This window comes from Muscardinus avellanarius (assembly GCF_963383645.1).
Source record: "Muscardinus avellanarius genome assembly, chromosome: 11".
NCBI classification, from domain to species: Eukaryota; Metazoa; Chordata; class Mammalia; order Rodentia; family Gliridae; genus Muscardinus; species Muscardinus avellanarius.
The window spans coordinates 5,738,921-5,808,858 of record NC_137797.1 but is presented as its reverse complement, the minus strand read 5'-3'; the positions used below and the strand labels follow the sequence as shown (position 1 = coordinate 5,808,858).

Sequence of the window (69,938 nt, the reverse complement as noted above, 5' to 3'; positions counted from 1 at the left end):
ATCGCGCTGGTTCGGAGCCAGCCTCACTGGCTTAAGAGACCCTGTTTCCAAATTGAAAAAATATAAAAAATAGGTCTGGGAGTATAGCCTGGAGGGAGAAGGGCTTCCAGGAACCCCAGTACTACCACCAAAAAAAAAAAAAAAAAGTTGTTCATCTCAAAATAAAGAATAAAGCCGGGCGTGGTGGCGCACGCTTGTAATCCCCGCGCTTGGGAGGCGGAGACAGGAGGATCACGCAGGTTCGAAGCCAGCCGCGCGCGCTGGCGTAGGAGACCCTGTTTCCAAATAAAAATGTAAAAATAGGTCTGGGAGTGTAGTCCGGAGATAGAAGGGCTTCCAGGAACCCCAGTACCACCAAAAAAATAAATAAATAAATAAAATCAAAATAAAGAATAAAAAATAGGGCTGGGGTGTAGCTCGGAAGTAGAATGCCCCTGGGTTCCACCCCCAGTACCGCAAAACATATAAATAAATAAATAAATAAATAAATAAATAAATAAATAATAAAAAGGGGAGGGAGGCTTAGGGGGCAGGGTGAGGTGGGGGGCACAGGGAAGCATGGGTTTGCTTACAGGAAGGCGCTCTGGGTGAGAAGCATGGAGAGAGTCAGGCATGGCGGCACCGCCTGTAATCCCAGACCATAGGAGGCTGAAAAAGAAGGATCGCAGACTTGAGGTCAGCTTCAGCAACTTAGTGAGACCTTGGGACTGGAGTCAGAGGGTGTAGCCCGGTGGTAGAATGCCCCTGGGTTCAATCCCCAATGCCAAAAAATAATAAAAATTAAAATAAGGGAGGAGAGAGGGATGGCAGGGCTAGCTGGAGTCAGCAGCCTGACCTCTGAGCGCGGACCTCCTTCTATGGGGTGGGGCCCCGTGTTCTGCCGTATGGGCTGGGCACAGTGGTACATGCCTGTAATCCCAGCATTTGGGAGGCTGAGGCAGGAGGATCACAAGTAGGAGGGCAGCCTCAGCAACTTAGTGAGAGCCTGTCTCAAAGTAAAAAGGGAAGCCGGGCGTGGTGGCGCGCGCTTGTAATCCCAGTATTCAGGAGGCTGAGACAGGAGGGTCATGATTCATGGACAGCCTCAGCTACTTAGTGAGGCCCTTTGCAACTCAGTGAGACCCTGTTTCAAAATAAAGAAGAAAAAATAGGACTGGGGGTGTAGCTCGGAGGTAGAATGCCCCTGGGTTCCATCTCTAGTGCTGCAAAAAAAAATTTTTTTTAAGTAAGAAGGCCTGGGTTCGGTCCCTAGTATTGAAAAGAGAAAAGAAAAGAAAAGAAAAGAAAAGAAAAGAAAAGAAAGAAAGGGAAACGAAGGAAGGGAAAGAAATACAGGAAACTGAAAGGCTGCTTCCTAAGCTCTGCAGCCTGGTGGAGAGCCGGGCTTGCTCAGATTACAGGGCTCGGGCCTCAGCTTCCTCACCGCGGCCGGCAGGGACACTCCCTGCTCTCGCCCGGTTCCCGTGGGCCTGGAGGGAGCTGTTGGCACAGTCCTCGGCCCCTGGCGGCACTCAGGAGACAGACCTTAGGACTTTCCTGGCTGTCATTGGCAGATGTGGGAGAGTTGAAAAGTAGAGGAGGAGCCAGGTGTGGCTCACGCCTGCAACCCCAGGAGGGTTGAGACAGGACCATCACAGGTTCAAGGCCAGCCTCAGCAACTTAGTGAGACCCTGTTCGAAATAGAAAAAAAAAAAAAAAAAAAAAAAAACCCTCAAAAGATCCGGAGGTAGAGTTTGGTGGTAGAATGCCCTTGGGTCCAACCCTTGGTACCACACACATAAAGGGGTTGGGGTGTAGCTTGGATGGTACAACAGCCCTGGGTTCATCCCCTATGACCACCAGCAGCTGCGCCACGACACAAACAGCAGGACAGGTGGAGAGGGGCTGATGGCGCTGGGAAGGTGACTGCAGGGCCGCAGGAGGATGGACCGTGGGCCCGGCTGGCGGCAGGCTCAGCGCGAGGGTGGTGGCTGTGCCTGGTAAGGGCAAGGAGGGCCTGGCCTCAGCAGAATGTATGGAACCAGGAGGCTCTCCACCCCTCGCGGACACCAGGAGGTATCGGATGCCAGCCGAGGGAGCAGGGGTGGCCCTGGTGACCCGTGGACGGGGTGAGCAGGTCTGCATGGGGGAAAGCTGTGGCCCTGCTGGGGACTTGATGGTCATGCCCATGCATGTCCAGCCGGAGGAGTCCAGGTAGCTTGGGAGGGCCACAGGTGGGAGGACGTGGATGGTGGCATCAGTCTGGCACCGAGAGCAGGAGGAAGCTATGGCTCCTTCTAGGCCACTCACAGAGTGCCCAGGGTGTCCCGACAGTGTCCAGCAGCCGTCCTGTGGGCACTGAAGACCGCAGAGCCTCAGAAGGGCCGCCAAGTCTCCCCCCTTCATTTGTTCCAGATCCCGAACGCCCTTGAGCGGCCCGCAGGGGTCCCAGCCCCCACCGCAGCCAGACTCCGCTACTCAGTAGGCTGCTAGGCTCCCGCGCCCCGAGGACCCGGACGCGCCCCGTGGATGGTCCGGGGGGGGCAGAGCTGAGTGGCCCGGTGGCCCCGCATCCAGCCTGCTCTCCGGAGGGGCAGCACCAGGAGACAGTGGGGCCGCCCCTAGGAACCCCTCCCCACGGTGCTGAGCCTTCTCATTTTTCTGCAGCCATCTCTGCATTGCTGCTTAATGAGCCCGCGCTGCGACCTCAGGACCCTGGCCGCTGTGCTGGGGAAGGGAAACCAGAGGCCGGAGGGTCTGGCCTTGGCCCAGGCGGCAGTCCAGTGTTTACAGAGAGCTGGTATTTAAGTGTCAGCTCGACTGGTTGGGAATGGTACCTGGAAGCCCAGCGCCGAGGCTGGGTCTGGGCCTCAACTAGCGAGGCCTGTTAATGGCTGGACCGCGCCTGGGCTGGCTGAGGTGCTGAGGGCCGACGGTGTCGGGCAGGGGCCTGGGAGCTGGGCGATGTCGTGCACTAGGAGGACAAGTGTGACCCCACCACCCCATGCAGGGGCCCTCAGGGAGGCAGGGAGGGCGCGGTGTCCCCAGGAAAGGCTCCTGGTGGCTCCTAGCGGCAACCCCTCATCCACCTTTCCCTGTGAGATCCGGGGAGGGCCAGCCTGCTCGTCAGCAGGTGTGCCTAAACCCAAGCCGTGTCCACAGTAACCAGTGCATCTCCACGGAGAGGGGTGTGTACACTGGATGTGTGGTCTTTATCAGAATAGAAATATGACTGTCAGGGTTACGTAGGACTTACTTTCTTCCTGCTTTAAGATGGCCTACTTCTTTTCAGTTATATCAACTTTTTTGATTCAAATCTTAAGAAAATATGGCTAAATGTTAAGATTTGTGCAGTCTGGGTGGCAGGCAAATGGGTGTTATCTATAGGTTTTTGTGTTTTACAGAATTTTCAACTCAAATTCTCCTTTTTGTATTTGGCAAAAAAAAACCCACTTTTTAAAACTTTCTCATGAGCATATATTGTATAATATTTTTGTGTATGTGGAACTGGGGATTAAACCCAGAGGCATTCTACCTCTGAGGCATATCCCCAACCCTATTTTTATTTCTTATTATTAAATAGGGTCTCATGAAGTTGTGGAGGGCTTCACTAAGTAGCTGAGGCTGTCCGAGAACCATGATCCTCTTGTCTCAGCCTCCCAAGTACTGAGATTAAAAGTGTGAGTCACAGTGCCCAGCTATATTGTATACTTTTAAAAACATATGTGCTAAGAGCCAGGTGTGGTAGGGCACGCTTGTAATTCCAGTACTTGGGAGGCTGAGACAGGAGGATGGCAGTTTCTGGGCCAGCCTCAGCAACCTAGTGAGGCCATCTGCAACTTAGACGCTTTCAAAATAAAAGGGGTAAGCTGGGCGTGGTGGCGCACACTCGTAATCCCAGCATTTGGGAGGCCGAGACCAGAAGATCATGGTTCAAGGACAGCCTCAGCTACTTAGTGAGGTCCTTTAGGGCTCAGTGAGACCCGGTTTCAATAAAAAATAGGGCTGGGGGTGTCGCTCAAAGGTAGAAAGTCCCTGAGTTCCATCCCCAGTACCAATAAATAAACAAATAAATAAATAAATAAATAAATAAATAAATAAATAAATGGATAACATAGAGCTGGGGGTGTAGCCTAGAGGTCTAGAGGTCGAACACCCCTGAGTTCCATGCCCTGTACCTTGAAAAAAGGCACTAAAATAAGGAAGGAGGACAATGCAATAATTCTTCAAGAAGTGACCGAGGCTGCCCGCCCGCTGCCCTGTGCCTCTAATGCAGCCTGGTGCTGCCTGGAAGCTTCTCTGCAGCCCATGAAAACGTTCTCCCCCTTCTCCCTCCCTATCAAATAAAGCCCTCCCATGAATGTCTGGTTGACTCAGGCAGTGGACTCCTCCGCTCTCAGGAATAATCAGTGTAGGGTATTCAGTGACAGGGAATGATGGTCGCTTTGGTACACAGCAAAAAAATGGTGCAGAGGGGCTTGGGGGCTTGAGGTATAGCTCCGTGGTGGAGCCCTTGCCTAGTATGCGCCAGCCAGGGTCTGAGGTCAGCCCTAGCACCTGAATGAATGAATGAATGAATGAGGTGCAGGCTATGAACCCCATTTTGTTTAAAAAGAAATATGTGAAGCCGGGCGTGGTGGCGCACGCTTGTAATCCCAGCATTCAGGAGGCTGAGACCGGAGGATCGTGGTTCGCGGACAGCCTCAGCTACTTAGTGAGGTCCTTTGCAACTCAGTGAGACCCTGTTTCCAAATAAAAAATAAAAATAGGGCAGGGGGTGTAGCTCGGAGGTCGAATGCCCCTGGGTTCCATCTCCAGACCTGCAAAAAAAAAAAAAAAAGAAAGAAAGAAAGAAAAATTGTGTGAGTAAGCTGGGCGTGGTGGTGCACTGTTGTAACTCGGTAGTTTAACTACCAAGTTAAAATGGTACTTTGGAGGCTAAGACAAGAGGATCGCAGAGTTGAGGCCAGCTTCAGTCATTTAGCAAGACCCTGTTTCAAAAAATAGAAAATAAAAATATGGCTGGGGATGTAACTTGAAGGTGGAATGCTTCTGGAGCCAATCCCCAGTACCAGAAAAAATAAAACAGTGTGTGGATATGTATGTGTATACGTGTATAGCTACAGAAAAAAAGCACTAACAGGTTAGCTGGGCGTGGTGCTGCACGCTTGTAATCCTAGCACTTGAAAGGCTGAGACCAGAGGATCCAGCCTCAGCTGCTTAGTGAGACCTTGTTTCTTTCTTTTTTTCTGTTTTCTTTTCATTTTTTTTAATGGTACTGGGGGTGGAACCCAGGGGCTTTCTACCTCTGGGCTATACTCCCAGACCTGTTTTATACTTTATTTGGAAACAGGGTCTCACTAAGTTGCTGAGAGCCTCACTAAGTAGCTGAGGCTGGCTTCGAACCCGTGCAATCCTCCTGTCTCAGCCTCCCAAGCACTAAAGGGTTAAATACAAATATTTTGGTGGTTATTTGTGGTAATATTCTGTTCGTTGGTTTATCTGATTTGGCTTATCTGTTTATCTGTCTTTCCAAATTTCTGTAATGAACAAGATGTATTTCAGCATCAGAAAATGATTTGTATTAAATGTGATTTTTGAGGTGCAGCCTGGTCTCTGCTCCCCTCCCGCGGGCCTCCCGGGCTCCCCGAGGCCCTGCCTGGCCGGTGGCTTCCTGCTGGAATCAGTAGTCTGCCTCTGGTCCCGGCCCTCGCTCAGCCCTGTCCCCTTCCTGGATGCCAGCACTCGGCCTGGTCTGCTGAGTGTGCGGCTGCGCCTCCAGTCCTCCAAGCCCTCGCTCACTCCCGGGACCCATCTCTGGCTCTGGTCTGGTGGGACCAGGCTCTCGGCCAGCACCCCTCACGCCGCTGCAGCCGGCCCCAGTCTGCCTCCTCTTAACCTCTCTGGACTCTGGCCTACTCTCCACTGGGACCTGGCGGGCTGGGCCGTTTCTGTCTGATCTGCTGCGACAGCTTCTCTCTGGTGTCCTGTGGCCATTCTGGGCCTTGGCCCCGTCTGCCCTGCAGTGCTTCCAGGGCTGATCTAAGGCCCAGACCCACCTCCGGCACCCAGTGTCAGCCTTCCCCAGCTGGCCCGGGCCTCCTGCCTCCCCTGTGCAGTTCCACAAGCAGCTCAGAAACATGTCCCACATGCTCCCCAGCATGGCCTCCTCCCTGGGAGGATGGGTATTTCCTCATGGTCTTTTTTTTTGGGGGGTGGGGGAATACTGGGATTGAACCCAAGGGCATTCTCCCCCTGAGCTACACCCCAGCCCTTTTTATTTTTTATTTGGAAAAAGAGTCTTGCTAAGTTGTTGAGGGTCTTGCTAAATTGCTGGCCTCTAACCAGTAATCCTCCCATCTCCGCCTCCCAAGTACTGGGGTTACAGGTGTGCACCACCACACCCGGCTCCCCATGCACTTTCATTCCCAGTCACTCCTTCATTCCTCTGGGGTTGCATAGGAAAGGGACAAACATGTAGTGAGCCCTGGGGAGCCCACACTGCGGGTTGGGGGAACTAATAAGTGGGCGGCTCCGTGGAAGGTGCTAGTCTCCCCTCCCAGGGCCAGTGAGATGGGTCTGATTTCATTACAGGAACCAGTGCAATGACTCAACTGCCTTCCTGCCAGTTGGACCAGACCAGCCCTTCATTAGCGCGCTAGCATCCTTGCAGATCTCACCAGGTGATTCTGTTAGTTAGGATGTGCCAGATTCTGCTGCATTAACTGAAACCTCCACAGGTCTATTTGTCGCGCTACATGCACATCAGACTTGGCTCTGGTTTAAGATGTCTTTGCTCCCAGACCCAGCTTGAAGGGACCTGCCACTTGGGGACCACTGATTCCATGGCAGAGAAAAAGAATTTGGCACTTAAAAGTTTTCCTCTGAGCCAGATGTGGAGGTGCAGACCTGTAATCCCAGTATTTGGGAGACAGGAGGATTACAGGTTCAAGGCCAGGCTCAGAAACTTAGTGAGGTCCTGTTTCTAGATAAAAAAATCAAATAAATAAAAAGGCTGGGGGTTTAGTTTAGAAATAGAATGACCCTGGGATCAATCCCTAGAACCCCATTACCCCTGAAAAAAAGGTTTTCTCTGGAAGTGACACATATCCCTTCTGCTTGAAATTTGATGACCAAAGCAAGCCACACAGGGAAGGGTTGGGGAGAGAATTGCAATCCTGATTTCGCCAGAAGATGAACCTAAGAAGTACTTGTGAACAGCACTGCTGAAGGCCACAAAAAGCCTCAGAAGCAAACAAAACCGCTAGGCGTTCCTTTGGTGCAGTAAACTCAGGAACTTCTTGGTTAAAACACGTGTATGGAGCCAGGTGTGGTGGCGCACGCTTGAAATCCCAGTACCTGGGAGGCTGAGACAGGAGGATCGCAGGTTCACAGCCAGCCTCAGCAACTTGTGAGGCCCTCTGCAACTTGTAAGACCCTGTTTCAAAATAAAGAAGAAAAAGCTGGGCTGGGGGTGTATCTCAGAGGTTGAATTCCCCTGGGTTCCATTCCCAGTACCATAAAACAAAACACAGCAAAACAGACATCCACGCTGCCGGACTTTTCAGGGCCTTTAATGTGCTCCTGCACTGTGAGGTGAGAGGCGGCGCGGGCGGGGGCCCTGCCTGTGACTGCTGCCCCCGTGCCCTCTGCCCTCCTGCACCCTGGGCACACAGAGGCTCCGTCGTTTGGCTCGTGGCTGGTCGCACGGCAGGCAGCCCCGTGGCTTATCTTGTAGAATAGGTAGACGTAAGGGGAGGGGGGCACGCAAAAGATAATTGTCTGGAGGAAGAAACAGCGTCTCTGCTTCCAGTGTGCCGGGCCCCATGCTTGGTCTCCCGAAACTCTTGGCCCCTACGCCATAGAAACCCCGATCTTTGCCACTGTACCGAAGAGAGAGCTGGCCAGAGCTTCAAAAACACGTCCAGCTCCTGCAACTTTTTATAACCTGCATGCAGTCTCCTAGACTATCTTTGCAAGTCTATCAATACCTTCACGCCCCGCCTGGGGGGTGTTTTTTTTTAATGAAAAAAAAGTTTTATGCTTTTATTGGTGTATTATAGTTTCACCTCATAGTGTGAATCCTGTTGACATCGGTGTCCGTGCACCCTGCCTGGTGTTTGGGGTGTGAGCTGGGGTTGGCAGGACCCGAAGCCTTGCTCTGGTCAGGGGCCGCAGCTGGGGCTTGTGGAAACGGCTGTGCAGTGGCGTGCAGGGCTGGGTGTGGCTCAGCGGTGGAGCCTTCCTAGCATGAGTGAGGCCCTGGGTTCCATCCCCAGCACCGCAAGAGGAAACAGGAGAGGGAGAAGGAAGAGATGGGGGGGCTGGCCACAGAGAACACTTGAGGTTCCTTCTTCACACAGACACCTGGTGGCTGCAGCCGGTGACATGTGCTAGTTCCCTCCAGTATTTTTAAAACTGCCCAAAGATGGAAGTGTGGTGTGGGTGCTCTGAGCCACCTCCTGCAGCACAGGGCATCACCCAGTGGTGGCTAGGGGCAGGGGCCTGTGCCAGGCTCACCTAGGACTGGGTCACATCTGACTTGCCGTCTCTGAGCCTCAGTTTCGTGCTTTACAAAAGCTGCCCACGGTTTGTGCCAAGCCCTCAGTGCAGAGCCTGGCACAGTCTGCAGGTGCAGCTAATTCTACCTGTAACTGCCTTCATCTTGCAAAAGAGGAAACCCTGATACAGAGAGGACACGCCTTGCCTACGGCCACACCGCTTGGCTGTGGGTCTGTCTGGGAAGCCGGCTCTCAGAGCTGCTGGATGGGAACTTGTCCTGTGTCTGTGATATTCTGGTAGTAAAGGGTTTAAAGCCCACAAATGCCAGGGCCTGCCTATGGATTCCGAAATTTAAAATTAAGTCAGATTAAATTAATCCAAAATCTTGCTGGGCATGGTGGTACATGAGGCTGAGGCAGGAGGATTATAAGTTCCAGGCAAACCTTGGCAATTTAGGGGGACTCTGTCTTAAAGTAAGAAATCAAAAGGTTGAGCTGGGCTTGGTGGCGCACGCTTGGAATCCCAGTACTTAGGAGGCTGAGACAGGAAGATCATGGTTCACTGACAGCCTCAGCTACTTAGTGAGGCCCTCTACAACTTAGACCTTGTTTTGAAATAAAGAATAAAAAATAGGGTGTAGCTCAGAGGTAGAATGCCCCTGGGTTCCATCCCCAAGCATGGTGACACAATACTGTAATCCCGGAGACAAGAGGATCACAGGTCAGAGGCCAACCTCAGTAACACAATGAGACTCTGTTTGAAAATAAAAAAATTAGCAGGGCCGGTGGCACACATATTTGTTATCTCAGTAGTTGAGACCGAGACAGGAGGATTGCAGGTTCACACCCAGCCTCAGCTACTTAGAGAGGCCTCTACGATTTAGTGAGACCTGTTTTTGTTTGTTTGTTTTTTGGTGGTACTGGGTATGGAACCCTTCTCCTCCGGGCTATACTTCCAGACCTATTTTTATATTTTATTTGGAAACAGGGTCTCTTAAGCCAGTGAGGTTGGCTTTGAACCTGTGTGATCCTCCTGTCTCCACCTCCCACCTACCACACTTGGCTTTATTTTCTTTTTTAAAGAAGCTGGGCATGGTGACACATGGCACATGCTTGTAATCTCAGTATTTGGGAAACTAAGACAGGAGGATCAAAGGTTCAAGGACAGCTTCATCTATTTATTGAGGCCCTCTGCAACTCAGTGAGACCCTGTTTCAAAATAAGGAATAAAAAATAGAGCTGGGGGTGTAGCTCAGAGGTAGAATGTCCCTGGATTACATTCCCAGTGCCAAAACACAAACAGAAAGAATAAAATAGGACTGGGAATGTAGCTCAGAAGTAGAATGCCCTGGGTTCAGTCCACAGTACTGCAATAAATACGTAAATAAAAGGGTTGGGGTGTACTTTAGAGATAGAATGCCCCTTGGTTCAGTAACCAGTCTGTGTCTTTCTGTCTGTCTGTCTGTCTGTCTCTCTCTCTCTCTCTCTCTCTCTCTCTCGCACACACATACACACACACACACACACACACACACACACACACACCACATTTTCAGGATGTAGCTCAGTGGTAATGTGACCCTGAGTTTACTTCCCAGTACAGAAAAAAAAAAGAACAAAAAAACAAAAATCTAAGTAGATTTTTAAAAATTCTTAGCAATTCTTGAGGGGTGAGGCCAGTGCTGGGGCCAGCGAGGCCGGGATCAGAGCCTGCCGTGAGGCAAGGCCAGTGCTGGGGCCTTCAAGGCCGGGATTAGAGCCTGCTGTGAGGCAAGGCCGGTGCTGGAGCCAGCGAGGCTGGGATCAGAGTCTGCCGGGTGACCAGGCTGGAGCCAGGGCCTTCAAGAGTGGGTTCAGAACTTACACTGCAGCATACACAGAGAAATATCACAGAAAATAAAAAGTCAGATGCTTTCCCTAATATGTAAAAACTAGGAAGAAATGGGTAATAGGAGGCGATCTAGTTGAAGAAAGGACCCTATGAAGGAGCAATTAATGTGACCAATCAGAGGGGACAGGATGGGGGAAGATGGGCTCTCTTTAAAGCACATGATGTACATAAATAAATATATCAAAGTCAATCACTAAATCAAGCATGGGATTGAGGGAGGGGGAGGGAATGGGATGGGGATTGGATAAAGGCTAATTGGATAATGTGTGCTTGGATATCCTTGTATTCCATTGAGATGTTTGACTACAGTGCACCAATAAAAATATATTAAAAAGTTCACCCTTAAAATAAATAAATAAATAAATAAATAAATAAGTAGGATTGGCAGTATAACTTGAAGATAGAATATACATCAATTTTGTCCTCAGCACCACAAAAAGTAAAATAAATATTTGTTGTAACTATAACATTTAAGGTTTCATTTATTTTATATATAGTCACCTGCTACAATTTGATTATGGTTGTGTGTATGATGTGATGTATGTTTTTAATAAATTTTTATATTTTGTCCAAAATGTAAAAAAAAATCTTAGCAATTCTCTTATTTTATGTGCACAACATGTAATGTTTGTACTGATGCTGAGGGCTCTTTTCCTCAATCCAACTAAAATTTGTTGAATAGAGAAATTAAAATTAATGGACAACATAGTGCAGCTTCAACAAGTGTTTAGCACAAAATCAGTAAGAAATAGAAAGGGAGAGAGAAAAGCAGCATGCCTGGGCACCCCGGAGAGACCGAGAAATGGAACTCTGCCCCCTCGACCCTCTCTGGCCCTCTGGCCTTTAAATACAGAATTTGAGACAGGCGTGGTGGTGCACGCTTGTAATCCCCGCGCTTGGGAGGCTGAGACAGGATCGCACAGGTTCGAAGCCAGCCTCAGCTACTTAGTGAGGCTTCCAGCAACTTAGACCCTGTTTCCAAAAAAAGTATAAAATAGGTCTGGGAGTATACGCCGGAGGTAGAAAGGCCCTTGGGTTCCACTCCCAGTACCACACACAAAAAAGAATAAATAAATACAGATTTTGTATTGGTATCTTCTTATCAGCATCACCCAGGCAATGGGCCAGTAACTTATTCCTTAGGCAGGTGGAGCCTCTTGGCCTCCAGACAGCGCACTGGTAAGTGCAGGCTCAGGATCTGCCTGGCACGTACCGCCATCGTATTGGGCTGTATCGGCTGCCCATCATCCATGGGTGCTTCGAAGCAGCACATGGAGTTTACCCTTCCAGATTCCAAAGAATAGGAGGGGAACAGAGGCACTGATTAGAGCCAGTGGCTGCGTGTGACTTCTAAGAGCGGGCCATAAGGCTTTTGCTATCTTTATGGCTCTGAAATGTGCCAGGCAGAGTCACTGTGATCTTAGGATTTGCAGTCATCTCTACCTATTTTTAGAGCTAAAGGCTTTACTATGGGGTTGGGGTGGGGGGGGAGAGAGAGAGAGAGAGAGAGAGAGAGAGAGAGAGAGAGAGAGAGCTCTGCATTGTATCAGCTGCCGTCCTTCCCTGCCCGAGCGTCTGCTCAGCACCCAGGTTCTGTCTGCTTTTTGCATTTTGGAAATTAATACCGGAGCAGTTTTCCAACACTGGCACAGAAGACTGCCGTTCAGAGAGCCTTGCTGGGGCAGAGGCGGCGCTCAGCCTCCCTTCACCCATTTCTGACCCGGTTCCTAAGACTAGTGTTTGTAATGACTCTGAAGAATGGTGAAGAGGAACATGGGGATAAGGAGGTTTTTTTGTTTGTTTTTAGCTTTTTACTTATTTATTTTAGTGAGTCCTCTAAGTCCTCTTCCTCCTCCTCCCTCTCACCCCCATCCTCCAGGGACTCACAACAACTGAGCTACATGCCCAGCCTTTTTATTTTTATTTTTTATTTTGAAACAGGGCCTTGCTAACTTGCTGAGGCCGGCCTCGAAACCGCAGTCCTCCTGCCTTCGCTTCCCAGGTGCTGGGGTTGCTGGCTTGCGCCTCCACGCCCAGCTTTAAATCAGTGGATCTTAAACCTACTGGGCCAAAGGTGAGCTGGTCCACTTCTGTAAAATCCAGGTGCCCAGGTCCTCCTTTCCAGGGATTCTGGGTCAGTAGATGCTGACTGAGGCCCAGGAATGTAGATTTCCCCTCCCTCCCTCCCTTTTCTCCCTTCAGTGTTCTGAAGGTTGAATCCAGGGGTATTCTACCATTGAGCTTACATCTCCAGCCCTTTGTGTTTTATTTTGAGACAGTGTCTCACTGAGTTGCGCAGGCTGGCCTTAAACCTGCAATCCTCCTGCCTCAGCCTCCTAGTATCTGAGGTTACAGGTGTATACTATGATGCTGCATTCCCTCTCAATTCCCTCCCTCCCTCTGTTCTTCCAGCCCTCTCAGGCTGGAGATAGAATCAGGCCCTTGTACATATTGGGCAAGCATTCCACCACTGAGCTGTGCTCTTAGTCCTGAAACATGGTGTGTGTGTGTGTGTGTGTGTGTGTGTGTGTGTGTGTGAGAGAGAGAGAGAGAGAGAGAGAGAGAGAGAAAGAGTTTTTCCTCCTCCTCCTCCTCCTCCTCCTCCTTTTTCTTCTTCCTCTTCCCCCCTCTCCTCCTCTTCTCCTTCTCCTCCTTCTCCTTCTTCTTCGGCTGTCCTCAAACCTGCCTTAGTACTGGGGTTACAGGTGTGCGCCACCATGCCCACCCAAAATGTGAATATTTATTTATTTATTTATTTATTTGGGGGTACTGGGGTTCCTGGAAACCCTTCTACCTCCAGGGTACACTCCCAGACACCTATTTTTTTATATTTTTATTTGGAAACAGGATCTCTTAAGCAGGGTGAGGCTGGCTTCAAACCTGCGCGATCCTCCTCTCTGCCTCCCAAGTGCAGGGATTACAAGCGTGCGCCACCACGCCCGGCGAAATGTACATTTTTAATAAATACCATGGAAGGCCTCAGGGACACACTGAGAAAAACCCTACTAGAGTGTAGCGATGCTGGTGATGGGGGCTGGGATGAGGTTGTGGCTCTCTTGGGCAGTGTGGTAGGTGTGGGCAGAGCCTTGAAGGCCATGTGGGTTCTCCCAGGCTGTATGGTTACTACAGAAGAACATGGAGGCAGGGGAAAAATGTGAGCAAAAGTCTGGGGCCCGGGCAGGGGTGCAGGGAATGTGCCATCTGGTTTCACTCCAATGTGATTGTGCCAGTATTGGGAAATGGCTTTGGTACTAATTTCAAAATGTATTGGAAAATAGCTTTGGTGCTGCGCTGGCATTCAGGCAGGGAGGGGAAGCAGCTGTTGCCCTGCACCAAAAGTAATTAGCAAGTACACAAAAGAGTTGTAGCCCAGGGCCTTCATATTTTATTTTATTTTATTTTATTTATTTATTTTTATCTTTTTTATTAATTTATTTTTTAAAAATTGGTGCATTGTAGTCATATATCAATCACATTGGAGTACAAGACTTGAGAGGATATACAAGCACACATCATCCAATTAGCCCTCCTCCAGCCCCCATCCCATTCCCTCCCCCTCCCTCCATCCCAAGCTTCTTTGGTGATTTACTTTGATACATTTGTTTATGTACCTCCTGCGTTTTAAAGAGGCTCCGTCCTCCACTATTACATACCCTCTGATTGGTCACATTAGTTGCTTCACTATAGGGCCCTTTCTATAGCTCAACCTCTTCCTGTTGCCCCTTTCCTCCTAGTTATTGCTGATTAAGAGAAGCGTCTGATTTATATTTTCTGCAATATTTCTCTGTGCATGCTGCGTTGCAAGTACCGATCCCACTCTTGATGGTCCCAGTAGTGGCCTGGCTACTCAGTGGACTGATCCAGACCTCGCTGGCTCAAGCAGCAGCCTTGCCTCATGGGAGGCCCCAGTTCTGGTCTCGCTGGCCCCTGCACCGGTCTAACCCCTAAGCTGGCTTTGGTCCCGGCCTTGGAGGCCGCAGGAGTGAACTTACCTCACGCCAGGCTCCGATGCTGGCCATTGGCCCCTGCACCGGCCTAACCCCTTGGCAGGATTCCAATCCCAGCCTCGGAGGCCCCAGCACCGTCCTAGCCTCACGGCAGGCTCCAATCCCGGCCTCGTTGGCCCCAGCACCGGCCTAACCCCTCGACAGGCTCTTATCCTGGCCTCGGAGGTCACAGTACTGGCCTTGCCTCATGGCAGGCTCCGATGCCGGCCTCACTGGCCCCAGCACCGGCCTAACCCCTCGGCAGGCTCTTATCCTGGCCTTGGAGGCCCCAGCACCGGCCTAGCCTCACGGCAGGCTCCAATGCCGGCCTTGTTGGCCCCAGCACCGGCCTAACCCCTCGGCAGGTTCCGTTTCCGGGTTAGGAGGCCCCAGCACTGGCCATGTCTCACGGCAGGCTCTGATGCTGGCCTCGCCTCACGGCAGGCTCCGATGCCGGCCTTGCTGGCCCCAGCACCGGTCTAGCCCTTCGGCAGGTTGTTATCCCGGCCTCGGAGGCCTCAGTACCGGCCTTGCCTCACGGCAGGCTCCGATGCCGGCCTCGCTGGCCCCAGCATCGGCCTCACCCCCCGGCAGGCTCCAATCCCGGCCTCGGAGGCCCCAGTACCGGCCTTGCCTCATGGCAGGCTCCGGTGCCGGCCTCGCTGGCCCCAGCACCGGCCTAACCCCTTGGCCGGCTCCGATACTGGCCTCGGAGGTCCCAGCACCGGCCATGCCTCACGGCAGGCTGCGATGCCGGCCTCACTGGCTCCAGCACTGGCCTAACCCCTCAGCAGGCTCTTATCCTGGCCTCGGAGGCCCCAGTATCGGCCTTGCCTCACGGCAGGCTCCGATGCCGGCCTCGCTGGCCCCACCACCGGCCTAACCCCTCGGCAGGCTCTTATCCTGGCCTTGGAGGCCCCAGTACCGGCCTTGCCTCACGGCAGGCTCCGATGCCGGCCTCACTGGCCCCAGCACCGGCCTAACCCCTCGGCAGGCTCTTATCCTGGCCTCGGAGGCCCCAGCACCGGCCTAGCCTCACGGCAGGCTCCAATGCCGGCCTTGTTGGCCCCAGCACCGGCCTAACCCCTCGGCAGGTTCCGTTTCCGGGTTAGGAGGCCCCAGCACTGGCCATGTCTCACGGCAGGCTCTGATGCTGGCCTCGCCTCACGGCAGGCTCCGATGCCGGCCTTGCTGGCCCCAGCACCGGTCTAGCCCTTCGGCAGGTTGTTATCCCGGCCTCGGAGGCCTCAGTACCGGCCTTGCCTCACGGCAGGCTCCGATGCCGGCCTCGCTGGCCCCAGCATCGGCCTCACCCCCCGGCAGGCTCCAATCCCGGCCTCGGAGGCCCCAGTACCGGCCTTGCCTCATGGCAGGCTCCGGTGCCGGCCTCGCTGGCCCCAGCACCGGCCTAACCCCTTGGCCGGCTCCGATACTGGCCTCGGAGGTCCCAGCACCGGCCATGCCTCACGGCAGGCTGCGATGCCGGCCTCACTGGCTCCAGCACTGGCCTAACCCCTCAGCAGGCTCTTATCCTGGCCTCGGAGGCCCCAGTATCGGCCTTGCCTCACGGCAGGCTCCGATGCCGGCCTCGCTGGCCCCACCACCGGCCTAACCCCTCGGCAGGCTCTTATCCTGGCCTTGGAGGCCCCAGTACCGGCCTTGCCTCACGGCAGGCTCTGGTGCTGGCCTCACTGGCCCCAGCACCGGCCTAACCCCTCGGCAGGCTCCGATCCCGGCCTCGGAGGCCCCAGCACTGGTCATGCCTCCCAGCAGGCTCCGATGCCGGCCTCGCTGGCCCCAGCACCGGCCTAACCCCTCGGCAGGCTCTTATCCTGGCCTCGAGGCCCCAGTACCAGCCTTGCCTCAAGGCAGGCTCCAATGCCGGCCTCACTGGCTCCAGCACCTGCCTAACCCCTCGGCAGGCTCCGATCCCGGCCTCGGAGGCCCCAGCACTGGTCATGCCTCATGGCAGGCTCCGATGCCGGCCTCGCTGGCCCCAGTACCGGCCTAACCCCTCGGCAGGCTCTTATCCTGGCCTCGGAGGCCCCAGTACCGGCCTTGCCTCACGGCAGACTCCGATGCTGGCCTCGCTGGCCCCAGCACCAGCCTAACCCCTCGGCAGGCTCTTATCCTGGCCTCGGAGGCCCCAGCACCGGCCTTGCCTTACGGCAGGCTCCAATGCCGGCCTCGCTGGCCCTAGCACCGGCCTAAACCCTCAGCAGGCTCTTATCCTGGCCTCGGAGGCCCCAGTACCGGCCTTGCCTCAAGGCAGGCTCCGATGCTGGCCTCGCTGGCCCCAGCACCAGCCTAACCCCTCGGCAGGCTCCGATCCCGGCCTTGGAGGCCCCAGCACTGGTCATGCCTCACGGCAGGCTCCGATGCCGGCCTCGCTAGGGCCTTCATATTTTAAAGACAGGTTTCCATAATAAATAACTTTTAGCAGATAGGCTAAAACTCCCCAAGAACATGGAAGGATGATACAGGCCTTCCTCAAAGGAGGCAGATACCATATGACCCCTGACTTTGTGAATCAAGCAACACATTTTGGCTCTTAACAAAGGCTTGGGCCTATACCTACAAGAAGCCTCTTGGTCAAGCAGGGTGTAAGATAAGCAAATCCTCTGATCATATCAAAACACTTGTACCAGAGAGAATGGCTGGATCCACACCTATGTCAGGCCAGGAAGACTATTGCCTAAGCAAGATGGAAGATAATAAATCTTTATAAAAACTGTTCTGTATCCAAAAACTTCAGTGCCTTATTTTCAAGGCACTCCACTCTCACTCTCTGATGTAGTGCTTTTTAATATTCTGTTCCTTCTTTCTACCTTTGTAATAATAAAAGTTGTGTAAGCTTGCAACATAGTTCTGGCCACTCTTTTCTAAAGTAGCTAAGAACAAGAACTCGCGGTTCCATCTCACACCGTCAGTTTTGGCGCCCAACCGTGGGGCTCCAGCGGCTCCGGTAGTTCTGGTGTGACACCGTGGATGATGACGGCGTACACTGTACTGAGCCAGGCTCTGCTTATGGAACTATGAATAAGCCTGGGGCTCTGATGTGCTCTGATTTGCGGGCAAAGGAAGGAACACAGGACACCTCTCTGCTCCTTAGTCCTCTCTCATCTCGCGAGCCTGTCTTTGGGGACAGGTAACTTCTGCTGGGAGCTGAGGCTGAGCGCCGCCTGTCTGCCCTGGCCTGGGGCAGGGCAGCCCTCGCCCAGGAAGCAAATACTCCTGAGCGCCTGCATGGGGCCAGGACCTGTGCTGGTGCCTGTGAGACCATCATCTTCACGTGGACACAGGGGACACTGCCTGGGGCTCCAATGTCCGGCCGGGCGCACGCGGCCAGAGGCTCTGCCCTCCGCAGCCTCGCAGGACCCTCAGCCGACCGCCCTCCGCGCGCCAGCACCGACGCAGGCGTCACTGAGCTCTCTGCGCTTGCGCGGTCTCCTGTCCGCAGGTTTTCCCGGCGTCCTATCAAACATCCGGTCACGGGCTCATAAGGACCAATGAGCGAGGGCGTGGGAGCCAAGGGGCGGGGACTGGGCGGGGCATCATGGCCGCGCCCAGGGGCGCCTCCGGGGGCGTTTGAGCGCTGCGCTGACCCGCCGCGCGGCCATCCCGGGCGCTCAGCGCGGACTCAGCCGGGCGAACCTCGGCGGGCCGGGGCAGCTCGGCGGGCGGCGGCCGGAGAGGGAGCCATGGGCACGGTGCACGCCCGGGTAAGCGCGGGGCTCGCTGGCGGGAGCCAGGGCGGGAGCCCGGAGTCCAGAGGAGGCTCGCGTCTCGCCCAAGGTCACCCCGTGTCGGCGGCCCAGGAAGCGCCGCCCGGAGCAGGCCGAGGCGACCCGCTTTGCGGGTCCAGGTCGGGCCGCACCTCGTTTTCTGAAGTAGAGGCGCGTCCCCGTCAGCCGAGCAGAGGAATCCAGCTTTACTGACGGATGGGCGGGGGAAAGGGAAATGGAGGCCCCGAACCGGGCCGTTTCAAAGTTACTTTAATTGTAAAGGTTAAGGCGGCGGGGGCTTCCTTGGAGTGTCAGTTAAAATGGACGATTTGGGGGGTTTGCCTTTTCCCCTCTCTCTTGATTTTTCTTAAATAAAAGAAGTTGAGTCTTGTTTTGGGGGCGTGGAACTTTAGGTCACTGTTTTGATTTCATCTGTTGGCATTGACCTCCAGGTGTTTCTTTTCTTTATTTGTACTGGGGATTGAACCCAGGGGCCTTCCACCTCTGAGCTACATCCCCAGCCCTACTTATTATTTATTTTGAAAAAGGGTCTCGCCAGGTTGCCGAGCCTGTCTTCAAACCTGCAACCCTCCTAAGTCAGCCTTCCAAGGGCCCCATCAGTTTTATTGAACAGTACTTACTTGGGTACTTGTAGAATACGAACTGCTTGCCAGACGGCTCTCCTTTCTTGTACTCTTAACTGGGAGCCAGAAGTGACTTATTTGTCCAAGGTCACACACACAGCCGCAGAATGTCGCCCTAAAACTTAGACTTCTGGAGTCCTAGCGCCACTTGTTTTCCCCCTCCAATACGGGTTGTTTCATTTGCTCTGAGCAGAAGTTTTCGTGATTCCCCATCAGCTTCCAGAAGAGATTTGGACATCCATTCAGCCTGGCTTCCTGAGTCAGCCTTAAGTGCCCTTTCACGTCTCTTCATTCATACCAAGCACCCTTGGGCATGGCGCCTTTGGGACTGTGCCGCCACAGTCATTTCTGCTGGCCCTCACTCTACACCCCGCTTTAGCTAGCGAAATATTCCCAACTTTAGAACCCGTTTCAAGTTGCTCTCTGTGCAAACTGCCTTTTTCTCTCCCCCTTTCTTGGCATGTTCTTTCTCTTGCCACCAAATTTTGTCTTGTTTTAGCTTTGTTCGCCTTGTGTAATCCCGCTGGATTCCAAGTCTTTAGATGATACTGTAGGACCTGCATCTTACTTAACTAGGCGTTCATTCATCTATTCCACTAATGCTTGTCGATGGTCCACTACGCACTGGGGACTGCTGTAGGTGCTAGAGATACAGCCCCCCGCCCCCCGAAAAAAAAAGAAAATCTCCGCTTTTACTCTTTTGTGTAAATCCTGCTCTGTTCACAAGTGTTTTGGCAAGAAAATGTTTTCAGTTCTTAAGTTTGCTCTTTCTGTCCAGCTGGCCAGTGTTTTTCTAGTGTTTTCATCAGGACTCATAAAAAAATGATATTTGCCACTTAGTATTTTCATGCTTTGTGAAACAGATGTTTTGTGAGACAATGTTTATCATTAATATCTGTTACACATTGCCATATTTTCTCTTTGACTCTTCTGTCTCACTTTAAAGATGCTGTTCATAACTCAGCAAATTTGTTTCACTGCTTTGCACGGTGCTGGCACATGGGGCTCATAAACAAAACTTGTTGACATGTTGGTAGACCGATATGTTTAATGTTAGAGACCAGATTCAGTACTTATTTAAATTTATTTTCCAGCTGGGCCTGGTGGCTCATGCCTGTAATCTCAGTGTTTAGGAGGCCAAGACAGGCGAATCACAGGATAAAGGCCAGCCTCTGCAACTCAGCAAGGCCCTTAGCAATTTAGCAAGATCCTGAACTCAGCAAGGCCCTTAGCAATTTAGCAAGACTGAGATGTAGCCTGGAGGTAGAACCCCTGGGTTCCATACCCATTACCCTCCCCTCCAAAAAAAAAACCCTAAATTTATTTACCAAATACTTATCCCATGCCTGTTCCAAACACTAGAATGTGAGTTCTGCAAGGGAGAAGACCTTGTAAGTGCTTGTCACATGGTAATATCTTAATAACATGTGCTGAATGTGTGGCTGTCCATTGGTCAAAAAGGGACTTTAAAATAACAAGCTTTTCCGTGGTTCTGCATCTGTAGTGACAGCAGCTCTGGACCTTCGGGTCAGCGTCCAGTGTAAAGAGTACTTGTGGGTCTGGTAGGCCTCTGGGGACTTTGTTTAATGATTTGAGATTTTAGGAACTGTAAAGGAAAGGAATTTTTTTTAGCATAATGGATCATAACTTTGTGCCTGGACAGAGTCTATTTACTAAGCATTCAGATTAAGAAGAATGAATATGCATGTATTCTTAACTTTGGTGATAATTTTGGAGATTAATAATGATTCCATTTTTAAATTTTATACAATAAAAATAAAGAGTAGTGTCCTGTAGCTGTACATTCTTTGCTTGTCATCATCGGTCTTTGTTTTTTTTTTTTTTTTTTTTTTTTTGGTGGTACTGGGGTTCTTGGAAGCCCTTCTACCTCTGGGCTACACTACCAGACCTATTTTTACATTTTTATTTGGAAACAGGGTCTTCTAAGCCAGCGCGCGTGGCTGGCTTTGAACCTGCGCGATCCTCCTTTCTCTGCGCGATCCTCCTGTCTCTGCGCGATCCTCCTGTCTCTGCCTCCCAAGCGCGGGGATTACAAGCGTGCGCCACCACGCCTAGCTGTATTTTTTTTTAACGTATGTAAAATCAGCCTCCTTCTCAGTGACCTGGTGGTTTGCTCACTGGTGTGAGCCCAGCTTAGCATGCAGTAGGCACTCGGTACGTTCTTGTTAGACAAAACACCAAAAGTGAACCCATTCCCCATTGCCCCACATGCAGAATGGGATGTTACTGTATACTGTATGCGTAAGCGAATGTGCCACATCCACCTTACTGCCTGTGTATTCTTACGTCCTCCCGCGCTTGCCCAGGCCCGCCCACGAGCACTATTCAGAAGACGCTTTTGTTTTGAGGTAGTGACAGCCGGAGGTGACTGCTCCCTGGCCTGTTGTCTGAATATATGCAGTGTCTTTTAATGTAAATGGCAGTTCCTGCAATTAAGAAAAATCTTTTTGGGTCTAAACAAAATGCCTTCTTAGTAATTTTTTTTGTCACCATAGCTATTCTAAAAGTATACTTTTTTTTTTTTTGGTGATACTAGGAATTGAATTCAGGGGCATTCTACCTACAAGCTACACCCTTAGCCCTAATTTTTCTTTATTTTTGAAAAGGCCTCACTAAGTTGCAGAGGGACTAAGTAGCTGAAGCTGGCCGTGAACCTGTGATCCTCCTGTCTCAGCCTCCCAAGTGCGGGGATTACAAGCGTGCGCCACCACGCCCAGCAGGAATACAATTTTAATCCTATAAATTAGGATACTTAAATAGAACAGGGCTACATATAATCCCAATACTTGGGAGGCTGAGAACAGAGGATCACAGATTTGTAGCCAGTTTCAGCTACTTTGTGAGGCCCTCTGCAACTTAGACCCTGTTTCAAGATAAAGAATAAAAAATAGGGCTGGAGGTATACCTTTGAGGTAGAATGCCCCTGGGCTCAATCCTCAATTTCACAAAAAAAAAAAAAAAAAAAGAATACTCTATGTAGTAATTGGAAAGCAAAGGTTTTTGTTTTCTCTGATAAATTAAAAAAAATTTTCCTTTACATGGGCCTTGTGTTCATATATTTAGATTAGTGATAAACTCATGTACCTTTAGATTACTCATAATTCTTAGTTATTTTCTTTTTCTTCTTGTACTAAGAACTGAACCTAGGGAGGTTTACCTCCAAGCTATACCGTCAGCCCTTTTAGTTTTATTATTATTATTATTTTGAAACAGGGTCTCACTAAGTTGTTGAGGGTCTCCCTAGGTTGCTGAGGCTGGCCTCAAAGCTGTGATCTCCTGTCTCAGCCTCCCAAGTGCTGGGATTGCAAGCATATGCCACCCTGCTGGCTATAATCCTCAGTTCTTGACATAGTCATTTCGGGTTTGTGCACGACCTTTTCATTTCTAGTCTTTTTTAAAATTTGCTAATAATATAGCCGACCCCAAGTTAAGCACCAACCCAAGAGTGCGCACGCACATCCACAGTAGCTTAGACCCGCCTTCTGTTCCCGTTCCCCTTCCTGTCTCCAGCTTCCTCCACTAGGGGGAACACCCGCCCTGAGTTTGGCGGAGCACCGCCTGCAGCCACTGTCAGAGAGTGGTAAAGTCTGTTTCTCTGTGGTTCTTCTCCCCTCAGAGTCTGGAGCCCCTTCCTTCCAGCGGGCCTGATTTTGGAGGACTAGGTGAAGAAGCTGAATTTGTGGAAGTCGAACCTGAAGCCAAACAGGAAATTCTGGAAAACAAAGACGTGAGTTTTGTGTCCGACCCTGAGGTAATCGCCCCCGGGCTCTCTACCCCAGGCCGCGTGGCTGCGCTCACCTGTGTCTGGCTCCCGCAGGAGGACTGCTGGCTCTCAGGGACCCGTTTCTCGCCTGTGAGGAGTCGTTTTGGGGGAATTATGGGGCTGCTTAGGAAAACACATTTTTGTGTTTATTCTCTTTAAAAATCCAAAAGTATTTCAAAGGCAGGCTCAAATCATGCTTGGACGCGTACTTATAGTCCCTGCTGCCAGAAAGAAATAACAAAACGACTTCAGGACTCAACTGAAATTTCGGGTAAATTTTTCTGCTTTGAAATGCGAGTGGCACGTCTCTGATCCTTGAAGAGCTTACTCTGCAGTGAGGACAGGGCGGAGGGGCACTCCCTGCCCGCTGTGCGCGCCCTGCAAGGTCATGTGTGGCGCACACAGTTAAGGAGACCGGCAGGGAAGGTGTCGGGAAGGCCGAGGGGCCTCGAGGCCTGGCGCAGGGCTGACACGCTCCTGGGTGTCTGGCGGGGAGACCAGCTCTCGTTCACAGAGCTCCAGACCTGGCGGAGGCCGAGTCTGTGGACGTTAAGGATGGAGCCCAGGAGTAACAAGTGGGTTCGTACTTAAAGACACCAGGTCACAGGTTTGCTGCCGGCCTCAGCAACTTAGCAAGGCCCTATTTCAGAATAAAGAAGATAGGGCTGGGGTGGGGCTCAGAGGTAGAAGACCCCTGGGTTACATCTCCAGTGCCACAAAAACAAAACCCACCAACCTTGAACTGAATTCAGGTGGCTATCTCTCGGCTCGGGGCCTCGCGTGCTGACCAGCGTCCCCTGCTCCTTTAGGTGGTGGTTCAGCATGTTCACTTCGATGGACTTGGAAGGACTAAAGATGACATCATCACTTGTGAAATTGGAGATGTTTTTAAGGCTAAAAACCTCATCGAGGTAAGTGTGATCGCTACCTCCCTTTCTCTCCAGGTCCCTTCTGCAGAACCTGGAACTCAAAGCTGGAGTAGCCACTCCAGGCTCCCCCTGAGACATGTCTCTTACCCAGAGGCCCCGCCCACCGAGACATGTCTCTTACCCAGAGGCCCCGCCCACCGAGACATGTCTCTTACCCAGAGGCCCCACCACTGAGACCTGGCTCCTACCCAGAGGCCCCGCCCATTGAGACCTGGCTCCTACCCAGAGGCCCCGCCCATTGAGACCTGGCTCCTACCCAGAGGCCCCGCCCACAGAGACCTGTCTCCACCCAGAGGCCCCGCCCACAGAGACCTGTCTCCACCCAGAGGAGACTAGAGGTGTGTTTGCATTTGTACTTACTTCCTGGCATCACCGGAAGAAGCCAGTTGTCCCATTTCTTGGCGACTCTTCCAGCCGCCCCTCCCAGGCACGGGGCTGAGTGCGCCAGTGGTCTGCTGCGCTCCCCCTCAGGCCCCTCGCGCCCCAGCGACTGAGCGCTCAGCTCACGGCCGCCACCTCCCCGGCCCCTGACCTTGCGGTGCAGGCTTTCCTGCCGCGCACCCTCTTGGTTTCTTACGTCCCTCTGCCCGTGGGCCATACTGACCGTGCCGGGCACAGAGCATTTGGGTGGCCAGCCTCAGCCGGCTCAGTTCTGCTCTCTTCTGTACCTGGCTTTCAGTGGTGTTCAGGACTGTGGACATATTCTCATGAAAAGAAAAGGTTTACATTTTTAAAAGATTAAGGTAGTATATACGCGCAGTCTAATAAAACAGGCAAACAAGTTAAATGGTGCAGAGGATTGTCAAAGTGTTTGTACATATTCCTGGCTGCTCCTGGCCCACTGTCCAGAGGTGACGAGGCCGACGGATGTGTCGGCCACTCAGATGGGCACGGGCAGCTGTCACACTGACCCTAGTTTTCACATCTTCTTTACTTTCCTTTTTTGTCATAAATTGTGTGTGTGTGTGTGTGTGTGTGTGTGTATGTATGTATGTGTTGCTAGGTTCTGAACCCAGGGGCATTCTCTCTTTGAACTACATCCCTGGACCCTTTTTTTAAATTTTATTTTGTAGTACTGGGGATGGACCCCAAGGGCTTTCTACCTCTGGACTACACTCCCAGGCCTATTTTATATTTTATTCGGAAACAGGGTCTCACTAAGTTGCTGAGAGGCTCACTAAGTAGCTGAGGCTGGCTTCGAACCTGTATGGTCCTCTTGTCTCAGCCTCCCAAGTACTGAGATTATAAGTGTGTGCCACCACGCCTGGTCCTCCAGCCCTTTTTATTTTTTAATTTTTAATTTATTTTTGCAGTACTGGGGATGGAACCTAGAGGCATTGTACCTCCAGTCTACACCCCCAGCCCTATTTTTTGGATCTCATTTCTTTTTGTTTTTGGGGGGATCTGGGGATGGAACCAGGGACATTCAACCCCCAAGCTATACCCACTGCCTGCCCTATTTTTTATTTTTTATTTTTTATTTTGAAACAGGGTCTCACTAAGTAGCTGAGGCTGGCCGCAAACTGCGATCCTCGGATCTCCGCCTCCCGAATGCTGGGATTACGAGCGTGCGCCACCACGCCTGGCTTACTTTTTATTTTGAAATAGATGCTCTCTTACTTGGTGCACGCTGGCTTTGAGCCTGCGGCTCTAGATCACGGTGTCTTGGGTGCCAGCACAGAGCGGCCTGTGGTGGGTGGTGCCTCACTGCAGGGACTGTGTGTCATTTGTTTTAAGCATTTCTCCTTTGACAGACATTCAAGTTGAGTGTTCCCTTCTCATAAATAATCCTGCAGTAAACACTGTCATTTATGTTTGTTGTCTGTATATAACAGACATCTCAGGATAAGTTCCTGTAAGTGGGGTTACTGGGTTATGGGCCACTTTATTGGCTGGCACCCACGTGTTCTCAGAGGGACGCGGCGTCCCGCACTCCTGGGGCACCGAGTGAGCGGCCCTGTCTGGAGAGGAGTGTCGCCCCGCTCCAGGTTCTTCGTGTATTTTCCTGCTTGTGGTTGTCTTCTGGACGCAGCTCTGTCCTCTGGGCTGCTTACCGCCTCTCACCTTCACGGGAGGCCCTTGGCACCTCCCCGTGACCATCCTTGGCTGTAGCATCCACACTGCTGTGTGAGCTCGTCCACGTCCCTGGTTTCAGCTAAACGCAGAGCACCCCGGGCTCAGGTCCAGCCCTGTCGCTGCCGAGCTTTAGCCCCGGCATCACTGTGGGCCTCTCCAGCTCTGTGGCTCGCATCGAAGTCACGGGACTTCCAGTCCCGGCCAGGACTTGTAATTCGGTCCCTCTGACTTCCCCGTGGTGCTGTTCCCTAGCCAGGCAGGAGGCCAGAGCTAAACGTTTTTATAGTCCTTCCTCTTCTGTGTCCTCCGTGGAATCAGCGGCAGCAGCCTCAGCCTCAGCCCTGACTTGTGAGACGCCCTTCCACCCCGCTCGTGGTCTTGCAGGAGCCCTCACCTGCCTGTCCAGTCTCCTCTGAGCAGAACTCCAGGCTCATGCGGGGACCAGCTCTTCTCCAGGAAGCCTGAGCCTGAGTCCCCCGGCCGAGCAGCCTGACCCCTGCGCCCGCGGGAGGAAGCCAGGCTCGCTAGCCACACACGTCCTTCCTATTCTGCCCCCAGTGCTTTTCCTGCTCGTCCTTTTCTGGTTGTCCTTGCAGCAAGAACAGCCTCCTGTCGACAGAAAGAAGTGCTGTTGGCGTGGAAGAGTGGGAGCAGGAGCAGTGCTTAACATCGATGCCCAAGTCGAAACTACCCAAAACTACACACACACACACACACACACACACACATCTCAACAAACAACCTCAGTCACACTTGACTGCGCCCTCCCAGGAAAGCACTGGTGGCCTGGTGCTGCGTGCCTTGTCTCCAACCGGAGGGGGCGTGTGTGCTCCGTGCCCCTGCTGGCTTGCAGGTCTAAGTAGGACTTTCTGGTCTGGGCAGTGCCCTCTTCCTGGGGACACGCTGTCTGGTCACAGCCTCCTGTGCTTCTTTCTGTAGCTTAGAGATTCATGCTCTGCTTTCTTCTCTTACAGGTAATGCGGAAATCTCATGAAGCCCGTGAGAAATTGCTCCGTCTAGGGATCTTTAGACAGGTGGATGTTTTGATTGACACCTGTCAAGGTACATTGGGGTGGTCTTTGTGATTGCTTTTCTGTCTGTCTTCCAGAATCACGGAGCAGTTGTGCCGCCCAGATCTAGATGGCACCTGAGGGGAAGGGGTGTGTGTATGTGTGTGTGTGAGAGACAGACAGACTGACTGACTGGGGATTCCATACAGGAGCATTCATTCTGCCTCTGGACTACACACCAAGCTTTGTTTTTTGTTTTCAGACCTGGTCTAGCTAGGTTGCTGAGAGCCTCACTACGTTGCTGAGGCTATCTTCAACCTGTCTTGGCCTCCCAAGTGCTGGGGTTACAGGCGTGCACCACCAAGCCCCGCTGGGGGTGGGCTTTTGAGTCTGTCTTAGGGAGGGATAGTGGAATTGTCAGCTGAACCCCTGGAATATGCCAGGGCTTCAAGAATGATCCTGATGGAGGGAGCCAGGCTTTTCTCGACGTATTCTAGCCCAGCCACTCCCAACAGGCTCTTGGCAGACCCCATCTCAGTGCGTGCTTTACGGAGAGGAGAGATCCGATTCCTCGTTTGGTTTTGCTCATCTTCTGGAGTGCTGGGTGGTGCTGGGTGGATCTCCCAACTCAGTCAGCATTTGCTCTTTTACCCACAAGGCCTTGCTGCCAGCCAGCCCATACAGGCAGACACTGGGAACAGGCACTGGAGGAGACCCAGGATCCCTGCCTGGGGGCTTTGGGCAGGGGCAGGCGCAGGCAGGGGCATGGTGACCAAGCTGAGTGCGTGAATTTTGGGAAAAGGTGTGGTGTTGGTGTGGGAAGGGATGACCACTGTTCAGGGAGAGGGACAGCACGCTCCAGGCCCAGCGGCCGGAGAGCGTAGTGCGTTGGGTGGACCCCAAGTGTTTAGGGGCGCTGGAATGCAGAGTGTAGGGAGTAAAAGTGATGAGGACAAGGTAGCGGATTAGTCGGGAGGGCGGGTGAGCTGGGTGGCAGAGCGCTGAGCATGTGTGAGACCATGGGCTCCATCCCTAGAGCTGTGAAAGAATAGGAAATATGTGGGTGACCCCGTGAGCTAGCCACCCGTTCAGGATTAAGGGGGGGTGTCCCGAGAAGACACACGTGCGTGGGGTACGTGCAGAAATGGCAAGCTCTGTCTCCACCGTGGGCGCGCTCGTCCTTTGGCGTGTGGGCTCCGCTGGAGCTGGCGGAGCTCCAGCACGAGGGGCCCGAGGCAGGCGGGCTGGGCCCAACCTCCCACTCCCTCCAGTGGCGGAGCACCGCCTCCTCATCCAGCAGGGAAGGAGGATGGGAGCTTTAAGGGCAGCAGCCCGCCGCAGGCGCTGTCCTTGGTGCCGCACATGGTCCTCCCCTCAGGTTTTTGCTAGGACTTAGTCACGTGGCCACACGTAGGTGTAAGGGGCTGAGAGGTAAGAGCTTGGGAAAGCCTGGATTCTGCCTGGACGTGGTTCTGAGGCTGTGGGCCAGTATCGCTCCTTCCCTGGAACCTGGTGGACATGCGGCAGCTTCTTCTGAGTCAACTCTGGTGCCCGGGACCGTGGGGGCCGGGGCCCGTCAGGGGAAGAGAGTTTTGTGCACCCCAGAGCCCTAGGGGCCGCAGCACTGGGACCTGTGTAAAGGTGGCAAGTGTTTACATGCGTGGTACAGTTTGGGTCTCACAGGAGCCAGTGACGTGCCGCTGTCGTTATTTCCTTAAACATATTCCAGCTAATGAAACCAAGACTCCAGGGAGTTTACATAACTTGCCCTGGTCGGCAGTGGCGATTGACTCCCGGCCCCAGGCCGGCCCCCCGTACAGGGCCGCTTTTCTGGGGAGCCATATGTTGGCGGATGGTTTTTAGCCCCCTGCTCCCCCTTTCGTAAACATGGCCCTGCCCCTGGCCAGCGGCTCCACCTCTGCATGGCTCTCCTGGCTGCGCCATGGACTGACCAGCCTTAGAGTGGTGTAGACCAGTGCAGCTGCTGTGAGACGCAGTGGGGCAGACGTGACAGGAAATGCTTGTCCGTGCCCATAGGACGGAGGGCACCCAGAGAGACCCCAGTGCCCGCTAATGCAAGCACTGGTTTATCAGTGGTGACGGGAGCACTGTACACATGAGGTGTTAGTAGCAGAGAGAAATGGGTGTTGGGGCCAGAGGGGCTTATAGAAGACTGGACTTCCTGCTTTCCATACATCCAAACTGCTCTTTTTTTTTTTTTTTTTTTTTTGTGGTACTGGGGCTCCTGGAAGCCCTTCTACTTCCGGGCTACACTCCCAGACCTACTTTTTATATTTTTATTTGGAAACAGGGTCTCTTAAGCCAGTGAGGCTGGCTTCGAACCTGCATGATCCTCCTGTCTCCGCCTCCCAAGGGCGGGGATTACAAGCGTGCGCCACCACGCCTGGCCAAAACTGCTCGAAAAAATAAAGTCTGCTAATTTAAAAAAGAGAGAGAGAGAGGGAAGGCTGCCAAGGCTCTGCCCTCAGTCTGCCAACCCTGAGCCCGTGGAGCCAGTGTGGGGACATCTGGGAGTCTTGACGGCTGCCCAGGGTCCAGCGGGCGAGCACTTGCTCTGTCCTTCCCGTGAGAGGCCGCGCCACGCAGCCCAGCCGCCCTGTGCAGAAGGCGCCGGCTTTGGTGGCTCGTGAGGTGGCTGCCCCCAGCGCAGGCCCTGGCTCGATGCACGACAGAAGTCCCTGCGCCAGGCAGTGATTTAATCAACAGTGTTGTGTGTATCTTTCTCTTCTAGGGTAATTAAAATCCTTGTTGGCATGTGTTCTGACATCCGTTAAATTGAGACCCCAGATATTTGCAGTGACTTCCCTAGCAGGAGAACAGATTTATTTAGCAAGTAATGCTGCAGAGAGCTCTCTCCCTGTGGGAAAGGTTGGCTGCTTTGGGATATATTTTACCGCAGAAGCTAGGAACAGGTTTTTTGGTGTAGAGGTGTGTTTTGATTTTGTGTGGGAGTGTTCTTAAGCTTTAAAATAGATGGCATGTTTTCCAAAAGGGATTATAAAACAAAATGAGCCTTCAGGTTGCTTTTTGTCTTTTTTAGCAGTAGGACTCAAAAGCACCGATCTCTGCTTTTTTACTGTTTGGTTTCATTTCCTCAGGTGACGATGCACTTCCCAATGGGTTAGACGTCACCTTTGAAGTGACTGAGCTAAGGAGATTGACGGGCAGTTATAACACCATGGTTGGCAACAACGAAGGCAGCATGGTAAGGGGGCTTCTGTCTTTCATGTTGCGGTCTGAGGCTGTGCTGTGAAAACATGACTGCGTTCCGTGCTGGTGACGGCGTTGCGCCTTGGCCTGGTGTCACGTGTGCTCGCTCTTTGACTCCCCTGGACCTGCCTAGAATGTGTCTTGAATGTTTGATAATAATACCCGTAGTGAGGGATGAGACGGGAGTGTTGAGATTCCTTTACACTCCAGAGCCTCGAGCTTCACGGCCAGCTCGTCCTTCAGGCTGGTCAGCCAGTGTTCAGGACGTGGGGTCCTCGGCAAAGGCCTGTTGTAGAGAATAAAGGCAGTCACAAAGCTGGATGTGGGAGGCTGGGACAGGAAGATCATGGGTTCAAGGCCACCCTCTGTAACTCAGGGAGATCCTGTTTCAAAATGGAAAATAAAAAAGGGCTGGGTGTAGTTCAGAGGTAGAATGCCTCTGGGTTCCACCCCAGGACTCACCCACACAGCGTAGGTAGGGACGAAGGCCAGGGCTGTGCTCTTGACGGCTTCGTGGCCATCGTGGCCGTTATTAAGAGCCTTCCCTTTGCTGTAGACCACTGGGGTTTTGTTTGTCTCTTTACATCCCTAGGTCCTTGGCCTCAAACTCCCGAATCTTCTAGGACGAGCAGAAAAAGTGACTTTTCAGTTTTCCTATGGAACAAAAGAAACTTCGTACGGCCTGTCCTTCTTCAAACCGCAGCCCGGGAACTTCGATAGAAAGTAGGAAGCCAAGCAGACTGCGGGTACAGGGGCCTGGTTACAGTTAAAATAGATGGCTGCGTGTGCCGGGAAATGTGGCCCACAGCCGCCGCTTCCCGGGCGCTTCCCTCGGGGATGAGCCCCAGGGAAGCCTAGGCCTGCTGCTGTAGATGTGTGCAGGGCGGCCGCGCGCAGCGTCTAAAGCTCTATCCCATTATCTCCTAGTTTCTCTGTAAACCTATACAAAGTTACTGGACAGTTCCCGTGGAGCTCACTTCGGGAGACAGACAGAGGAGTGTCTGCCGAGTACAGTGTAAGTGCCTCCTGTCGGCCCTGCAGACACGGCGAGAGCACAGCGCCCTGTTCACGGATTTCCAAAGGCGTGGGGTGGGGTGGGGCGATGGGCAAACACGGGCTGTGCTCCCGGCGCTGTGCTCCCGGCCCTGTGCTCCCGCCTGGGGCTGGAGAGCTGCTGGGGGCGGTGGTCAGATGCCTCGTGCTCCTGGCTCTGTGCTCCTGGCCCTGTTCTCCCAGCTCGGGGCTGGAGAGTGATTGGCGGCCGGTGGGTCAGATGCCCTGTGCTCCCAGCCCTGTCCTCCTGGCCCTGTTCTCCCAGCCAGGGGCTGGCAGCCGGTGGTCAGATGCCCTGTGCTCCCAGCTGGGGGCTGGAGAACGGCCGGCAGCTGGTGGTCAGATGCCCTGTGCTCCGAGGCGCCTGTGTCCTTCGAGCTGCCACTGGCTCACACGTCACTCGCACCTCGAAGGCTGGGACTCAGTGTGACAGATACAGTTCCTATCTTCTTGTGTGTTTAGCTTCAGGACGTCTCGTTCTTTTTCCTTCCTTTTTCTTCTTTTCTCCTCCCCACCTTTCTAGGCCTTAGCTAGGAAGGAAAGGCCGTAAGACACAGTAGCTCCTGTTCCAAGTTGGGTCGCCCGTGGGCCTGTTAGAAGTGCTTGTACAGGGCCTGCCTTGAGTAGCTTGGCCGGAATCCGGCAACAGCCCGGGGCACTTTTGGTGTGGTCTTCCAAGAACCCTGCCGGCGCTCTAGAGACAGGCTGCCTGGGCCTGACTGCCCTGTCCCTAGTGATGGCTCGACCTGGGTGCAGGGGATAACAGTGCAGCCCCGCCCTTCCCATTCACCCCTGCCGGTGCAGAGCGTTAAGAACCTGGAGCTCGCTAAGGCTGACTGAGCGCGCTGCCACCCAGGGGTAGACGCGAGCACCGCCAGACTTCCATCCCACTCCTCATCTTCCTTGGAGGTCACTGTCAGGCACCTGCCCTGATCCAGCCCCTCCCCTGGTGCTCTCCGGGTACTCCATGCAGCAGCCTCTGAGCTGCAGCAGCCTGTGGTCGCTGAGCGAGGCCAGCAGCGGTCAGGCGTCTTCTCCCCAATGTCCTCCCCTATCTCTTTCTTGAGCCTATTTATTTATTTATTTACTTGTTTTTCTTACTTTATTTCTGCAGTATTGGGGATGGAACCCAGAGGCATTCTACCTCTGAGCTGTACCCCCCTGCCCTGTTTTTTATTCTTTATTTTGAAACCGGGTCTCGCCGAGTTGCGGAGGGCCTCACTAAATAGATGAGGCTGCCCTTGAACCGCGATCCTTCTGTCTCAGCCTCCCGAATGCTGGGATTACAAGCATGTGCCTCCACGCCTGGCTCGAGCCTTTTTAAAAAGCAGGTTCCTAGGAACGCTAGAACAGCGCCTGTCCACAGAGAGGAGGGGGGGAAGATACCGAGCGCAGAACCGCCGAGGGCGGGCACGGGCAGGGAGGGTTGGGCCCCACGTCACTACAGTGGGCCCTGCCAGTGTGGGCAGACCTGTCAGTGTGTCTCCCCGAGTGAGGTGTTCCTGTTCAGAGCGCCTTGTAAGGACGGGGTATCTGAGAAGTTCTGTGTACCGAGGCGAGTGCCCCAGTCTCACCTGCAGGCTGGGCGGGTGTTCTGGGCTCGTGCCTCTGCCTCCCCGACCACAGAGGGCCGTGAGTTTTGCAAGCCCCAGGCACAGACAGGCCAGCATGAGAGGCCTGTGGGGGCTTGGGTCACCTGGCTTCATTGTAAGAGTGAATTAAGTCACTGGTGAACTGCCTGCAGCCACCAGACAGTGTTGTTCTCTGTTCAGAGAGACTGAATATTTCTGAGACAGAAGTCTAAGACTCCCCTCCACAGCTCTGGGGACAGAGGCAGGCGGGCAGGTCGCCTCTGCCTGGAGCCCAGGGCTCACTTGTCAGGCCTCTGGCTGCAGCAGGGTGCTGTCGCTCCTCTGTGACTTGGTCTCCTTGGTCCTCACGTGGTCCCCAGCCTGGCTTCGGATGAGGGTCGGTGGGCGAGTGGGCTGTGGCGGGTGCTCACCGCTTCTGGCCTTTGCAGAGGTGCAGAAGAGGTGCCCCTGTTGTCTCAGGGCGAGCAGCTGTCTGGGCGGCCCCTCTCCTGTGCCCCTGGGGTTCAGCGCATAGCTCTCCCCTTCTTCCTCCGTCCTTCCTTCCCTCCTTCATCCCTTTCTTGCTCTTTCACCTCATTTAAGACACTGGTTTGTTTGGTTAATACTTCGTGATGCCCCATCTGCCTGTGGCGCGGGCCATCTCATCTCTCCTCCACCTGTGCATTGTAGTTCCCCATCTGGAGGACCAGCCACACCGTCAAGTGGGAGGGCGCGTGGCGGGAGCTGGGCTGCCTCTCCAGGACGGCGTCGTTCGCGGTGCGCAAGGAGAGCGGACACTCGCTCAAGTCGTCCCTGTCGGTGAGCAGCCTTCCTGGAGCCGGCTGGCTAGGGTGTCGCTGAGGCGATGGGCGCTGGCTCTGCAGGAGTCCGTGGCCACTGCCCCTGCCGCAAGCTAAGCGGCGTCGTGGTAGTAGGGAAAGGCGTGACTAGAGGGGACCGGAGCTCAGTGTTCAGAGGTGGCTGGCTGAGGTTCCTAGGCCAGGCTGCTGGGCTCGGGAAGAGGGTGAAGCGACCGGCCACAGGTGGGACCCGGCGGCCAGCGCGGTCACCGGGCTGCAGCTCAGCGTCCCACCACACTCCCTGCCGTGGGCGGGTGAGGGCGCCGCGCTGCTGGGGCTTTGGTGGTGGTGACAGGCAAGCAGCGTGAGGTAGTCACGGTCGGTGGGTGCGGGCGGCGTGGTCAGCGCCAGTGAACCCCTTACTCCGAACACTGCTTGCGACGCAGACGCCCTTGTGCACGTGTCTTCCAGCACGCCATGGTCATCGACTCTCGGAACTCCTCCATCCTGCCGAGGCGAGGCGCCCTGCTGAAAGTCAACCAGGTAGGCTTCGCCCTGTGACTCCAGGGCGACCCTTGGGAAATGGGAGCCCCGGCTTCACATGTTTTAAATTTCCTTACTTGTAAGGATTAGTTACAGTTTCCTTTAGTTATATTAGTTAAAAGTATTTCCTTTAATTGTAAAAGTCACCCTAAGGGCCATCTACGGCCAAGCTACACCCCTAGTCTCATTTTTAGTTCTTATTTTGAAGCAAGGTCTCACTGAGCTGCGAAGGGCCTCAGTAGTAGCCGAGGCTGCCCGTGAACTGCAGTCCTCCTGTCTCAGCCTCCCAGTTGCTGGACTCCACGCCTGCGCCGCCACGCCCGGCTCACATATTTATGGAAATTGCGCCAGCTTGCACAAGGTCGGCCAGCGTTTTCCAGACGAGGCCGACGGCCAGACAGTGGTCAGGAGTGTTTGTTGATGCGGCCGCGGGCCGCGGGCTGCGAGCTTCTCCACGTCTCTCATGCTCACTGTTAACACGGCAACAGCTAGGTCAGGGCACCTGGGAGACGAGGCGTTCTCTTGCCTTCTACAAATACAAAACGGCGTGGCTGTAGTGGCAGAAACGTGGCTTGGTGGCGCCCGTGTAAGCGCGTCTGCTCTGGTCCATCCCCACAGGAACTGGCGGGCTACACTGGAGGGGACGTGAGCTTCCTCAAGGAGGACTTCGAGCTCCAGCTGAACAAGCAGCTGGTGTTTGACTCGGTGAGTGCCGCCGGCGCTGGCTGCCCTCCTGCCCAGCGCGGCCCGTGGGACCTGCTCCTGCGTGACTGGCGCTGGCCTGGAGGCCGGAGCCCGTGCTCTACACCAGCGAGAACCGAAGGCCCGGGGCTTACTTCTCTCTAGGGATTATCTGTTCACTGTTTCACGAGGACCCTGGGGACCCTTTCCCCCGTTGTCCGGGGCCTTGGGGGTTGTGCCGTAGCACGGGAAGGCCTCCTTTCCTCTTGATCCCTGTTGCCATGAAAATCCCGAGCCTTTGCCTTGTTTGCCGGGTCACGGGGCCCTGGGTAGTTCTGCGTTTGGGTCTGATTTTCTTTAATCCTGTTCTCGAGAGGGTCCTGTGTCCTGGGAGCCGGAAGCCAGGCCTTCAGCCGTGGGATCAGCTTCCACATAAATAAGGCGAGGGGTGGTGAGTGAGTGGCGGGGCGTGGAAAGGGCTCGGCCACCCTGAGCCTGCTGGAGCTTCCTCGTGAGTTGAGAGTGGTCCCCATGCTGCCAGCGCCCGTGGGTCACTCCCACATGGCCTGGAGCAAGGAGGGCCGAGTGCTGTGCTTGGGCCAGGCTTGGGCATTGCCAGGTGAAGACACTGGGACCTGGGGCAAGTCTGTGCGCTTAAGCGACAGGCTGGGGAAGGAGAGGAACAGGAGGAGGCAGCAGCTTTGACTGGAAAGAGCTCAATGGGGAGCCCGACTAGGAGCCCTAGCCCCATCCCCGAGGTGCGTGTGGGCAAGGCAGATGCTGGTGCTCTTGCTGTCCATAGGGGAGGGTGCCAGAGCCACTTGGAGCGTCCTGGCCGCCGCTCTCTGGGGTGATGGGGCACTGTCCTCCCCAGGAGTGTAGGACACTTGCACCCTTCTCTCCCCTGCTGAAAGTGGCGTCCGCCGGAGCCTGCCACCATGCGTCCTGGCCAATACTCCCCAAGCCAGGCGAGGGCGAGCTGTGCCACGGGCAAGCTCTGTTTTTCTTGTCCAAAGCCTTGTTGAGGCAGGTGCTGGGCGGTCTCCAGCGTGTCAGGAGCCACGGCTCTCCCAGCATGCCACACCACCACGCGTGTATTCCTTAAACCTGTCGAACAATTAGCTGAATCTATCCAAGTGGAGTATAGGTGCTCCTAGTGATGGCTTCATGTCCTGATAAACCCTTGGAGTTGAAAACACCCCCATGATTTAATAATACCCCAAGCCCACTGGCCCACCTGCAATGTGCTAGGGACAGTTAATTATTCTGTCACTGGGCAGAGGCACGTAGCTAGCGCAAAGCCTGAGTGACAGTTGAGTGTTGTAAGGATCTCGTGCAATTACTGAGTACTGTGTGGAAGGTGAAGTGCTTGCACGGCTCTGCCATCGCACCATCTTAGTTGAAAGGCCGGTCGCCCGCTCCGCAGTTGGGAGGTATGCACCCCCGTGGCCTGCTCTGCCCACCTCCGTTCCAGTTTTCATCTGGAGTCCTCACCGAAGCTCCTGAAAGAAATACCTGACTCGCTTTGAAGGTCGTAGGAGTTAGCCAGGACGAGATGAGTGGGGAGGGGAACCTGCTGGGCTGACACCAGGAAGGCGTGGAGCAGGTGGGCGGGCGGGAGAGCTCCGGGGTTCAGTGTCACCGCCTTTGGCCCCGTGGGGCTACCTGCTGTGCACCTGGGGTCACTGAGCCACTCCTGTGGCTGCCTCCTGACCTGAGACTGTTCCCCTGAGGGAGGGCTGGGGTGTGTCTACTTACCTTGTGTAATTGTAGGAGCGCCGTAGCCTGGGCTTGCTATGATGCGAGCTGTGTGTGGGGGTGTGTGCCCCTAATCCTGCGTCTCAGGGCCAGTGCACGGCCTGAGCAGGTGCTGAGGGCTTGTCCAGCGCCCCGTGCTCTGGGTCTGTGGGCCAGGGCTTGTCCTGCTGGCTTCAGCATGGCTTTGTTCACAATCTGAAGTCACCTTTGAGTGAGTTTTCTAGCCTCAGTGAGCTGGGTGGTCTCCCGCCTGTTGCCCCTGGCCCCGCACACCGCGGGCACTTAGGGTGGGGCCGGCTTTCTGTCTGCCACTGCTCACTGGGATGAGGGACACTGGAAAGCAACGGCTGTTTTTTGTATTTCAACAGGTGTTCTCAGCATCTCTCTGGGGTGGGATGTTGGTACCCATTGGTGATAAGCCATCCAGTATTGCTGACAGGTAAGTAATAGTAAAGCTTCAGAGTAAGCTTTTTTTTTTTTTGGTGGTACTGGGGGTGGAACCCAGGGGTTTTCTACGTCCAGGCTATACTCCCAGGCCTATTTTATATTTTATTTGGAAACAGGGTCTCACTAAGTTGCTGAGAGCCTCACTAAGTAGCTGAGGCTGGCTTCGAACCCGTGCGATCCTCCTGTCTCAGCCTCCCAAATGCCGGGATTACAAGCGTGCGCCACCACGCCCAGCCAGAGTAGGCTTTTTAAAGTTTATAAAGAATATGGCTGATAGCCAGATGTGGTGGCACACGCTTGTAATCCCAGTACTTGGGAGGCTGAGACAGAAGGATCCAGGTTCGCGGCCAGCCTCAGCTACTTAGCGAGGCCCTGTTTGAAAAAATAAAGAATAAAGCCAGGCATGGTGGCACATGCTTGTAATCCCGGCATTTGGGAGGCTGAGACAGGAGGATTGTGGTTCTCAGACAGCCTCAGCTAATACTGAGTGAGGCCCTTTGCAATTATGTGAGCCCTTGTTTCAAAGTAAAGAATTAAAAATAGGGCAGGGGGTGTAGCTCAGAGGTAGAATGTCCCTGGTTTCCATCCCCAGTACCACACACACACAAAAAAGAAAAAAGAAAAAAAAATTGGGCTAGGGGTAGTTCAGAGGTAAAATGTTACACACACACACTATCTCCCCCCCCCCCCCCCCCACTTTTCAGAGAGCTAATAGCAATTTCTATTTCCACCAGCGGGGCAGTCGTACTTGTTACTTTGAAATACTAGTCTCTGTCTCAAGGGCAAAAACTGTCTTCAGCCTGCATTAGTTAAATTGTGTTAACTTAAACAGCTTTGGCCTTTTGCATGGCAATTTGGAATTACAGTTACCCTACATTTATTATGTTTTCTGTATTGGGGATTGAATCTATGTGCATTCTCCCTCTTAGCTATACCCTTTTTATTTTGAAACAAAGTCTCATTAAGTTCCTCAGCCTAGTGTCAGACCTGTGATCCTCTCGTCTCAGTTTCCCAAATCCTGGGATTACGGTGTGCGCCATCATGCCTGGCCTATCATAAACCTAAATTTTATTTATTTATTTATTTTGTGGTACTGGCGGTGGAACCCAGGGGCTTTTCTACCTCCGAGCTATATTCTCAGACCTATTACATATACTTTATTTGGAAACAGGGTCTCACTCAGTTGCTGAGAGCCTCACTAAGTAGCTGAGGCTGTCTTTGAACCTGTGAGATCCTCCTGCCTCAGCCTCTCAAGCGCTGGGATTACAAACGTGTGCCACCACGCCTGGCTAAATCTAAATTTTAAAAGTATTTTTATAAGTATGTAAAAATTAATATTGTTACTTTTTTAATTTTGCAGTACTTGGGATGGAACCAGGGGGCATTCTACCTTTGAGCTACACCCCTAGTCCTAGTTTTTATTCTTTATTTTGAAACGGTCTCACTGAATTGAAAGGGGTTTTATTTTTTTTTATTTTTTTATTTTTTATTTTTGGTGGTACTGGGGTTCCTCGAAGTCCTTCTACCTCCGGGCTACACTCCTAGACCTATTTTTACATTTTTATTTGGCAACAGGGTCTCCTAAGCCAGCATGCGCGGCTGGCTTCAAACCTGCGCGATCCTCCTGTCTCTGCCTCCCAAGCGCGGGGATGACAAGCGTGCGCCACCACGCCCAGCTGAAAAGGGTTTTATGAAGTATCTGAGGCTGTCCGTGAATGGCCTCCCAAATGCTGGGATTACAAACTTGCCCCACCCACCTGGCTATATTGTAGCTTTTTTTTTTTTTTTTTTTGGTGGTACTGGGGTTCCTGGAAACCCTTCCACCTCTGGCTACACTCCCACGGGCTACACTCCCAGACCTATTTTTATACTTTTTTATGTGGAAACCGGGTCTCTTAAGCCAGCGCAGCTGGCTTCGAACCTGGGCAATCCTCCTGTGGGCCACCATGCCCCAGCTATTGTAGCATTTTAGATAAGTAAAAAGTGTTTGATAAAAAGTAAAAATTGTAGCCTTTTTTTTGAGGTACTGGGGATGGAACTCCGGGACATTCTACGTCCAAGCTATACCCCCAGCTCTATTTTGTATTCTTTATTTTGAAACAGGGTCTTACTAAGTTGCAAAGGGTCTTCCTAAGTAGCTGAGGCTGTCCACCAGCTGTGATCCTCCTGTCTCAGCCTCCGGAATGCTGGGATTACAAGCTTGCGCCAACATGCCTGGCCGAAATGTAGCATTTTTCATAAGAATAAAAGGCTTAAAACTACCTTATGTAAGATTACCCAGTAGAGAAAGGATTCAGGCCTAGTGAAGTCATGCTGAAGGAGAGCCACATAATTTAAAAAGTAATGAGGTAGATGTCTGTAAGTAAACAAATTGGTTGTGAATATTTTAAGTGATTTCTTTCTGATTGGGGCAGACCCCACTGCGCGCACTCGGGGCGGCAGGTGTAACGCTGAGCGCCTGTGGAGTCGGCTGCCCTGCCGGTGACCGTGGCCACTCCGAGGCTCCCGTCCACTGCAGTCGGCAGGCCAGGAAGGGGACGGAACCTTCCACTTCGGTTATGTGCTTCTGCAATCGCTTGAGTTCTTTCAGAAGAACAGTGTGTGCGTGTTAAAGTACAGCTCACAGCCAGCATGGTGGCGCAGGCTGAGACAGGAGGATCACAGGTTTGAGGCTAGCCAGACTCAGTAATTTAGCGAGACTCTGGAAATAAGAAAGAAATAGAGCTGGGAGTGTAGCTCCCAGCATCACAAAAACAGAAACAAGCAAAACTTTGCTATTTGCTTTTGTGGTAATGTTAATGGACTATTCAGAAAAGATTTACTTAGAAATCCCAAATCATAGATGCTTTTATGCGGCTCAAAACCCATGTGGCCTGGTCCCTGCGTGGTAGTGCAGTCATGCGGAGTGCGGCTTGCTGCCGCACGGTGGCCCTGGAAGGCCACAGGCTCAGAGAGCTGCACCCGGCCCTGGGGACCCTGCCAGCCTTCACAGGCCACACCTCCCGTTATCTGAGTTCCCTTCTTAGTAATTAGCACCGTTTAAAACCGGGTCCTAAAGTGCTCTTTGGTGTCTTCGAGAGTAGATGGGATTTCCAGTCATTTTTAATTCATTCTTTTATTCAATAATCCAGTCCATTAGTGAACACAGGAGGAATTAGCTCTTTAAAATTTAAAAAAAAAAAATTACACAACCCTAGCCAGGAGTGGTGGGCACACTTGTAATCTCAGCACTTGGGAGGCTGAGACAGGAGGATCGTGGTTCCTGGACAGCCTCGGCTACTTAGTGAGGCCCTTTGCAACTCAGTGAGACCCTGTTTCAAAATAAAGAATAAAAATCTAGGGCTGGGGGTATAGCTCAGTGGTAGATGCCCCTGGGTTCCATCCCCAGTACTGCAAAAAAAAATAAAAAAATTACAAATTACAAAGCTTTTTTGTCTAATTAGGTATCATTGTAGATGATGCAAAGAAAATTTAATATGCTGGTTCTGTTTTGGTCTTTTTCCTATTAATATTGTTTCCCCTGCCCCCTTGTGACGTTGGGGCCGTAGCATTAGTTGTACCCTGCTCTTTTCAACTCTGCATTGCGGTGCGAGCCCGCGGGAGGCTGGGGCGCTTGTGAAGGGGTCGAGTTCCTGGCCGGCAGCTTGGCCCTTGTGGAGGGGTAGTCCTCTGTCCCCCTCCCGAACGCCTTTCTGCTCGCGACATCTCCTAAGGCTTGCGGCTTCTGTTGAGCTGACTCGGTTTCAGTTGGATTCGAAGGTTAGTCTCATGACGTGGCCACACTTGTGCCTATCCTCATCTTTTCCTAAATGCTCTGCGTGTGGAAATGACGCGGCTCCTTCAGAACCAGAGTGGGTCTAGCGGGTGCTCTCTCCACCTGGTGGCGCAGTGTGGTTTTCGCCGGGTGGGTGACGGGCCTCTGATGTGTCGTTCTGTCCTAGGTTTTACCTCGGAGGACCCACCAGTGTCCGTGGATTCAGCATGCACAGCATCGGGCCCCAGAGCGAAGGTCTGTCCTTTCCCGGAGCTCAGCGAGCAGCTGTGCGCCTGCGCCTTCCTTAAATTAGTGCTTCACACAAAATACATCAGGCAGCAGTGGGGATATTGGTATTTATTGAGTGGATCATAGAAAAACGAGAAGATATATCTAAGCAAAAATATTTGAAAGTGCCTCATAGTCCCACACCAGAGAGAACACGTGTGGATGCTCATTGTACATTCTCTTCAGGCTTTACTTGTACTTACCTTCACACGTTCTCTTATCCCCATTTTATTTTACTTTATTTATTTATTTAGGTACTGGAGATTGAACTCAGGGGCATTTTACCTCTAAGTTATACCTCCAGGCCTTTTTTAAATTTTTTATTTTGAAACAAGGTCTTACTAAGTTGATGAGAGTCTCACTACTTGCTGAGGCTGTCCTCAACCCTGTGATCCTCCTGTTCAGCCTCCCAAGTACTGGGATTACAAGCTTGTACCACCATGCCTGGCTTTTTTTCTATTTTGATAGAATCTCACAAAGTTGCAGAGGGTCTCACTAAGTTACCAAGGCTGCCAACCTGTGATCCTTCTATCTCAGCCTTCCCAGTCCTGGGATTACAAGTGTGTGCCACCACACCTGGCTTACATACTGATTTTGTGTGTGTGTGGGGGGGGGGGGTGCGAGGGATTGAACCCAGGGGCATTCTATCTTGCACCAGCCTGATTTTTTTAGTTCTTTTTTTTTTTTTTTTTTTTTTTTTTGGTACTAGGGATGGAACCCAGGGGCATTCTACCTCCGAGCTACACCCCCAGCCCTATTTTTTACTTTTTATTTTGAAACAGGATCTCACTGAGTTGCAGAGGGCCTCACTAAGTAGCTGAGGCTGTTTGTGAGCCATAATCCTACTGTCTCAGCCTCCCAAATGCTGGGATTACAAGCGTGCGCCACCTGCCTGGCTTGCTTGCTTATTTATTTATTTATTTATTTATTTATTTATTTATTTATTTACAGTACTGGAGATGGAACCCAGGGCCATTCTACCTCTAAGCTACACCCCCAGTCCTATTTTTTATTCTTCAGTTTTGAAACAGGGTCTCACTAAGTTGCAGAGGGCCTCACTAAGCTGAGGTTGGCTGCGAACCTGCGATCCTCCTGTCTCAGCCTCCTGAATGCTAGGATTACAAGTGTATGCCATCATGCCTGGCTTCCATACTGATTTCTAATGTAGTTCATTCACCATCCCACACAGTAACAATGGTATATTTTTATGGGAATAAATACTTTTTACTTATTTCTTTTTATTTTGAGACGGGTCTCACTAAGTTGTCCAGGCTGACCTAGAATTTTTCAGTCCTCCTGCGTAGCTGGGATGATAGACACGTACCACCACACCCAGCTACTTTATTATTTTTAATACCTACATATTTTATCTTTTCCTATCATTGTTTTTTTAACTAATTTATATGGTTATTCATTTATGTCTTTTCAGTGGTGCTGGGGATGGAACCCAGGGTCTCACACGTGCTAGGCAAAGGTTCTACCATTGAGCCATGCTGAGTGCATGGTACTGGGGTTTCTGGAAGCCCTTCTACCTCGGGGCTATGCTCCCAGACCTATTTTATACTTTTTTATTTGGAAACAGGGTCTCTTAAGCCTGCGCGGCTGGCTTCGAACCTGCGCGATCCTCCTGTCTCCACCTCCCAAGTGTGGGGATTACAAGCGTGCGCCACCACGCCTGGCATCCCCAGCCCTTTTTACTTTTTATTTTGAGACAGGATCTTGCAGTTTTCCAGGCTGAACTCGAGCTTATAATCTTCCTGCCTCTGCTTCCATAGTCTGGGATTACAGGCGGCCCACCAGACCCAGCTGGCTTCCTTAGCTTTTCAAAACATCTCCCTACCTTCCTTCCTTCCTTTCATTTTGTTCTGTGGATAAACAGTGACGACCCTGCATTACGTTTTGTAGAAAGTATACTTTGTTTCTTTTAATTTTTTTTACATTGCTTTATTAGAATGTCATTTTTTAGAAAATAATAATTTGCTGATTCGTTTTCTTTTTATTTTAAGGATGTATGATAAACTGACTATATGAAAGTTTCAAAGTCTTCTACTTACCTGGAAAGTAAAATACAAATGGTATTATAAGAGGTCATAGGTAGGATGCTGTGGGCAAGAATATAAATTGCTGTGATATTTCTTATAAGTAATTTGATGTATCGACAGTCTAAAATTATGTTATTCTTAAGGATTATTAGAAATACTATTTTTAAGCCCCAAACGAAACTAGAAACCTAAATGCCCATCCACAATAGAACTGACAAACAATAGAGACTGCCGCTTGCTGGATGCAGAGGCCCGAGCAGGAGCCGGTGAGCCAGAGGAGGTGGGGGCCCCTCCCCTCAGAGGTCAGAGGCAGCTTGACACCCGGAGAGGAGTGGATACGGTTCTGTTACTACTCAGGCACAAAAGTCGTATTTTCAAAGAATCCATAGCATTCAGAGGAAATGCCTTAAAAAACTGAAAAAGGCAAGCTAAAAACTAACTATATAGCCGGGTATGGTGGTGCATGCCTGTAATCCCAGTTCTCGGGAGGCGGAGAAAGGAGGATTGAAGGCTCAAGGCCAGCCTCAGGAACTTAGCGAGACCCTGCTTCCACATAAAAACTTAAAGTTACATGAGCCACATTTTACTTAGTTATGCATTATAATCCACTAGAAGAAAGAACACCAGGATACTAGCTGGTTACCCAAATGGTAGAAATCTAGGTGTACTCATTTTTCCTGTCTCTGTGGGTCGGCTTCTCTGCAGTGAGTTTCTTCCTCCCTTTCCTCTGGGGGCCTCCTGAACACTAGGCCGGTGCGCTGCAGCCCCAGCCGGGGTGCTTATTTCGGACGAGCAGGAGGCAGTGTCTGGGAAGCGTAACCAAAGCTCCTGCCGTTTGCCGCTCTCGGCTGCACGAGGCACTGAAGGGACTGAGACGCTGAACGCCTTCTATGAGTAAATAGCTCAGCCTTGAGGTTAATGTTGGAGACGTGGTGTTTTTATTTTTCACGTATGTCATTTTGTATTAGAGGGGAATAAGATACCTTAAAAATAGTATTTTACAAGAAAATAAGAAAATATAAACATGAAAGCTAGAGGGGTTTGTGGCTTTGATGTTACTGTCATTTATAGTTAAAATGTAATGGGTGGGAGTGTTCTTAGAAATAATGCAAATGTCTGCTCTGGGTGGATGGCCTTGAGCTTTGGCAGAAATAACCTTTGCCAAAAATAACAAGAGTCCAAGTGGCCCCAGCCACTGAAAAGTGGCCTCTTTTCTGCGGTGGACACACACACGCATGCACCATGTGGTTAACCGTGTGCGGCCGTGCCAGGGGCAGCAGGACAGGTTGCAGACCACGCATTGCATTTGCCAGGCAGAGACCTTGACATTTTTCTTTATCCCAAACATTTCACATATATGATAAATTACAGAGTTCATTCTTTCCTCAGGTACACTGCCTCACTCCCCACATCCCTCAGTTAAATCAAAATGTAAAATAAACCAGGAGAAAAAAATGATTAAGACGGGGCCAGCAGCACAAAGCCAGGGATGGGTGGGTCCTTGAGCAGCGCGTGGCGGCCATCTTACTCAGCTGTCGGCCGGCCAGCGGTACTGCGAGGTCCAGCTGGCCAGACCCTGTCTCCCTTCTGCACCCTCCCTTGCCTAGGAGACTACCTGGGTGGAGAGGCGTACTGGGCCGGTGGTCTGCACCTGTACTCCCCGCTGCCTTTCCGGCCGGGCCAGGGTGGCTTTGGAGAACTCTTCCGAACCCACTTTTTCCTCAATGCGGGAAACCTCTGCAACCTCAACTACGGTAAGACTGGCGCCCCAGATGCACGCTCCCTACTCGCGCTCCCGGAGAAACCTGGGTGAGGCTGTTGTTCTGTGTTTAAAGGCACAGTACAGAAGTAGCTGGCTGACTTTATAGATTGTGGTCTTTACATCTAAGGACAGTACCTTCCTTAAAAAGAAAAGAAAGTAACAGATATTTCCACTAAACTGATATAGTACACCCAGAATCAGTTGTTGATTGAATGAACAAATCTCAGGAAAGAGTCCTCTAATGCCGTCTTGTAAGGGAGAGCCTGTTGGTTCAGCCCCGCGGCAGTCTAACTGCACGGTCATTGTGGCCCCAGAGCCGGGCAGGTTCGGCCCTGGCCTTAGGGAGCTCACTGTGGACGCTCGGCCTCAGCCAGGCTTTGGAGCGGGCTTCCCGGTGGGCAGGGGTGGCCCGAGCCATTCTAGGCGGAGAGAGCAGAAGATGGCAGACCCCAGGCTTGAGGGGCGCGCTGCTTCCCGGGCGGTGCTTAAGCGTGGGCCAGGCAGACCCCAGGCTTGAGGGGCGCGCTGCTTCCCGGGCGGTGCTTAAGCGTGGGCCAGGCAGACCCCAGGCTTGAGGGGCGCGCTGCTTCCCGGGCGGTGCATACATGTGGTCCAGGCCTCCCGGCCGGGTCCTACCAACCTCCTGCATGCTGGAATGTCTCAGCCTGCCTTTAAAGATGAGCACAGGGCCAGGCTTGCCTCAAACCGCTGGGTCAGGACGGATGCGCACCCGATTACACCCCTTTCTCTTCAGGGGAGGGCCCCAAGGCCCACATTCGCAAACTGGCTGAATGCATCCGCTGGTCGTACGGTGCGGGAATCGTCCTCAGGCTCGGCAACATCGCGCGGCTGGAGCTGAACTACTGCATCCCCATGGGAGTGCAGGGCGGCGACAGGTGCGTGCCGGCTCCAGTGGGGAGGGACGGCTCCAGGTTGGAGGAACGTGCGCTGCCTGCCCTCCCTGGGTGCCTTGCGCTTGTCTGTCAGGGATTGGTTTGAGTACAGGACTCCCCAGGACACCAGAATCCAGACTCCCAAGTCCCTTACTTACAATGCATGATATTTGCACGTAACCCATGCACATCCTCCCGTATACTGTCAGCCATCCCTAAGTGACTGTAATACTAGCACGGCGCCTGCACATCTCTTGTGGATTTGGGGCAGTATTACAGGTAACCGCAGAGTCAAGTTTTACTTTTTGGAACTGCATAGAATGTTTCCAAATATTGTTGACATACAGTTCGCTGAGTGAAGGCCGAGCCCACTGATACAGAGGGCTGACTGTATTGAGAGGGTGAGTGGCCGAAGGCGTTTACAGCACAGAAGTTGAGTACATTTCTTATATTACTCAGTAGGCTTTCCGTAAGTGTCAAGTGTTGTCCTAGTAGTGTACATCAGGCGGCGTGGGCTGCCACAACAGAGCCCCCTAGACAGTGCTGAACCCTCCTGCAGATCCCTGGTTCCGGGGCTTGGGCAGCGAGGACCAAGGCGTGGCAGCCTCGGTTCCCGCGTGGCCCGTCCTGGAGGCCCGCCCTCATGCCCTGGCTGGCGTGGCCGCCTCCCGACGCCCAGCACCAGGTCAGAGGATGCCCTGCTGGCATGTGGTCTGGGCGGCACCTCTGCAGACCACCCACAACCATGCTGGGCTCCACACAGCTCGCCATTGCAGTACCAACAGGGTCCACCAGGTGTCAGCACGCTCCGGGCAGAGCCGCGGGGACACCGGCTCTGCTTATCCAGCCTTTCTCAGGTGTTTTTCAGACAGGTTGCACTCAGCTTTGCCTCTGCCTCTGGGATTAAATCTGAGAAATAGCTATCAGACTAGTGGTTTCTTGTAGAAGCAGCAGCCTGCTCTGCACATGATACTTGCAGACCAGAGCAGGGAGGCCTCTGCCCCAGGCAGACAGCAGCTGTCTCACCACCACGGGGTGGGGGTGGCAGCAGACGGTGGGCTGCAGACACCATCCAGGGTCCGCCTGGCACCCTCCAGCGCGGGGTCACAGTGTGGCGTGGCCTGAAGCGTTATCATCGAAGTGAGAGTGTGTGAGGGTAGATGGCGTTGCTTGGGTTTAACCTTCATGTCTAACGTCAGGCAGCGGCAGGGTGGGAGTCCATGTGTGGAAGGTCCTTAGGAAGGGTCCCGCAGTTATGCAGGCGCTTTGGTCAGGAACCGAGGCCTTTGTGAAAGTGGAGACATGTTTTGGAGAGAGTTTGGCCCTGGCAGGGGCTGTGGCCTCGTCACCCCTGGTGTCTTCGGGAGCCCAGTCCCTGGTGACCCCACCCCAGAGGGGTGCACAGCTCAGGGTGGGAAGACCAGCCATCCAGCGGTGGGGGGGCGAGGCCCCAGGAACTGGGAGCTGAGCTGCGTCTTCTGCAGGGAGGGGCTATGGCTTTGGACGCAGGCCCAGGGTGCGGTGTGGCTGGACCCAGGGTTTATGAGGGTCAGCAGGGAGGGGACGTAATGGCAGATTTCTGTCTCTGAAGGCTGAAAGGAAGCGGGCTGGCTGGTGGAGGGCGAGGGCGAGGGCGAGGCCGGGCTGGCGGAGGAGGAGGTTGTGGAAGCCGGGTGGCGGCAGCGCCTGAACCACCCAGCACTCCGCAGTGAGACTGCATCCTGCTGTGTCTGACTCTTCCTTGTTTCTAGGATATGCGATGGCGTCCAGTTTGGAGCTGGGATAAGGTTCCTGTAGCCAGCGCTCGCTCCAGGAGCAGCTCGGGACTCGGGAGTCTGTGCCGCACCTTCTCAGAAGAAACAGCAAGCGGCTTGGGCCGCCGTCCTGTGGAAACTATGTCAATAAATTTTAAAGACCACACTCGGCTGCGTGGATCTGGCCCCATGCCACCGTCCCCGAGGACCGCCTTGCCCTGGCCCTGGCCCTCCAACTCAGCCTCCCTGTCGGGTTCCTGTACACGGAAAGCATCCGGCAGGGCCAGAGCACGCGGTCCTGCCTGCAGAGGCCGTGTGAGCCGGGGTGCCAGAGAGGCCGTCCGCGGGTCCACAGTGCTGAGGGGACGTGGGTGACAGACACCGAGACAGTGGCAACCACAGCACCGAGTGTTGGCTCCCTGGGGTGCCTCAGGAGTGCCGCAGACCCGGTGTCTTGTCCAGCACACGTCCTTACCTCGTGGGGAGAATGCAAGTCCAAGACGGCCTCGCTGGGCTGGCATGGGGCGGAGCAGGTCTGCGTCCCGGACCCTGAGAGAATCCTCTGCCCAGCTGCTAGAGCTACGGTCTTTGACCAGTGGCTCCCACCTTCCGAGCCAGCAGCTTCCCTCTCTGATTTTTCTGCCTCTGTGTTCTCTTCCAAAGACTGGCTAATTTGGACCCACCATATAGCCCGGGATAATCTTGTTTTGTTTTGCAGTCAGCTGGTTAGCACCCTGCTGCCCTCCCCTCCCTGGCTGCGAGGTGACGCTCAGCTGTCATCCCTCGGTATCCTCCTTTTTTTTTGCAGTACTGTGGATAGAACCCAGGGGCATTCTACCTCTGAGCTACACCCCTGCTCTATTGTATTCTTTATTTTTTTGAAACAGGGTCTCATTGAGTTGCAGAGATCCCTCGGTATATTCTGTGGGTTGGTCCCAGGACCCTCTCAGACCCAGAATCCAGAGGTTCTCAAGTCCCTCACATAGCGCCACACACCGCGCGCCGTAATAAGTCGTCTGATTACTTACAACACCTGACGCGAAGCGCCTGCAGTGTGCACAGCTGCTACCGGAAGGCCGTAGGGACAGTGACAGGGAAACCTGCATCAGTGTGATGCAGCGTTCTCCCTGAATATCTTTGACCCGCGGCCGGTCGAGTTCAGGCTGCAGACGCTGAGGAGGTGGGTGGCTGCCTGTATTCAAAAGTTCAAGGGGTAGGATGAGGGCAATTTAGGGTGTCGCTCTGCCCGAGGTCACGAGTGCCTCTCAACTGAGTATTTGAGGGTATTCTCAGTAATGAGAAAAGAGGTTTGTTTTAAGCTAAAGTTTTTCTGAAGTCTTAAAAAATGGTGTGAGTAACAGTACCCAGGGTTACTGTCATGGTTTGGGTTGGAATGTCCCCCAAAGCTCATGAGTTAGGCCAAGTGCGGCTGGAGAAGGTGGCCGGCTGGGCCAGGAAGCCCTTTTTCCTCTAAGTCCTGTGGTCACAGAGGTGACAAGCTGACGCTTTGCAGGCGACACTTCTGAGCATGGAATGTGTTCCTGTTGGACCTGCGCCCGCCACGTCAGCCCTCTGGCCTGTCGTTTACTTTCTGCCGAGTGACCTGGGGAGTTTGGAAGCATCATGAGCCCAGTGACCTGCGTCATCCCCAGGACACTCCCATCCTCACCACCCGTGGGACTGACGAGGCTTTGGCTAAAAATAAGAAAGTTCCCCTTTTCTTTAACTTTTTTCTGTGTGTGTGTGTGTGTGTGTGTGTGTGTGTGTGTGTGTGTGTGTGTGTGGTTCTGGGGGTGGGACCCAGGGGCATTCTACCTCCAAGCTACACCCCAGCCCTGTTTTTTTCTTCTTTATTTGAAACAGGGCCTCTCTGAGTTGCAGAGGGCCTCACTAAGTCGCTGCGGCTGTCTCTGAACCGCGATCCTCCTGTCTCAGCCTCCCAAGTCCTGGGATTACAAGCGTGCCCACCATACCTGACTTCCCCTTTCCTTTTAATAGTTGGAAACATGGAAATTACTCTTTTTTCCCCTCCCAAGCTCTTTATTGTTTACCATTTCACATTCACACCTTTTGCAAAATAACAAGCCCATGTTCCATGCTCGAGGTGTTCCACCTGTAAATCAAGAGCTGTGACGCTGAATAACCCCAGACGCCACAACCTCTGAGAATGGTCTCCTGCGGCAGTGGAGGATTCAGAAAGGAAGCCATCTGTGAAAAGCCCGCGCTTAATCAAGGCCAGTGACCCCGGGCTGAAGCCAGCTCCTTAATTAAAGCACATCAGGCCCTCCGCCTCAGTGTGTCTGTGGTGTCGTCCCTGGTGCAGGCTGTTCCACGGACTTCTCCCTCTGGAGGCAGGTGCTAGCCCGGGCCACAGGTGGAAAGGAGATCCCTCCGTCCTCAGGTGGATGAGGAGACCGCGCACGGCCAGAGGCACCTCACCAGGTGCCTCCCACCAAAGCTCAGAATTAAAGCAAGTTCTTATGGGGAAAAAAAGTTACTTCTTGGTACTGGGGATTGAACCTGGGGGCATTATAACTCGTACACCCTCAGCATTTTTTATTTTTATTGTTATGAAACTTGCGTTGGTCTATTGCTGAGGTCTTTTTTAAATTGCTAAGGCTGGCCTTGAACCTGTAATCTTCCTGACTCAGCATCCCAAGTACTGGGATTACAGGCCTATGGTACTGTGCCTGGCTGGAAGGAAATTTTATAGCTGCTATAGAGATGACAAACAAGAAAATCCTCCTCAAAGTGCCATACTGGCCTAGGGGTTTTGGGTGGGGGAAGTACTGGGGATTGAACCCAGGGACAATCAACCTCTAGGTTATACCCTTAGCCCTTAAAAAGAAAATTAAAACTTTTAAATTAAAAAAAAAATTGCAAGCCTCAGCTACTTAGGCCCACTGCAACTCAGTGAGACCCCACCCGCCCCCCCCCAATTTTTTTTTTTTTTTTTTGCAGTATTAGGGATGGATCCTAGGGGCATTTTATCTCTGAGTATACCCCCACCCCTATTTTTTCTTCTTTATTTTGAAACAAGATCTCACTAAGTTGCAGAAGGCCTAAGTAGCTGAGGCTGTCCAGGAACCAAGATCCTCCGGGCTCAGCCTCCCGAGCACTAGGATTCCAGGTGTGCCCTGGCCCTGGCCTGGCGAGTCTTTGTGTCTTTGTTACTCCATTTCTTTCCTAAGTGCCTGGAACATTCTGGACTGAAGCAGCGCCACCCTGAGGAGCTGCGGGAGCCAGCTCCCAGGTTCTGGAGAAGGTGCGGTTGTCCTGCTGAAAACCTGCTGGGTAATGGCCCCTCTATCACCAGGGGACTGAGGGCCTCCTGCAGCTCAGCTGACTTCGGGATGATTCTGGAGGACTGGCCTGCTGTGCAGGATCCCGGCCTCAGCCCTCCCTGGCAGTGTCCCCAGAGCCACCCAAGCCTCTACAGTGGCTTCATCGGCTGCTGTAGTTATCAGGGCACAGGACAGCCCAGTGGCCACTGTGGTAAAGATGCCACCGGCTGGACCAGCTCGGCAGGCCCCTTGCCCTGACGGGGACTCCTGAAAGGGCCTTCCTTTACCCTGATATCCTCTGGTACTTGGCAATGTCTCAGGCTAAGGAGTATGCTGTAATTTGGAATTCTTTTTTTTTTTAAGTTAGATAACCTGGTTTTTGAGACAGTTTTACAGACTCAGATACACCATGTGTTCAAAGATTACCAAAGCCAGGTGTGATGGTTCAAGCCTGTAATTCCAGTACTTGAGAGGCTGAGACAGGAGGACCACAGGTTTGAGGACAGCCTCAGCAAGTAGTGAGACTCTGATCAACCTAGCAAAATCTGGTTTCAAAATAAAAATAGGGCAGGGAGTGTAACTGGGAAGTAGAATGCCCCCGGTTCAATCCCCAGCACCACACACCAGAAGATCACCAGAGAGCAGAGCCACCAACTGGCCGTGACCTTGAGCGGGCTGTGCCTGGGTGTCAGGGCGGGGAAGACAAGCATGGCTGCTGTGGGGAGGTGCCAGCCTGAGCGTTGGACAGCTGGACACTGCCGGGAAGGGCGAGTGGACAAGTGTGAAACACCAGCTGTCTACAACAGTGACCGGGGCCAGCCCGGGCTCCGCCATCTGCACTGAGTTCTAGCACTCGCCGCGTCTGCGGTGACGTCGTGGTCATCGGAGCCCTGGAGGTAGAGCCCTGGGGCAGCTACCTGGAGCGCAGGCATCGCTGCTTGGGTCCCAGTGAGGTACGGCACGCTCCGCGTCCAGTTTCGCTGCTGTCCCCAGGAACGTCCCCATGCCACCAGCACCCTTCACAAGTACAGACACCAGGGACCTGCACTCACCGCAGCTCTCACTGGGGGGCGTCCAAGGCGCCCCGAGCGCCCAGGCACCAGGACCACGCGCAGGTTTCTCTGCTTCCTGTGTAATTCTTTCTGACTCTTCAGCTCACGTGTAGCCGTAGTTCTCAAGCTTAACGGCCTCAGGACGCCCTAGGGTGCCCGACACAAGGACCCCCAGAGCTTTTGTTTATATGGCTTGATGTTAAGACCCTTTTGGAAATTCAAGCTGAGAAATTAAAAAAAAATTCATTTAAAAACAAAGTGGCAGAACTCTATATTTAGGATGGGGAAGGCCCAACACCAAATTTAAAAAAGAAAGAAAATAGCCCCCAAATGAAGCTCACTGCAGGCTGACAACATTTTAGGGAAAATGTCCTTTTGCAAATAAATTCAGCGGGAAGGGTGGCGTTGTTTTGCGCTTTTTCAAATCTTAATATCTGCCGTTCAAACCAGATGGAGTCTTTTCTGCTTCTGCACCGTTTATTGCAGCTGACGCTGTGTGATGGAAACAAGTGAAGAAGGCCTGTCCTCACGGTGCTGTGCTGGAAAAGAGGGGTGTTGAATAGTCCTTGCAGGTAACTTCAGATATTCTCTGTGTGTGCGCGTGTGCGTGTGTGTGTGTGTGTGTGCGTGTGCATGTATGTGCAGTACTGGGGATTGAACCCTGGGGCATTCTACCCACAAGCTACACCCCCAGCCCTATTTTTTATTTTGAAACAGAATCTCACTGAGTTGCAAGGAGCCTCACTAAGTAGCTGAGGCTGGCCGGGAACCGCGATCCTCCTGTCTCAGCCTCCCGAATGCTGGGATGACAAGCGTGCGCCACCGCGCCCGGGTCCAGATATTCTTTAGTATTTCTCCAAACTCAGTTTATTTATTTTTGTCTTGCATCGCCGAGGTTGGAAGTCAGGGCCTGCCACCTGCTAGGTAGAGCGACCACTAGGCTGCACCTCCATCCTCCAAGTGATGGTTTCTTAAAGGTTTGCTGCAAAGTGGGATCCGGAACCGTGGCCTTTGCGCACCCTCGTGCATTGAGCTCTGGGGCCACCTGGCGCTGTCAGCATCTGACGCCCAGCTGTGATGAATGCAGATGATCAGACCCGGGCCACTCGGGAGATTCTGGTTCCCTGATTTATTCAAAGCGCCCAAATGCTGACGCCTGTCGCAATTACACAGCATAAAAAGATGACATCCATTAATATCAACACCGATTGCATCAGGAAGAGCTATGGGTACTGGCGCGCTGCCAGGCTCCCTGGTGGGTATGAACTTCCCCAAACTCCGCTTGGCACTTGACAGCTCACGTCTCACGGTTGGCAGCAGACTCCTCACTTGCTTTCCTTGAAGCGCACGTCATCCGTTTCTGAGGAGATGTCTGCTAGACGCAGGTCGGAATAACTAGTGTGCCTGCTGCCCTGCCAGGCCAAAAGGGCACTCACTGCCTGGACGTGTACGTGGAGGGGCAGAGGTAGCACCTGTTATGTGTGAGTGTGTGTGTGTGTGTGTGTGTGTGTGTGTGTGTGTTGGAAGGGGATACTGAGGATTGAAACCAGGAGCACTATACATCCGAGATCTAACCCCAGGCCTATTATGATAATCATTATTATTATTTTTGTGGGTCTGTGGGTGAAACTCAGCGGCATTCTACCTCCAAGCTACACCCCAGCCCTATTTTTATATTTTTATTTTATTTTTTGGTACTGGTGATGGAACCCAGGGGCATTCTACCTTCAAGCTATACCCCCAGCCCCTTTTTTTACTCTTTATTTTGAAACAGGGTCTCACTGAGTTGCAAAGGGCCTCAGTAGCTGAGGCTAGCCACGAACCGCGATCCTCCTGTCTCAACCACCCGAATGCTGGGATTGCAAGTGTGTGCTACCATGCCTGGCTCCTGTTATGGTTATTCTTATTAAAACAGGGTCTCGCTAGGTTGCTGACGAGCCTCCGCAAGTATGCGGAGGCTGTCCTCGAACCTGCCATCTTCTCTCAGCTAACGCACTGGGGTTAGAGGTGTGCGCCCAGCAACACTGGCCATTTTCCCTGCTTCATTCTTTTCCTGGCGTTTCCCTTCCCTGCTCTGAGTGGGTGAAGGATGTGGTGACGGCCTGTACAGTTTGCGCCTCTGGTCTCATCTGTGCCTGGCATCTGCCCTTGGCCCACAGGCTTTGCATCATGGGCACATACCAGCCCAGCAGATTGAGTCAGTGGTATCTTGGAATTGTTCTTAAAGTACAATCCCTAGTATTGCAAAATAAAAGTATAAAAAGGCTTGATTTTGCAGCCCCCCACCCCCACCCCAGAGTCCCAGGGCTCCAGGGCCCTGGGATCACACTTTGAGAACCGCCAATCTTATCCAAAGCAAATCGTCTCATGCTGCAGGGGTCCCCCGCCCGCCCCCAAGGTCGTTTCTTTTAGTCCATTGCAAGATTGTCAGTGACATAAGAGGCTTCACGTGGACCTAAATAATGAGGGACTCCGTCTGCTGAGGGCTAAGCTGGGGATTAAAAGCCAGTCTTTGGTTGTCAGGGCGTGGTGGCGCACGCTTGTAATCCCAGCATTCGGGAGGCTGAGACCTGGAGGATCGCGGTTCGCGGACAGCCTCAGCTACTTAGTGAGGCCCTCTGCAACTCAGTGAGACCCGGTTTCAAAATAAAGAATAAAAAATAGGGCAGGGGGTGTAGCTCGGAGGTCAAATGCCCCTGTGTTTCATCCCCAGACCCGCAAAAAAAAAAAAAAAAAAAAAAAAAACCATGTGTGCCACCCTGCTCTCAGCTCCCTGTTCAGTGCAAAGGGGGTAGCAGACCTGCCTGGAGCTCAAGTGTGGCCAAGTGCCCGCAGCCGGTGGTGCAGGTTGGGAGCACTGGCACCTGTTGGGAGGGGCAGGGGCATAGTCTCTGTGCCCGGTGGTGTGAGCGGGACAGTCAGAGACCATCCAGATAACAAGCTCTGAAGGAGAGATGTGGATCTTTTCTGCATTGGTATGTCCCCAGAAAGACTTAAAATTGTAGTTAATTATTATTATTATTTTGCAGTACTGAGGATGGAACCCTGTGGCACTTGACCTCTGAGCTACAACCCCCAGCCCTATTTTATATTCTTTATTTTGAAACAGCGTCTCACTAGGTTGCGGAGGGCCTCACTAAGGAGCCGAGGCTGGCTGCCAACCATGATCCTCCTGTCTCAGCCTCCCAAGTACTAGGATTATAAGCGTGTGCCACCATGCCTGGCTTTGAAATTAAAATTTGAATTAAATGGAAGGCATGTTTTTTGCATTTACCAGTGCTAGTTTCAGCTTGAGAAGGGAGGCTTGGGGGGCTGTCTCCACACCTCTTCCCAGTCAGTCCAGCCACCCTGTTTCCAAGGGGCGACAGTGCCTCTCCGAGCACAGAGCAATGGCGGCCACAGGCAGCGTGTCTGGGAGCCAGAGCTGTGGCTTTTTATGTGGCATTTCCCTGACAAGTAAATTACAGGATTCCTTGGCAAAATCATTAGATAACTTTTAAGAACAAAGGCCGCTCGTGCAAACGGAGATGCAGCATTATCTTGCGAGAAAAATAAATAGTAACCATTCCTGAAAAGAAAGCACCTTTTGTGAGAGCCCCTCCCCGCCCGTCAGTCAGCCTGTGACGAGCGGCTCCAGCACTTAGCGCTCTGTGAATGTGCTGGTCAATTAAAGTACTCTGATTCCAGCCGGTTGAGATAATGGCAGGCCGGCAGCCATCCGTCACTGTGAGCTGGAAGGTGACCTCATCTGAGTCAGAGACCCAAATACAATTGCTGCAATCTTATTATCATACCCAGAAATGACTACTCATTCAAAGGTAATTTCCCTGAAATACGAAGCCGGCAGTTACTGCTAGAAATATCGGAACATAATGAGCGAGGTGCTCTGGCTTTGAGATTGAACCCGGGGTGAATGTGGACATGCCATCCTTACCAGAAAGAAGTGCAGAAATCAGAAGGGACGGAACATACTGAGCTGTTTCTGGACCTAGGAAAAGCTTATATTACTCATCACCAAATTTATTTTATTTTATTTTTGCAGTAGTGAGGGTGGAACCCAGGGTCATTCTGCCTCCGAGATACACCCTCAGCCCTATTTATTATTCTTTATTTTGAAACGGAGTCTCACTGATTTGCGGAGGGCCTCACTAAATAGCTGAGACTGGCTGTGAACCTGCGATCCTCCGGTCTCGGCCTCCCAAGTACTGGGGTTACAAGCGTGCGCCATCATGCCCGGCACATAGCTTTCATTTTTCCTGAACAACGTGGAGATGCAAAGGTGACCTGGAGGGCACGTACAATCTCGGCTGCAGGCTGTGTCTTCTTCTCCAGGGCTCCGTGAGGGCGGCTCCAGCCATGGACAGAAGAGTCAAGAGAGGAAAAGGGAAGGGAACTGACAGCCGCAGCAGAGGGGCCACATGGGCGACCCCAGGCCTGCGCTTTAGAGGGTCCCCGGGATGGCAGCGGTGCTTCACTAAGACGGAAAGCCAGATTCCCGAGGGAAGCCGGATTCCAGTGGAGGGGACCCAAGACCAGACCCTTGCATGGGTCTGCTGTGCTATTTTCTTTGGCAGATGCACAAGGTACCCTCTTCCTTTCAGGGCCTGCACTTCCTGTCCCTGGGGCCTGCACTCCCTGTCCCTGGGGCCTGCACTTCCTGTCCCTGGGGCCTGCACTTCCTGTCCCTGGGGCCTGCACTTCCTGCTCTTGGTTGCCTCCCACCCAGCCTCTCACAGATTGGAGGAGTGGGGAGTGGCCGAGCTGTGACTTTAAAACAAATAGTTATTTAAAACAGGGGATGGGAGAAAATTGGTCAGAGGGTACAAAGGCACGGTGAGGAGGGAGGAATGGGCTCTGGGGTTCCGCTGCGCCACTGGGACCAGACTCGGTGTATATTGCTAAATACAGTATACATTTTTATTTTTTTATTCTTATTTTTTGCAGTACTGGGAATGGAACCCAAGGGCATTCTATCACTGAGCTATACCCCAAGCTCTATTTTTTATTATTTATTTTGAAAGAGGCTCTCACTGAGTTCCAGAGGGCCTCACTAAGTAGCTGGGGCTGTCTTCAAACTGAGATCCTCCAGTCTCAGCCTCCCAAATGTTGGGGTTACTGTGGGGAGCCATTAAGGCTTTCCCCTAGATTAAAATCTCTGACTCAGCTGACTGTCCTTCGCCCAGAGTCAACAGGTTTGCGGAGAAGATCAGGTGGTGATGGCACGAGGGTATTGATTAATCTACCTGTAATGTATGTGCTTTGGGTTGGTCTTTATTGTATTCCAGTGGTGATAGCATGAGAATGTCGATTGACCTGTAACTGTGTATAAATGCCCCTGGAAAAACAAACCCAGCGTCGGCATCGGCGCAATAAAGATGAGATTGACCCAGAAGTAGGCGTCGGCCAGGAGCGTCGGCACAAGAGAATACTGACCCAGGCGTAGTCGTTGACCCGTAGGAAATATCGACCCAGAAACAGGGGTCGGCCGGTAGAGATAGTAGGCTGGCGGCTTCCCCACGTTAGAATTAAAAATTCTTCATCCTCACGCCTCTCTTCAGAACCCGTACTCTTGCCGGCTGGCTCTGGCAGATTACAAGCGTGCACCACCACACCCAGCTTGTTGTACGGTTTTAAATAGCCAGAAGGAGCCGCTGCCTGGTGGTACACGCCTGTAATCCTAGTACTCAGGAGGCTGAGGTAGGAGGGTCTCAGGTTTGAGGCTAGTCTTAGTAACTTAGCAGGACCCTCAGGAACTTAAGTGAGACCCTGTTTCAAAATAAAAAATAAAATAGGACTGGGGGTACAGCTCAGAGGTAGAACGCCTGGGTTCCATCCCCAGTAAACACACACACAAGACTGGCAGACAGCTCAGCACGGAGCCTGCACGCACTGACCCACCCAGCCCACAGTGGCGCTCAGGCTCCAGTGCTCCCTGTCCCTCCTGGCCAGTGCAGGGTCTCTGGACAGGCCACCAGGAGGCCAGGTGTAGCCGGGCGTGTCTATTTTCCTTCTGTGCCCTCAGGCTGTCCACTGAATCTCACCTGGGCCTGCGGGGGGCGCGTTCTGCCAGATGCAAACATCACGGTCATCCTAGGTGTCTGGGTAATGTCATGTAATCAGACCGCCAGCCCGTGGTCCACAGCAGAGTCCCCTCCATTCAGCTGCGCGTCCCTCCAGCAAACACTGAGCTCTCGGTGTGGGTGCCATTGTTTGGGAGACAGAGATGGCCTCCCCTGCTGTCTAGTGGGGAGGACACTTGTCCACGGGGAGAAGGCCCTGGGTCGGGCTGGCCCAGGACAGTCCCGGCAGGACAGGGCGGGGCCTGCGGCACCTTTGCCCCTCTTCCTAAGGGCGTCCAGTTAGCGCTTTCCTGTCCCCAGCAGATTACGGTTCCCCTGTTCTTCTTTCTCTTGCTCGTCAGGTCTCTGTTTCCACCTCTTTCCTGTTCCCGTCGCCCTCAGTGTCTGCGGGAGACACCGGACTCTGAGATGCTCAAGTCCCCGATAGAGAAATGGTGTAGCCAGCCGGGCGTGGTGGGGCATGCTTGTAATCCCAGCATTCTGGAGGCTGAGAGGGGAGGGTCGCGGTTCGCAGCCAGCCTCAGCTACTTAGACTCTTTTCCAAAATAAAGAATAAAAAATAGGGCTGGGGGTGTAGCTCAGAAGTAGAATACCCCTGGTTCCATCCTCAGTACCGCAAACAAAACAAAACAAAACAATAGAAATGGTCTAGCGTTTGCATATAACACATGCACATACACCTGTACGTATTAAATCATCTCGAGGTTACTTATAATACCTGATATAATGTAAATGTTGTGTGAATATATACTGTACACCATAGTTTAGGAAATAATATTAAGGAAAAAAGTCTAGATATGTTAGGTTCAGATACAAAAAAAATTTTTTAAGTTCCCATTCAAGCTGGGTGTGGTGGCACACACCTGTAATAGCAGTGCTTGGGAGGCTGAGACAGGAGGATTACAGGTTCGAGGCTAGCCTCAGCAACTTAGCGAGACCTTGTTTCAAAATAAAAATAAAGTAGGGCTAGGGGTGTAGCTTGTGGGTAGAATGTCCCTGGGTTTAATTCCCAGAACCTCCCTCTCCTCCGCACACAATTTCCATCTGAGGTTGGAGAACCAGCGACCCGTGTCCTTTTCCTCCACAGCACAGGCTTAGAGCCTGTTCCAACAGCCCAACGCACTACTTTTCAGAGTTTACTGAGTTGACTTTTGTGTTAAGACCTGACTCATTACAGTCTGCAACGTAGGTTTTGCTTTGTTTTTAAATTGGTAAAATACACATAACCTAAAACGCACCTCTGGAACCCCGTGTGTGTTTCATTCCAGGGTTGTCAGGCGCATCGGCACTGCTGGGCAGCCATGGCTGACACCATCCTCAAATATACAGCCCCCCCCAGCACCCTCGGGGCCCTCCTCCCCGGCCCCGCCCGCTGCTTCACCTCCTGGCGCCCTGGATGTGACTTATCTGGGTGGAAGCAGAATCCGCGGCGCTTGGCCTTTGGTGCGTAGTCCACGAGCGTCACGTCCCAGGCGCGCGCACACCGCGCTGCAGCTCGGTTCACAGTCCCATGTGTTTGTGGGTCTGACGCCGCGGACGCTGGGGCTGGTTCTCCCTGGGAGCAGGCTCTCCCCATTCACCAGATACACCCCGACACCGGGAATGCAGGGCAGAACGTGTAAAAAGACATACCCCGAGTTTGCATTTTTCTTTGAGGCTGCAAGACTAGCTTTCGGTTATAGGGACGCGGGCCGTGGCGTGTGCCGGCTGACTTGATAACGCTTAACAGACTGTTCCACAGAGGGTCGCACGGGTCGGCCACCCAGATCTGCAGTGTTTCTTGAGAAAAAAATTAAGCTCCGTTTTTATTTTTATTGTTTTTGGTACTGGGGATTGTGAACAGGGGCATTTTTTCCTCTCAGCTATACTCCCAGCCCTCTTTTGTTTTCCAACTAGGTTTACTGGGTTGCTCAAAGTCTCACTAAATTTCTGAGGCTGGCCTTGTACCTGTGACCCTCCTGCCTCAGCCTCCCAAGCACGGGGATTATAGGTATATGCCGTCACACCTGCCGTATTTTAATAGCTCCTTATAATAATACATGAGTATATCTGATGTCTGAATAGTCTCGGGCCTTTCAATTTGCCGATTTCCTTACAGATCTGCAGTGTTGGCAGTTTCAGGGTAATCTACCGTATGGAACTGAGCTGTACAGCCTACACTGGCCCGATTCAAGAGCAGAAGCTGCTTACGGCTGCCCGCCATAGCCGCCTGCCCTCTGGTCTCCGTCTAAATCAAGGCGGTGGGCGCGAGGCGGATAATCGAGGTGGTGCAGGTTTTAAGGTGAGTTGTGAACCTGCGCGAATGGAGATCCCGTCACTGTGCCAGGCTGAGCCTCCCCTGATGGCCTCTGCTGGCGGCTCCATGTCCATTTGCTCAGTTGAGGTCTATTCTAATTGGTTTGGAGATCAGTCCTGCTTTATCTACATAAACATCAGTGTGTGTGTGTGTGTGTGTGTGTGTGTGTGTGTGTACCGGGAGAGGAAAAGGCAGTTTTCAAATGAGCTGTGTTCCCTTGACAAAGTATTTGAAGGTTAAGAGTCAGGCTTTCAAAAAGGCGTATATGTAAAATGTATGTATTATACACGGCTACATGGATATCGCATACATGCAGACATAGGTGTGTATGTATATATATAGTGGTACTGAGGACTGAGCCCAAGTGCACTGTACTGCTGAGCTACAACACCGGCCCTATTTTATTTTTTATTTTGAGACAGAATCTTGCCAAGTTACCGTGCAGAGGCCTCAAACTGCCGACCTCCTGCCCCAGCGTCCTGAGTGCTGGGATTACAGGTGTTAGCCATACCACTCCCAGCTGGCATATGAGTTTTTCAACTGCAAATGTATTTACGTATTTGTTGTTGTGGTACTGGGGATTGAACCCTGGGGCACTCTACCTCTGAGCAGGACCCCCCAGCTCTGTTTGATGTTTTATTTTGAAACAGAGTCTCACTAAATTGCTAAGGGACTTGCTAAATTCCTGAGGCTGGCCTCAAACCTGAGATCTTCCTGTCTCAGCCTCCCAAGTGCTGGGATTCTAGGCGTGTGGCTCTGCGCCTGACTTTTAACTGCAAGCTTAAACCCCTTCCCTTTAGAGGGTGAGCCCCGCAGCAGGGCCTGTGAGGGCTGTTCACAGGTGTGCCCTAAGCCTGGCACCTCTCACACACACAGTGCACGCCGGGTAGTGCTGAGTGAGCGAATCTGAGTAGAGCGAGCTCCTCGCTCTTCCCGGCCACACCTCCACGGTCCCTTTGCAGTGAGATGTTCCAGCTGTGCTCGGGCCGAGCTGTCCGCAGCGCTCCTCCCTCCCGCGTCCTGGGCTCTCCGGCCTCAAAGCTGTACTGAGCTGTTTAGAAAATGTCCTGCAGTTGACCATGAGAACAGAGCTGCCACGCCCTCTTTCTGGAAGCTCCATTTTAACAGCGTATCACGAATGCAGTGGTCGTCTGTACGATGCCTCGGAGGTCAGAGAGACAGGCCCGAGTCCCTGAGGCCCAGTTTATTTTCTTGGTGTTGGGGATGGGCGCAGAGCCTCACGAGTAGGAGACGAGCTCTCTACCCCTGACTTACCTTCCAGCCCCACCTCTTGACATTTTTGAGACAAGGTCTTGGTATGTGCCCCAGGCTGGCCGAGAACGCTGGATCTGCCTCAGAGTTGCTGTGATTACAGGCATGCACACCATGCCCAGTTTCTCTGTTGTCTTGGGATAGTAGGTTCTAGAAGTTTTATCCTAACCGGGTGTGGTGGCGCATGCTTGGAATCCCTGCACTCGGAGACAGACAGGACGATCCAGGTTCTCAGCTACTTAGTGAGGCCTTCCCCAACTTGGTAAGACCCTGTTTCAAAATAAAGAATAAAAAGTAGGGCTGGGGAAGTATCTTGGGGGTAGAAAGCCCCTGGGCTCAACCTCTAGTATCACACACACACACACACACACACACACACACACACACACAGTTCTGTCCTATCAACCACTATAAGACCATTCAGGTAAAAATGTACTAGAAATAAAATTCAGCCTTGGTATTTGCTCCCCCAACCCTCATGCCTGTTTTTGGGTGGCATGTAAGTAAAAAAGTCTTTACATTTTGAATGTTTTTTTTTTTTTTTTTTTTTTTGCAGTACCCGGGGAAGGAACCCAGGGGCATTCTACCTCTGAGCTACTATACCCCAGCCCTATTTTTTTAGTTAGTTTGTTTATTGATTGATTGTACCGGAAGTGGAACCCAGGGGCTTTCTTCCTCTGGGCTATACTCCCAGACCTATTTTATACTTTACTTGGAAACAGGGTCTCACTAAGTTGCTGAGAGCCTTATTCAGTAACTGAGGCTGGCTTCAAACCTGTGCAATCCTCCTGCGTCAGCCTCCCAAGTGCTGGGATTACAAGCCTGTGCCACCATGTTATTTTGAAACAGGGTCTCATTGAGTTGCAAAGGGCCTCACTAAGTAGCTGAGGCTGTCCACAAACTGTGATCCCCCCCCCATCTCAGCCTCCCAAATGATGTGATTACAAGCATGCACCACCACGCCCGGCCTTTTTTTTTTTTTTTTTTTTTTGCAGTACTGGGGATGGAACCCAGGGGCATTCTACCTCTGAGCTATAACCCCTGCCCTATTTTTTCTTTTTTATTTTGAAACAGGGTCTCACTAAGTTGCGGAGAGCCTCACTAAGTAGCTGAGGCTGTCCACGAACCATGATCCTCCGGTCTCAGCCTCCTGAATGCAGGGATTACAAGCGTGCGCCACCACCCCTGACCCAGCCATTTTTAATGTTTGTTAAAAAACAAAAGAGTGGGAGAGTTGAGACGCAAGCGCATCCTGTGCGAGCCGCACCTCTGTGTTCGTAAGTGAGGTCTGGTCGCACACAGCCTCCTCTGCTCACGTACTCTAGAGCGCTGTTTCCAGGCCAGTGTCGGGGCTGAGTCTGTGACATGCTGCCCCCTGTGGACCCTTGCCCCGCCCGCGGCCTTCTGATGTGTTCAGAGGTCGCCCACTCTGACTCTAGGAGGCTGCAGCAAGGTTACTCCCCCTCCCCAGGACCCCCACTTCTGTGCTCCCCAAGCCCGCGTTCTCTCCAAATTCTCATTCTCACCAAAGTCTTGCTCCCAAGTCGGGGAGAGTGGGCAGGAGCAAAGCCTTTCACTTGGCGGATGAGCCTAGCAAAGAACTCAGGCTGAGGTGTGGATGGATGTCTAAGGGCCGGCCTCTGTCCCCGCCACCTGCAAGGCCTCCTTCCTTCCGCCTGCGTGTGGCCTACCCTCTCCCAGCTGGAGTGAAGTGGCTCTGGAAGGGCGGGATCGTGTCCTACAGGCCTCTCTCCCCACGGGGGACTAGTTATCAAGAACTCCACCAGGTCAGCCATCCACTTCTCACCTCTCAAATCCTTAAGCAGGGCGCGGTGGCGCACGCTTGTAAGCCCAGTACTTGGAAGGCGTGGTATGTGGCCAGCCTCAGCTACTTAGTGAGGCCCTTTGCAACTCAGTGAGACCCTGTTTCAAAATAAAGAATAAAAAGTAGGGCAGGGGGTGTAGCTAGAGGTAAAATGCCCCTGGGCTCCATCCCCATTATCAAAAACAGAAACTTTAGGACCAGATGAAGCGCATGTGTGGTTTAGAGCTCCGAGGAGCTGTTAATAAATCTAAGCACAGCTCCCTTCCCTCTCCCAGCTGGCTGCCGTGCGTCCGCAGTCATCTGAGGAGTGGCCGCTGGTGCTGCCGTCCATCCGCGAGGAATCGGCTCCGCTCACGGCGGGCAGGGAGAGCGTTACCGTTTTCCCACTCCGCACATTTACTGAGGACCACAGGCTGCTCTCTTGCCGGATCACTAAATTAGCAAACTGATTAAACAACTCTGTTCAGGTGCTAGTTTAGATGTTATGAGTACAGAAGGCTCAGAGATGCCGCCCAGAGGGCAGGGAGCTCGCAGCGAGAGTGTAACCTGCGGGAAATCAAGCATTTTCTCCATGAGCAAGTCAATTAAACATCCCCATCTCTTCTTGACACACTTCTGACTCCTGAAATTGCTTGGAGGTTTGAAAACAAGCAACCCGTGAAAACACTTCACAGCCTTCCTATTCCCTCGCCTGAGTGAGAGTTCTTTTTCCCACAAAGAGCTAAAGACTGGGGGTACACACACACACACACACACACACACACACACACACACACACACACACATTTTTTGCAGTACTGGGAATGAAAATGAAACCCAGGGGCATTTTATCTCCAACCTACACCCCAGCCCTGTGTTTTATTCTTTATTTTGAAACAGGGTCTCACTGAGTTGCAGAGGGCCTCACTAAGTGGCTGAGGCTGTCCGCGAACCGCGATCCTCCTGTCTCAGTCTCCTGAATGCTGGGATTATAAGCGTGCGCCACCACGCCCAGCTGGTTATATACTTTTTAGAAAAATTTCAACTTCATTTTTTGGGAGGAGGGTGGCACTGGGGATTTAACCCAGGGGTGTACTGCCTTTGAGGTACACCCACAGCCCTTTTAGTTTTTATTTGCCACAGGGGATCACTAAGTTGCTGAAGGGCTCACCAAATTGCTGAGGCTGGACTTGAACCTATGATTCTCCTGCCTCAGCCTCCCAAGGACTGGGATTACAGGTGTGCACCACTACAACTGGCTTCAACTTCTCTTTAGTTCTAAGAGAGAGAAGGGAGCCTGGGCTTGGAGGCTTTAACATGTCTTTGAGCGCTCAGGGAGCTTCCAGGACGTAGGAGACATGTATAAGGAAAGAGCCCAAACACCTGGAAGTACAGCAGAGAGGTCCAGTGGGCTGGGGTGTAGCTTGGTGTTCAGCACTTGTGCGGCATGCCTAGGGCTCTGGGGTACTTCTCAGCACAGGAAAAAACAAAACAAAAAACCCAAAAACCAAACCAAAACAAAAAACTTCAATATTTTTTTTTGCCTGGAAGAAAACTCTACTGACTGACTTTATTTCCCGGGACTTTACTGCAGCTTATTTAAATATGGCGCAGCACACAGCTAGCCTGCAGAGTGTCCAGTGCTCCCTCTTGTAGACACCCGCGTGCCCCCACTGGAGCAGGGAGGGCAAGGTGGGCTGCAGCAGAGTGCGGGTGCCCGGCGGGCAGGACCTCGGCCCTGGGGGCAGCCCCTCCCCTCACAACACAGGTTCCCGGCTTCAGCTGGGAGCGGTGAGCTGAGGCTGCTGGAGCTGCTGGCTCCTTTCTCTCATCAGAATGCATCTGAGAGACATCCGTACTGTTCCCTTTTTCTGCTCAGTGGAAATCCACTGATCGCGGACACGCTTACCCACCCCTCTCATTAGCCAACACTGTTCTCCTGGGTTGCCTGTGCTGAAGCTACTGGGACAAGTTAGTGACGTGCGTGGCCAGGTGAAATTCCCTGATGCCGCCGGGCGTGGTGGCACCCATCAGTAATCCCAGTACTTGAGAGGCTGCGACAGGAGGATCGCAGGTTCGAGGCCAGCCTCAACAACTTAGGGAGACCCTGCTTCAAAATAAAAACAGGAGGGGCTGAGGTGTGGCTTGGAGGTAGAGCACTCCTGGGTTCAATCCCCTGTACCTCTTCCCCCACCAAAGCCTCTGATGTTTTAACTTTTTTTGGTGTGTTGTGTGAGTCTGGGGATGGAACAGCTACACCCCCTGCCCTATTTTTTATTCTTTATTCTGTAGCAGGGTCTCACTAAGTTGCAGAGGGCCTCACTAAGTAGCCGAGGCTGTCCTCGAACCGCGATCCTCCAGTCTCAGCCTCCCGAGTGCTGGGATTACAAGCGTGCGCCACCATGCCCAGCTCCCTGATGTTTTACCATTTTCATGCTGAGCTTTGGGTTTTAACAGATCTGCTTCGTTTGGGCACCGCATATGGGGAATGGCATTTCTGTGTGTGTAAGACCCGCTGCACCCTGTGCCGACTCTCCATTTATGGGCAACATGGCAAGAAAACGGGTAACTGAGGTTGACGAGCCCGCCCAGCGCGGGCCCGGCACGGGCCCGAGCTCGCCGAGTGTGTGCCCGCTCTTAATGAAGCTCGTGAGGACCTGGCCTCTTTGGAAGACACAGTTCAGAAGCAATTCAAGAGTCTCCCAGAGTTTCTTTAATTGGGGCAGCTGCGTGTAATTTGATTTTCCTAATTATTCTCGCAGTGTAAAATGTATGCGGCGTGATGGCGCGGGGCTGTTTAGCATGCTAACAAGCAGAAGGCCTGGTCGGTGGCGGGAGGAGCGTCATTCTTCGTCCTGTTACTTTGTTAAAAACCCTCGCTCCCAGCCTTCGGGTCCACAGCGATGCCCGCTGCTCTGTGGCGTTGGGTCAAGTGGTTTTAGTCGGGCCACCCCAGAGGGGATGCGAGCGACGGCTGGCCATGGCGACTCCCAGGGGCCAGGCCGGGAAGGAGGGCAAGGTTTGGGCTGTAGACCGTGTCCTCCTTCCTTCTGTCCAGAAAAAATACCAGCTAACGCACGGCCACGGAAGGAGCGACTGTTGTTAGTGATATCAGAGACGAGACCCCTCCCAACTGACACAACAGGCTAAGGGTTATCCAAGTTGTATTTAAGAAAAAATCGCCTGCCGGCGATCCCAGCTACTTGGGAGGCTACGTCAGGAGAATCACAGGTTTGAGGCCAGCCTCGGCAATTTAGTGAGATCCTCAACAACTCAGAGAGATCCGGTTTCAAAATAAGAAATAAAAAGGGCTGGGAGTATAACCTGGAGTAGAATTCCCTGGGATTTAATCCCCAGTGAGAAGAGAGAGGAGGAGGAGGGACGGTAAAAGCAGTGCGCAGCAAAGAAGCGAAGGCCACGCTCTCAGCTGGAGAGCCCGAGAGGTTCACTCAGCCCGGGCAGGGGGCGATTGTGAACGCTACGTGAGGTTTCTTAGTGGTCGGTTCCACGTTTGCATTCAAAATATGATTCCATCGGCCGGACATGGTGGGCACCCCTGCAATCCCAATACTTGGAAGGCCGAGACAGGAGGATCACAGGTTCGAGGCCAGCCTCAGTAACTTAGTGAGACCCTGTTTCAAAATTGAAAATAAAAAGGGGCTGGCTGTGTAGATCAGAGGTAGAATGTTCCTAAATTCAAGCCACTGTACCCAAAATGAAAAATTATATATATATATATATGTATATGATTCCATTTTTATATAAATTGGGCCTACAAAATTCTAGAAACCCTGCCCGCCCTCATGTGAAGCCAGGTCAATTCCTCTTTCAACGAAGGACCCCTTGGTCATAGCTATTCCTGCTTGACATTGACATACGGGCCACTGTCAGGCTTTGAGTATCTTCTAGAGACATCCCTGCACACTAATACTTTTTGTGTGTGTGTGGTACTGGGGTTCCTGAAACCCTTCTACCTCCAGGCTACACTCCCAGACCTATTTTTTATATTTTTATTTGGAAACAGAGTCTCTTAAGCCAGCGCGGCTGGCTTTGAACCAGCGCAATCCCCGTCTCTGCCTCCCAAGCGCAGGGATTACAAGCCTGCGCCACCACGCCCGACCAATGTAATACTTTTTAAAAGTAGGAATCACCCCGTCCCTCGGCAGTGTTCAAATTAGCAATTACCAAATAAAAACTCTAAATTCTGTGTGTTCGCTGGGAGCTGGAATCACCAAAGAAATACTCAGGCGGTCAATTATTTCCCGGGCACTTATCTGTGCCTGGACGGCGTCTCTGCGTCCTCGGCCTCTGGGCCCGGGCTCCTCTCTTCTGCCATCTTTCTGGCTGCTGCTCCGCAGGGCTTCTCTCTCTGGTCAGTGGTCCTCCGCCAGGCTCTGCTGGTGGGCCCAGGACAGTGGGTTGGGGTGCCAGGGCCCTCTGGAAGCAGCGTGGTGCGTCTATACTTCTCTGGACTAGAAGGCCTGCGCCTTACCCCCATTCTCAGAGGCCCGAGGCCCCGGTGCTGGATGAGTCTCCCTTGGCATTCAGAGCTCCGGGTCTCTTCCAGGCTGGACTTGGTGACTGCATTTGAGATCTTTCTTTTCTTTTTTTTTTCTTTTTTGTGGTACTGGGGGTGGAACCCAGGGGCTTTCTACCTCCGGGCTATACTCCCAGACCTATTTTCTATTTTATTTGGAAACAGGGTCTCACTAAGTTGCTGAGAGCCTCACTCAGTAGCTGAGGCTGGCTTCGAACCCGTGCGATCCTCCTGTCTCAGCCTCCCAAGTGCGTGGATTACAAGCGTGCGCCACCACGCCCGGCTCATTTGAGGTCTTTCTGCATACTCCTCGGCTTGTTAATGGCGTGCACAGGGGGCCGTGTGATGCCACGTCTCCGAGACCCTCTGGACCTTCCCTTCCCCAACTTCACCCAGCACCCCCGGCCCCCATTCCCCAAGTTTCGCCATTTGCAGCTCTGAGATTTCCTTCGTCTCCAGCTGCCTTCTCTGCCTCCGCCTGGCCCGCGCCAGGCTCTCCTCAATCAAGCTGGCTCTGCTCCGATGCATCCTCTGCCCTGCTCCCCTTCAATGGCCGCCTCTCTTTGCGGAAGGCCAGGTGGAGGCCCTTCCTTCTCACCTGCGGCCGCGCTGGCTCATCCCAGCACCCCAGCGGCTCACTGTGCGGTTTGGAGCTGAATTCCTTCCCCTGAAGCCGTCCACGTCCTGCCCCAGTGCCTGCGAACGTGACCTTATTTGGAAATAGGGTCTTTGAGGGTCAAATTAGGATGAAGTCATCAGAGTGGGCATTGACCCAATGCGTTTGTGTCCTAGTGTAGAGGAGGGATTTGTTTCATTTCGTTTCATGTTTTAGCCCAGGCCCTTGGGAATGCTCCCCCACTGAGCCACTCCTCCAACCTCTAGAAAGAACTGGACACCGCCTTAGACGGCTTTCCATCCCTGCGACGACATCTACCTGGGAAAACCGACCCAGAAGAGGGAAGGTTTATCTGGGCTTTTGGTTTCAGAGGTTTTCTCTGCCGTCAGCTAGCTCCCTTGCTTTGGGTCCGAGGCTGGGCAGAACATCATGGCCCAGGAGAGTTGCTCAGCTCATGGCAGCTCAGAAGAGGAGAGAAAGAGAGGAAGAGAGAGAGAGAGAGAGAGAGAGAGAGCGAGAGAGAGAGAGAGAGAGAGAGAGCGCGCGCGCAGGAGCGAGCTGGGACAAGATATCCCCTCCAGGGTGCACCCCCAGTGGCCCCTAGCTCCGCCTCAGCTCCTGCAGTTTCTACCACCTCCTAATACCGCCATCAAATAGCAAGCGCAAAGGCTGAACCCACATGAGCCAGCCCCTCCCCAGAGCCCACCTCTGGGCACGCCGCGCTGGGCACCTCACCCTCAGCACACCAGCCTTTCAGAGATGCTGCAGACCCAACCAGGCGGGCACCCACACAGAGAGGAGACACAGGAAGACGGAGGCCGAGACGTGAGATGCTTCTACGAGCCACGGATCTCCAAGGACCCCGGCACCTCCCCAGAAGCCGGGAGAGAGGCGTGAACGGCTTCTCTCTCAGATCCTCCCCAAGGCACCACCTGCCGGCACCTCCAATTGTCCTTCCTCCCTCCAGACCGTGAGAGCAGGTATCTCTGTTGTCTGTGGTACACTCTGATGGCCACAGGACACTACTTCAGCCCAGCTCCGCTCCTCCTCCCTGTCTGCTGTTTCCCATCTGTGGTTTCAGTTACTAAGGTCAACTGTGGTCCAAAAATATTAAATAGAAAGTTCCAGAAATAAACAACTCATAAGCTTTAAAGCACGAGCTGTTCTGAGTGGCGTGAAGAAATCTCCCCCGATCCTGCCCCGTCCCACTGGGCTCCGGATTGTCCTTCGTCCAGCGTGCCCGTGCTGTATACGCTGCCCTCCCGCTGGTAGTCTTCTCGGTCTTCAGATCACACTGTCTGCCGCGGCACCACAGTGCTTGTGCTCAAGTGGCCCTTATTATACGTGTGGCTCCAAGTCCTAAGAGCAAAGGAGGCGTGAGACACGAAGGGCGGGCGAGCTCTGGCCCTGCGCGGCAGAGCTGCAGAGCCAACAGGGAAACATAGAGAATATAGGGTTCAGGATTCTGCATGGCTTCAGGCATCCACGGGTCTCAGAAGGCGTCCCTTACTGAGTGGAAGGAAAAGGCACTTTCATTCTCAGGCTGTGTGTCTCTTTCCAGATGAGCTGTCTCTGCGGCCCACTCCCCTCTCTGGGCGCTGGACCTCCAGCCCTGGCTCTTCTTTTCGCCTGGTCCCTGGCCCCTGCCCCCGCGGCTCCTAACTGCACCAGGGCCACACACGCTCTTTCTGTGGTTTGTGCTGTCCTCGGAGGGCCCCATTCTGCTCACCCCCATGAAGGAGGACCGGGCCAGGCACTCCTTGGCCAACACGGATGTCTACCATGTGGAATGGGAGGAGTCTGCACTGTGCTGCGAGGCCCTCCACCTGCAGAGAGGAAGACGGAAAAGGACGTCAGCCTGCACCACCCAGAGGGTTTAGGTGGGGCCGGCTCCC

General features: G+C 52.7%; 2 protein-coding genes across 2 annotated transcripts in view; both read left to right on the top strand.

The window, feature by feature from the left end:
* The window catches only part of PNPLA3 (patatin like domain 3, 1-acylglycerol-3-phosphate O-acyltransferase), a gene marked incomplete at both ends in the record, with an annotated part of 26,937 nt that extends 24,473 nt beyond the window's left edge, over positions 1–2,464 (top strand). The window contains one exon of the mRNA XM_080704763.1: positions 2,395–2,464. Coding sequence (XP_080560889.1) covers positions 2,395–2,464 — 70 coding nt within the window. The remainder of the gene's footprint in view (positions 1–2,394) is intronic.
* A 15,594-nt stretch (positions 2,465–18,058) lies between these two features.
* SAMM50 (SAMM50 sorting and assembly machinery component) lies at positions 18,059–47,219 on the top strand (the record flags this gene model as incomplete). The annotated part of the gene is made up of 15 exons (XM_080706515.1): positions 18,059–18,079; positions 22,364–22,474; positions 23,320–23,421; positions 26,490–26,577; positions 29,645–29,751; positions 30,349–30,479; positions 30,684–30,771; positions 33,071–33,199; positions 33,652–33,723; positions 34,342–34,428; positions 36,531–36,601; positions 40,551–40,618; positions 44,301–44,447; positions 45,210–45,351; positions 47,100–47,219. 15 exons carry the CDS (start codon positions 18,059–18,061, stop codon positions 47,143–47,145), a joined length of 1,410 nt encoding a protein of 469 aa, XP_080562641.1. The 3' UTR covers positions 47,146–47,219.
* Positions 47,220–69,938: the final 22,719 nt, after the last annotated feature.